This window comes from Ixodes scapularis, unplaced genomic scaffold (genome assembly GCF_016920785.2).
Source record: "Ixodes scapularis isolate PalLabHiFi unplaced genomic scaffold, ASM1692078v2 PGA_scaffold8__174_contigs__length_109621045, whole genome shotgun sequence".
Lineage (NCBI taxonomy): Eukaryota > Metazoa > Arthropoda > Arachnida > Ixodida > Ixodidae > Ixodes > Ixodes scapularis.
Window position 1 is genome coordinate 9,939,464 of NW_024609883.1, and position 55,460 is coordinate 9,994,923.

General features: G+C 46.5%; 1 protein-coding gene across 1 annotated transcript; it reads left to right on the forward strand.

The window, feature by feature from the left end:
* The first annotated feature begins 6,177 nt into the window (after window positions 1–6,177).
* Window positions 6,178–43,154, forward strand: LOC115329942 (tRNA selenocysteine 1-associated protein 1). Its single transcript, XM_029991617.4, has 7 exons — window positions 6,178–6,844; window positions 8,142–8,239; window positions 11,232–11,331; window positions 14,223–14,347; window positions 21,417–21,517; window positions 24,930–25,077; window positions 42,509–43,154. The coding sequence occupies exons 1-7, from the start codon at window positions 6,809–6,811 to the stop codon at window positions 42,579–42,581; spliced, it is 681 nt and encodes a 226-aa protein (XP_029847477.1). The 5' UTR covers window positions 6,178–6,808; the 3' UTR covers window positions 42,582–43,154.
* Window positions 43,155–55,460: the final 12,306 nt, after the last annotated feature.

Genomic DNA, 55,460 nt, shown 5'->3' on the forward strand with positions numbered 1-55,460 from the left:
ACACGAGTCACTACTAGATATTTGTAGCAATTTAAGCCAATCTAAATGCTTATAGCCAGTAATAGCCACTTGTAGCCAGTTTCATCCAAAAAATACTGAAATAGCACACAATTGTCAATTATACTCTCTAATAGCCATTGCAAGCCATTTGAGGCAAATCTGGCCAGAAATGGATCCAACAATAGCCACTAAAAGCCATTGTTAGTAAACATAAAACCTGCTTATAAATATCAACACTAGTCACTACTAGCCATTTGTAGCAATTTTAAGTAGGGGTGTCGCGAACCGGCCGCGGTTCGAGTTCGACCAGGTTCGACTTTTTCGAACTTTTAGTGAAAAGTTCGACGAACCTCGTATTGAGGTTCGACTCGTGTGCGCATGCGCGACAGGCTGGCCAGTTGGCTTCGGATTGGATGGTAATGGCTAAGAGATGAATTAAGTGCAGCGCTGATTGGCTATTTCAGTTAATACAGTACTAAAAATCAAGTTATCAACTTCTTGAGTGATTACAATTAGTTTCTTTTAATTGAAGCTGTTCACAAAATAAAATAACCCTCTGCATAAAAAAAAATTCTCCAAACCTAGACATGCTTGTAATAAGGGCTGGCCACACTGTCCATAAAGTCGAACCGGTCGAATCTGACAAAAAGTTCGAAGTTTCGTCGAACCGGTTCGACCCAGTCGAACCCCGAAAGTTCGACCAAAAAACCTGGTTCGACAAAAGTTCGCGACACCCCTATTTTTAAGCCAATCTAATTGCTTATAGCCAGTAATAGCCACTAGTAGCCAGTTTCATCCAAAAGTACTGAAATAGCACATAATTGTCAATTATACTTACTAAAAGCCATTGCTAGCCATTTGAAGCCAATCTGGTCAGAAATAGATGATAAGAGCCAGCAATAGCCACTTAAAGCCAGTCCAGTTGGTGAACACAAAAATCACTCATAACTATCAACAGTAGTCATTAATAGCCATTTGTAGCCAAATTAAGCCATTGCAATAAAAATAAATGTTTATAGCCAGTAATAGCCACTTGTGGCCATTGTCATCCATAAACACTGAAATAGCCCATAATTGTCAATTATACTTACAAATAGCCATTGCTAGCCATTTGAAGCCAATGTGGTCAGAAATAGATGCTAATAGCCAACAATAACCCCTTAAAGTCGTTTCAGTTAGTAAACACTAAAACACCCATAAATACCAACACTAGTCACTAATAGCGATTTGTAGCCATTTCAATCAAATTTATCTAAAATTTGATTCATAAGCCAATAATAGCCGCTTGAAGCCATACTCATTTTTAAGTACCGAAATAGCACGTAATTGTTTAATGATCTCATCAATATACATCAGCAGCCATTTCAATTCAATCTGGTCAAAAATAATTACAAATAGCCAACATTATCCACTTGACGCCATTCTATTTCGTAAATATAAAAATAACTCAAGCAATAGTTATAAAATAATATATAATAGCGCTCTTTCCTGTCTCTCGTTCTTCTCTCCGTCGCCCTTGCGCTATTTTTTAATTATAATTATAATCAAGCAATAGTTATCTACTAATAGCAGTTTGTAGCCATTTGCAGCCAATCTATTCGGAAATAGGTGCATATAGCCAATAATAACCACTTGAAGCCATTCTCATTCATAAACACTCAGACAGCAGGTAATTGCTATTATACTGACTAACATCCATAAGTAGCCATTGAGCCAATCTGGTCAGATATATATTCTAATCGCAACAATAGCCACCTGAAGTCATTCCAGTTTATAAACAGATAGCTCAGTTTTCATTACTCATTGATATTTGTAGCCATATCTAACAAATATATATAAAAGTGGAGGCTGATAGCCAATAATAGCCAGTTGAAACCATGTGCATTCACCAACGCCGAAATGGGTAATTGTCAATTATCTCATCAATCGCTATTGGCAGCCATTTAAGGTCAATATGGTCAAAGAAGATGCTTATAGCCAATAAAAGCTACTTGAAGCCGTTCATAAGAGTAAGCACACAAAAAAATCACATATAGCATCCTCGATCACCCGCACCGGTGCGCACCGGGGCACTGAGGTGCGCCCCTTCATCTTCGATCAAGTGCACCAGTGCGCACCGGACGTCCTCGATCAACGAAGCGCACCCTTCCGGTGCGGCTTTTCGTTGCCCCAACGCGCACCAAGAAAATCGGCGGTGCGCCGGGGGGCAATCCCATCAGGCATTGCGGCCAGGAGCGGGAATCGAGAAGATGGCGGGAGTAGCAGACGCGCAGACCGCGCAGACTATCGAGATGGCGATCTTGCAAAAACGAACACGCCTCGCAGCTGCACCAGATAATTTCCTCGGGTCTTCTGACGGCGAGACGACGAGCTTCTCACCATCGCCGCGATTACTGGCGATTGCTGCGGTGGCAAGGAGCGCCCGAAAAGCACGAAAGCGGCACGAGGCGTTTCGATGACAGCGAGGTACGGCTATTATCTGGTGTTTCGTTTTCTTGAACCAATAATGATGGCCAACATATACATGTGGAATTGTCACCCGCTTCGTGACCCCATCGACAATCACGTCCACGATGTTTATTTTTGTGGGACCGTCAAATCCGTAAGTAAAAAAATAGAAGAAATTGACAGCAGACGGGCACCGTGCGCTGACTTACGCAGGAAAAAACGAACAAAACGCGAAGTGACGCAAGCTGGAGCTCGCCGCGGTGCACCGGCGCGGCGCAGTTTGTCCTCGATGTTGCACCGACATCGCGCTGCACGACCGAGGAGCGCTGTGCACTGTGCTGGTTTCAGGGCGATTCCGGTGCGAGTTGATCGAAGATGCTAATAATTACTAGGGGTGTCGCGAACCGGCCGCGGTTCGAGTTCGACCAGGTTCGACTTTTTCGACCTTTTAGTGGAAAGTTCGACGAACCTTGTATTGAGGTTCGACTCGTGTGCGCATGCGCGACAGGCTGGCCAGTTGGCTTCGGATTGGATGGTAATGGCTAAGAGATGAATGAACTTCTTCAGTGATTAGAATTAGGGGTGTCGCGAACTTTTGTCGAACCAGATTTTTTGGTCGAACTTTCGGGGTTCGACTGGGTCGAACCGGTTCGACGAACCTTCGACCTTTTCAACAGATTCGACCGGTTCGACTTTGTCGACTTTGTGGATAGTGTGGCCAGACCTTGATACAAGCATGTCTAGGTTTGGAGAATTTCTTTTCTTATGCAAAGGGTTATTTTATTTTGTGAACAGCTGCAATTGAAAGAAACTAATTCTATTCACTGAAGAAGTTAATAACTTAAATTTTAGTACTGTATTGACTGAAATAGCCGATCAGCGCTGCACTTAATTCATCTCTTAGCCATTACCATCCAATCCGAAGCCAACTGGCCAGCCTGTCGCGCATGCGCACACGAGTCGAACCTCAATACAAGGTTCGACGAACTTTCCACTAAAAGTTCGAAAAAGTCGAACCTGGTCGAACTCGAACCGCGGCCGGTTCGCGACACCCCTATACTTCATTTCAGCTTCGGTCCAGACGCAGCCAAAGCTACAAGCGCGAGCTCCGGGCTTTCAGCATTTCTGCCAAGCACGCGCGCTCGTGCAGTGCAAGCACTGTTCCGGGGCACATGCTCGCGCTTGTAGCACCGGCTGCGTCTGGACCGAAGCTGAAACGAAGTATAATTAGAATTAGTTTCTTTTAATTGCAGCTGTTCACAAAATAAAATAACCCTTTGCATTAAAAAAAAAAAAAAATTCTCCAAACCTAGACATGCTTGTATCAAGGGCTGGCCACACTGTCCACAAAGTTGGACCGGTCGAATCTGGTGAAAAGGTCGAAGGTTCGTCGAACTGGTTTGACCCAGTCGAACCCTTGAAGTTCGACCAAAAAATCTGGTTCGACAAAAGTTCGCGACACCCCTAGTCGAAGGTTTGTCGAACCGGTTCGATTCAGTCGAACCCCGAAAGTTGGACCTAATAATCTGGTTCGACAAAAGTTCGCGACACCCCTAAGTGCCATAGCCGGGAGATAATCACCTGGATACTACGCGGATTGGCTTCGTCTCGGTCTACGGCAAAAAGAAAACATAGCAGCGATGGCGGAAAATAGCAGACGGTCTCTTTTTATCATGGAGAAACCACATAGAGACGATAATGTTAACCGCTTCGAAGTTTTTCTTTGACAGTGACAACGCGGCTTTTTCTGAGATGGCTCCACCGGCTCCTTTTGCTCACCTTCCTTTTGGGCTGTATATTGAGATAAAAATGACTAATTCCTTTCAGTTAGACGTGATCATTTTTGTTTTGATTAATCTGCGCGATCGCTGTAAGTCTAGTCCAGGTGCCATAAACAGCCTCAACTCACCGTAATTAGCACCGATTACGTTTTGGGGGTATTGCTTCCACGCAGTGTAGCGGTGGAGCGCAAGGGGCTTTCTCAACAGTGATATGAAACTTATGTTCGCTCTTAACGCGAATATGATTATAATATCACAGGGAGGGAGATGTGGTGGGGTTGTTGACTGATCGTATACATAAAACCTTCGATGCCTTGACTGCTTTATAAGCGTTATCCTCTCATTACACACACTCTGGAGAGAAAAAAAAACAACAACAAAACAAACAAAAAACCCAAACATTTCCACATTGTCTACTGCGTTCGAACATTTTCATCTTAATACGCAGTTCCCTCCGACGCCGAGGACGAAGATGCGAAGAAGCTCCCGCTTACGCTCGCACTCTGATAATAACAAGTATACCCTCCTGAGGGAAGGTACACCGTCTGGATGTGGTGCAATCAATTCCTGCGTTGAAAAAAGCAAATTGCAATAACCACACCATAAATGGCTGCACCTCATTCTTTTTCTTTTTTTTTATTTCAAACGTCTTCCGCCAAAGCCAACGGAGCAAACGAGTTTTGACGGCTGTCGGCGCTAGAAGCAGACGACGAACAGATCGCGTGACGTACTTACTCGATTTGATCCGGCGTTACGGCGTTATCCCCCGATGGAGGAGGGTAGCGAGGGTAATTACTGCGGAGCAGACAACCCGCTTCTGGAACGCGAGTTCTGACGTCAACGAGTAAGCGCGAGAAGTTTTGAAACGCCAAGGTACGAAACCTTTCCTCCGGAGTCGGATCGAGTAAATTTTGGAACACCGCCGATAGCAGACGACAGATGCACAACCTGGCGAAAACGAAACTGAAAGTTCGCGTTGACGGTCTCTTACTCCCAGAGTGCGATTGAACTGCTAGAGGCTGTGCTCTTTTGCATATTGCACATTGCCGAAGTCGCGTTGGGATGTTTCGCGCGGTGCTGTCGGCGTTGCCTGCTTTTTTGCTGCTTTCACTACTGTCTGCTACTGTCTGCTACTACTACTACTAATAAATTATAATAATATTTATTCCGGTTCAGGACAGCCTCGACGCCACAGAAAGAAAGTGCAGAGTCCTGAACAACTCTAAGATTATGATGGAACCCGAACAAAACAGATTGCGCTTTTGTGTTGCTTTTACTCACATTTTCCGCATTTATCACTTTTTGATAATCAGATGCAGAGATCAGGGCAGCTAGCAGCACGGCTTCCATAGCAACAAACAGGCCCAAAACGAAGATTCGTGCTTCTGATGTGATTTTATATCCGTTTACACCTCAAGAACCGCAGTAAAAAAGCTAGCTCTTCTGACTTTATTTTTTTTCAAAAGATGCCTTTACGTGCACGCTGCTTGTCGCTAAGATGGGATTCAATCACCAGAACACAACAAGGCGGTTGGCAGAACACAACAAGGCACCAGAACACGTGCGAGAAACATTGCTTGCTGTCTCGGAGAAGTTAAAGTGTACCTAGGAAAAGTGAAGAGTGTGCGTGCAGAGCTCTGATCGGCGATCGTGCGCCCTTATATTTGACCCAGTTGAAATTAGTTCTGACCCAGACGAATTTAGAAGCAGTTCTGGTTTCGGTATCCTGTTTGACGGTACCAACTCTCACCCGAGTAAATTCGAGTTCCTCCGGAGCAATCCGGCATGGCATATCACGTGACAACACAGGTCGAGCCGGTCTGGGCGTTGATCACGCACCACTGTACGAGTGCAGGATTTAGATCTTTTTAAACACCATAGCTCCGATGAAATCGAGTAAATTTGCGAATGAGACCTTTGAGAGGTCACGTGACGGTGTTATCCAATCAAATCGGCTAGGTCTCGTGGTGCGCACTTCCTGTCGGCGTTGGTGTCGGTGTTCAACGCGTCAAACGCTCACGTAAACAATACAATGACCCTTCTAGAGTTTCGTTAAACTTCGAAGGAGAAATATCTACGTGTTATTTCGTCTATCCACTGCGTCGCGTTGCTTTTGCAAACGTTCTGCCAACGTTCTAGAGCGTGCAAGAGTCAGCCTACTGACGTAGTCACTTTGTGCATACATGCTACCACCCTCCGATGGCACAACGGCCGTGAGTGTTCCGCTGCAGAAACAAAACACCAGTGGTTATCAAAGACGAATCAATGATAAAAAACGAGGGAAAAAAATTACTTCACCCCGAGCTGTATATCTTCCTTTAATAGCTACGTCACTGTATCGGGGTGCTGCTAAGCATCGCTCGCTTTCGAAAGTATGCGGCGCGTTGCCGGCGCACTAACACGGCGCTGCCTGGATAACGGTAGGAAACACACGCTCGTTTTTCCTTTGTAGTTCCCCGCTTCGTCCGCCAGTTCGAACAGGAGGTTGTTTTTCGCATTTTGAAACTGGAATCTCGGAGACTATCCGTGTTGTGTTTATCTCCCGGTTTAGCTTAGTCCGAGCGAGGAACAACGGAGCGATGGCGGGATCAGCGTCGACTTTGTGGATGGGAGACGTGAGTGTTCTTTCCTCCGCCGCTTCTCCGGCCAGTGGGGCCTAGTTCGCCGATGGCGGGACGCCATGGGGCCTGGCCGTGCGGGGATTTCGGTGACCCCGCGCATCGTGCACCGACACTGGCTTTCTTGGCTCTTTCGCTCGAGACGACCGGCTCGGTTAAAAAGCGGGCCGTGGTCCGACAGAGCCGACAAGCGTTGGGTGCCGGCGGGCTGCTGTTGCTGCGTCAGGCCTATGTTTATTTTGGTCAACGCGTCCAGGCTGTTCGCCCCTTCAGACATGCGTCAGGCTTTTTTTTTTTCTCTCCCTCTTTTTTTTTTTTTTTGCTTTTTTGAACACGTCGATTAGATTCGATGACCCTGGTCGCGTATTTGGTAATCTTCCCCTACCACTAGCCTGCAGGTATCTACCAGTAACTATGCCCTGCAAACGAAGTTTGACTATTTTGGCGACTTATTTTTTTGTTTTGTTTTGTTTGTCGGCAATCCGGTGAGGTGTTTTTACCTCATGGCCTATTTTAAGCGTCGCATGTCTTGTCTTATTCATTTATTTTTATTTTCATGATCCCCTATAGCCTGTTTGTGTCAAACTTTCCGAGTGGGACAGTTTAATTTCTTGCCCACGCGTATTGCATTTTTTTTCGTTAACTTTTATATCTAAATAATAATAATAATAATAAAGAGAAGGCAGTCCTTCACTCATATTTGACGAAATCGTTAATCGCAGAATACGTGTTCGGACCGGTAAATCTGGGTGCAATCGTTAATGTGCGGACACTCGCACCGCAACTTCCGACGGCAATGCGTATTGCATATGACCGATGACAAACCGCTGCGTGTTCTCTCGGTCGTGACGTTTTTGCGTCTTACGTTGCACTATGCTCGCTAAAAACGCACGTAAAAAAAATAAGAGATCGTTTAGCGAGGAGGGCTAGTTTGCTATACTGTAAACAACTTAATTTTCGCGGGGTTCGAACTTTGGTGGAGCGTGCATTTCAGGAACCTTTCGCGGCCACAAAAATTTCGCGATTGGGAGTGGTACGCTATGTATCAGTTACCATAAGGTAAAATGTTTGCAGGACCTAGTTTTCGTGATATTCTTGACTTCGCAAAAATTGGGCCCTCGTGAAAATGAAGTCGTTTACAGTATTACAAAATCGAAATTAAATATAAACGAAATGTGAAAGGTATATGGATGAAGTGAGAAAAAAGTGCATCGTGTAATACAGTGAAAGAAAATTGAGTGAAGGGTAGACCGAGCTTTTCAAAGTGCTTTCGTGCGCATCTGTTTCGTTTCAGTTGGAGCCTACCATGGACGAGTATTTCGTCCAACAAGCGTTCACAATGATGGGCGAAAATCCGGTCCATGTCAAAATCATTCGCAATCGAATCACGGGGTGAGTCGCGACTGAACTTGCCAATCCCGTTGACACAACGGGGGCTCGCCTGTTTTTGTCTTTTTGAACGCAGACTTTCTTCCAACTACTTCATATGCTACACTTTCTTTTCGCTGTGGGCTTGCATGCTTTCAGGTTGCCCTGTGGTATGTGTCACCCACCGTTAGATTGTTACCCCAAGCGTGCTCCCTTCCCTTTTTATGTAGTTGCTTTTGGCTTGGCAGCCTCGAATGGTGCTTTCGCAAGAACTAAATTATCATTTTGCGTACGGAGCTAACGGGAGGTGACTAAAGAGACCTGTTTTTGTCTTTGGAGCACTAAAATCGCACGCGGGACAGCATGAACATGACGGGTGGTTAATAATACTACCCTCCGTGGCACCAATTTCTGCTTTTTTCTACACTAATAATGAATGTCCTCTACAATTCTTTCTGTAATTTTTGTGACATAAATTTATGCAGGGAGTGGAGTATAATATTGTTTGCTGTGGCAAGACTAACACCACAGTCATTGCAGATTGCACGTGCTGCTCGCAACACAATGCCGAGTAGTGGAAGGGTTGCTGTTCGCAAAGAAGAAAAAATGGTGGCCGCAACCGCGTCTGATCTAGGTTTAAAAATCCCGCGAGCCGCCGCGATGTGTTGGAAGGATCCACGGGCCTACGGTCAGACGGCGCATTTGACGCCAACGGAGGACAATTGTTGCCAGGCATGTCCGCGAAAGTCCCCACCCGTTCGGCTCGTTGCGGAAAGACGAGCCGGCCACACTGACTAAATTGGTGCGTACGTTTCTCCCTTGCAGGGATGGGTAAATTTCGGCCGGTGGGTCGCGCAAAGACCGAAAGGCCGGCGGGTCGGAGAGCTCAAGCACAAAAATGCGTAGTCGGCCAGGCGGGAGCTTAGTTGTGGGTCCTTGTTGTGCCACAGGTAAGGACCGCCGAGCGTTGCACCCGTGCACCGGTTTCGAGTTCGGGGAGTCTAAGCGCACGGTGCTGAGAATGCGTCTCGACCGGCGTGTCTAGCTTTCCGTACCTCCCACGCGCGGAAAGCGGTCCCAAAGTGACAGCGGCTCGCGTCATGCTTTTGGATGCTGCAGTCCCGGCGGTTGGTCGCAAGACTTTCTACAAAAGAAAAAAAAAAAATAGACGAGCTCGCGTCAGTGTTGTCTTCATTGCGACGTCGCAACGCAACTGTGACGTTTTGGGGGGGTGCGGATCGACGGACCGCAAATGAAGATGCGGTAGACGTGCCGGTCGGAGACGCTTCCGGGCGCCGTGGCGGCGCCCTCGCAGTCTGGGGAGGAGTCCGTGGCACGTAAATCTAAGGAAGCTAGGCGACTGAGTGCGCGTATTTCGTCTGGTAATTCGATTGGTTGCCTAAATAATCACTTTTTTCGCTTGTCTTTTTTTTATTATTATTGTTTAGTTGGTTGCTGTGCTTTTGTGTCTGCTTTTTCCAATGGTACGTGCGATTGTAGCGCGGGTTTGAATGCATCTACACCGTATCTCGCGGCACGTTCCCAGAAACCCCGATGAAGAATCGAGGTGCGCGCGGCAATGAGGTTTCGTCACGAGCCTAAAGCGTCGTGCCAACTCTCGCCTACAAAATGCGGGGAATCGCAGGAGGGCATTGTTGATGACTCTGGTATGAGAAAATTCTCCGAGGCAACAGTGTCAGTGGCTAGAGCGTCCACTGTTAAAACGGGCTACAAAGCATGCGCCTCGAATTCTTCTATAGTCTTGCTACAGGTTTGTTTTGGGCAATGCTTTTAAATCCCACATATCTCCTGGGCATACTAATATATATTTACTACTTGGGACATCAGATGGCAGACGATAGACAAAAATCTGCGTGCAATAAAACCACCAAACAGAGAAATTGGCATCTCGGCGAGTCAACGGAAGGTCAGTTACGGCGGCACAAATTTGGAGCAGTCCAGGTCTGAGGCTGGAACGTTAGTCAGTAGAAGTCGGAAGGACCGCATCGGAACCACCCGCTGAAAAACGGTTACATTTAAGCGGCGCCACCCTCTCGCGCGAATTTCGGGGTCGACAGGCAGAATCGTTGGCGATGAAGAAGAGCAACCGGGCCGGCCTCTGGGCACTTCCATTTCGCTGTTGATGTGCTTAAGTCGTGCGATAGTTGAGCCTAGAACGAGAAAACGTTCATAATCGTGTTGTTTAGGGGCACCACGGTGCGACTAGCTTGGGCAAAGTTGCCTGGTCGCCAGACGAAAATGATTGACATTAGTGAATTCATTGTTGTGATTACTAGAGCTCTGACAAATATTGAAACTTGGTGTACACGCAGTAACCTATAAGCATTCCTATATAAGAATAAGCTATCCGTTCAATTTTTATGTCCTAACCCTCTAACAGATTGCTCTGCGGTTTCAGTTTTTACTTGCTCCTTCTCCACCAAACTGGTCTGTCACTTTTTTTTTTGTTTTTAACGTGGAGCAGTTTCTATGATTGAGGGACGAAAGCCATGCTCTATATTGTGTCGATTTTTGATGATGCACAAGTTTTTGCTTAGGCGACTTCTGTTTTGGATGCTCCTTCTTAGTTTGAGAGCGGTGAATCTGTCCTCCAACCTCATGCTTCGTGGCGAACGTCGAGACCTAGAAGTCACTAATGAGCTCGGGACGACTATGAAAAGAAGGAAGCCGCAGTTCCGAATAAACAAACGCCGAGCGAGGCTGCTCATTAAAGTGACCTCTGGGTGCGACTGCATAGTATCGTGTGATTAACTTTTTGGCCATTAAATAGTGAGTTTTCGGTAAAAGGGCGTTCTTACGCGATAAGACGAGACCAAAAAATTGTGTTCCGTTGTGCGGAAGAGAAAACAAAATCGACGAGACTTAAAAGAGATGTTCTGTGGGAGTTGGCGTCTCTTCGGTGAGGCTTCGTTTCTGCCGGAAAATTCGTGCCGGGAGGGTTCCGGTCCGCACCCGTCTTGATGGGTGGCGCCCCCCGGCACCGCCCCCTTCCCAGGATGCCCCGCGGCTACGGTTTCCTGGACTTCGGGGACGAGGAGGCTGCCCAGCGCGCCCTGCTGCGCTGCAATGGCCGGCCCATCCCAAACGCCACACAGGTAGTCAGTGCCGCCCCACATGCCTCTGCCGCTTGTCCCAGAGGGGACGACCTCTTACGACGAGAGAGCCCAGTGGCACCACCTGTCGTGTGGCCGTGAAACACTCGCAGTATCCGTATAGTTTTTCATTTTTTTTCGCTCGACATTGTTTTACAAACAGGCTCAAAAAAGTATTGACAGTGCGATAAACTATCGTCTCTCGTGGATATTAAGGGCATTTGGTCTCGCTAATACCGCAAAACGTTCTTTTTGGCGAAATGCGGTTCCAGGACCACCTCATAGGCGGCCAGTGCGTTCTCTTGTCGTAAGTATGGTTCCGCATTTTAGGTAAATGCTGATGAACTCCGAAAATTAACCCCCAGCCAGTTTTACTGCAATGGGAGAAAACCAGAGATCCTTGAATTCGAGCTCTCCCCGAAGAAAAGCTTATTTTTCTGTTACCCGGACCCCCACCACACTCGAGTGTCTGTGAGGCTGCTTCTTTCTTGGGAACTATGCACCTTATTTCTTTCTACCGGGTGTCCCAAATAGTGGCCAGGCTCTTTAAATCGACCGCAAAATTTGGTTTCTTAAACTATCGCTCTACAATTTTGTGCAGCGTTGCCCACAGATGGTGCACTTTTTTTTGTAAAATTTGCAAAGAGCGAACTTACCTGAGGAAGGAGTAAAAAAAAAAAAAAAAATAAGGCTTAACTAATGCACGTAGCCAGGTGGGGGGAAGGGCCATGGGGCCCGGCCCCCCCCGAATACCTTTCATTTTGCTGGGGCCTCCTCTCCCCCCTCCCCCTCATACAGCATTTTGTCATGGGGGCCCCCCCCCGAAACAAAATCCTGGGTACGTGCCTGACTTAACTCCTATGGAAACGCAGTGAAGCCACCAATCTTTAAAAGGACAATGAAGGCGATTTTATTTAGTTTTTTTTAAATGGTGTTTTTAGGCTTCTTGGGGACCTAGCACGCTGCCTAATTTTTTGTAGACATTTGTGACGCGTATTTCTGTGCCAACAAAAGAACTGAAATAACCGAAACTAAACTATCTCCATTCTCATTTCTGGGCCTCCAAAAACGGAGGTGACAGAGGGAGTGACGTCAAGTGTGAATAGTCTGAATCGGTAGTATTTAGGTGATCGAGACTCTGGTTACTGCGGTGGGTTATAGTTGCGCGGTGGCGCGGTCGTTTCGTCGAATCTGTCAACATGGACGACAATGCCACTCTCGCGAACGAGTTTCTGTTCAGTGACCTAACAACAACGAAACGGGAGTACGTGTCTGACGGCCTCCGCCATCACCCGACGGAGACCGCCCAGCCGGCAACGAGCGGCCAGCAGGCTCCAAAGCAGTGAGCAACATTCGCGCGGGCGAAACGAGAGCGGCGCGTTGGCGAAGGACAGGGATGAGGGGGAGATGCCGGGGGGGGAGCCGCAGCGACCAAGCTGTTCCAGGAACCGGTTCCTCCGCGTGAGACGCTCCCCAAGAAAGTGAAAATAAACAGCACCATTTTTGGTTTTCACCGAAGTCGGACGTTCTCTGTTTTCGTCGTCAAAGAACTCAAACAGCTACCCCCATGTAGAAACCAGCGTCCCCCGAATGAAATGGTCTTCAGTCGACCATTAGAACAGCCATCTACAGCGCACAAATTTGGCGTGACTACCATTTTGTAGAATCCTTCAAGTACCGTGTTCTCAAAGTAAACATGACACCGACATCTGAAATCAAAACCAAACGCCTCCCGTGTGTTCTTTTATTTTATTTTGTTTTTCCATAGTTGCTCGTTGCCCGTTTCGCGTCCAGCGTAGCAAAGAGAAAAACAATTATGCTGTTTTATTCACGGTTTAGTAATCATTTCCGGACCGATTTCTACTTTTCATGATTAGTCAAGCGGAAATTAGAACAGTATAACAAAAAATTGCTAACCAAAACGTCACCGAGGGCACGTCTCTCGTTTAGACTAATTGCTGACGCGTCTCTTGTGACATCGCGCTTCTTGGCCTCACCACGGTCACGTGAGCTCCGCTTCTCCTGACTTCTCCCGCAACTCGGGGCGTCGCCCCAGTCGATCCCGGTACGAATATTACCGCGACTGCTTAATTGAATTGCGCGACACACAGGCGCCCGTTTCGGCTGAAATTGGGGCAACGTGGCCTGAGACGTGCCTGGAACCCAGTTTAGTCGCCAAAAAAATATCCAAAATTGCCTTCATTGTCCCCTTAAACAATAGGGCGCTGTATGGTTTGAAGACCGGTGGCTTTGCTGCGTTTTTCATATGAGTGAATCCTTTTTCCTTCTTTACCTTTTCTTCAGGTATGTTCGGTCTTTGCAAATTTTACAAAAAAGTGCACCATCTGTGTGCAACGCTGCACAAAATCGTAGAGCAATGGGTTAAGAAACCAAATTTTACTGTAGATTTAAAGAGCCTGGCCGCTATTTGGGACATCCAGTAATATCGTTACTTGAACGACGTCCTCGTATCCTGGTCATGCATACATTCTTTGTAGGTTGGAGAAGCGTATGTCCACGTCCTGTTTTCTGATACAAAAGCCCCAATAAACACAGATATTTTGTTCGCAACCAAAGATTGATGCCAAAAAACACCAAATCTGTGGGTAAATGTGAACACCGCCCCGAATTTCAAGAAAAATAAACCCTGAAAATGGAGTCCTTTTTATGAAATATTGCAAAAGGTGGCAAGCAGTTGCAAGTGTGAACCAACCGGAACGCAAAGTTTGCACGTCCAATCTGTGCCTCTGTGGGGCGCTCTTCTGCCACAGAAAGCATGTCGCAGGAAACTGCTAGCCTCTAGTCGTGACACGTTTTGGGTAAAAACGTTTTGGAGGAACCTCATCCTCGAATCCCGTCCTCAAATGGCTTGGGTCGGCGACTGTTTGTTGCAGCCGAAGACGTTCAGGCTCAATCACGCCAACAACGGCACTGGAACCGGTGGCGGCGGCGGTGGAGGTGGTGGCGGCAGCTACGGCAACTACTCTTCCGGCGGCCGCCAACAATACGGCTCATCATCGTGAGTAGCTCTAGTTTTGTTTTCTGCGGAGCTCATTGTCCTCCACATTTGTGCACCGAGTGTCTCGTCTTGGAGCACAGGTCACCAAGCTTTTCAGGAATCATGAATACTGAAGTGCCTTAGTACACGGGCATCTTTTATGGACAGTTTTATTTACCCTCACCTCCAGCCACATGGTTTCGTGTCCGGTGTGCGGAAGGGGAAGGAAGCTAGTCATCACAATTTAGGTCCAGTTTTAAAAGGTGAATAGAAAAGACAAAAGAGGGATTTGCGGCTGAAATGTGAACACCTGCGGTGATGTGGCAAGTGAAAACTTTCCTGCAACGTTCTTGGATCTATCGGCCGACCAGCTCCGTGGAAGAGCGTTGTTCGAAAATGGTCTTTCTCGTTGCCAGCACGCGAGCAGGTACAAACGAATTGCGTTGCTAGCATTGCCAGCAGCACCGCTTCCATGGGCAACCGAGAAAAGACTTCTTTGAACGATGTTCCTCAAGCGCAGACTTTTGCGCAAACTTCATGTTCACCGTAAAAACCGCGGTAGAACAATTTTCAGCATAGGCAACGTGCATTCACCGGTTCGGTCACTCCTTTCCATATGGGCAAGTGTCACGGAGCGGGCACTCCACGAAAAGGCGCTGGGCGTTTAAAGGCCGACCAACAAGCAGAGAGAAGGAAACTCTCCCTCAATTCCGCCGTTCCATTTGAGAAAGAGGGAGACCCTCCTCCTCTCTACCGGGAGTAGTTCAGAGATCCGCTCCTGTGTGGAGAGGGGGGAAAAGTGGGCGACAGGGAATGGTGAGAAGGAAACTGGGAACCGTTTTTTTCCCCCCGGTAGAAGACGATTCTGTACGTCGGACTTTAAGGAAGCTTTTCAAATAACTTTGATCTAGTAACATCCCGTGTAGCGGAAGTTCTGCCATTCAAGATGGCGACGGCCATGTAGAATAAGTCTCGATAACAACGTTGCCATTTTATTGTCTAATTTTTTTTTTTTTTAATTCTTTTTTTTTATTGTATGAAAATTTACCAATAAACACCGGAGCACCGGTTACAAGCCTTATAACACCGGAGCTAATACCAAGCTGATTATGGACACTGTGAACTCGGGTTTTATGATGCAACAATCGCGCGGGAACTCGCTACGATATTTCGCGTCGTGGGGACCGATACTGCCAATCACGGACGCCGCAGGTTCACATTTCACAGTGCGATAAACGCGCGGGAACCCGCACCGAACTGGCCTGGCATGGCAGGCGGTGTTGCATACACAGGTCGTGGATACAGAGAACTCGCGTTCCACGGTGCAATAAACATGCGGGAACTTGCTATGGGAGTTGCTCGTCACAATTTACCGATACCATATATAGCACGATTGATGTGTGTCCTGTTGGAGATCGCACAACGTTCGACGGGAATGGAGATTGGCGACAGCTTGTAATTTCTAACCTACGGATATTTACCCAGGAAAACGGGACAAGTGATCTCTCGGGGACTGCGTTCGTACGGAGCTTCACGATACGTGATGTTTGTTTCAAGTGAAGTCACGGCATTGCACGGCGTTGTGACCCCTTGCTAAACTTAGTGGGACGTTTCTCTACTAAATTGAGTGGGAAGCGTTTCTGGGCTAAATTTGGCGAGAAACATTGCGACGTAACGTCGCGTAAGATCACGCGATACTGATTTCTCACTATCTTTAGCAGGCCACGATCCAATTCAAAACACACCCCGGGATCCGCTGTGACATTTTCCCAAAAACAACTGCCATAAAAAAAAAAAAAAAAAAAGGAAGATGCCTGTACTCATTTTCACCTCAAAAAGAAAGTAAGGTTTATGCATTGTTTGTATGCTGTGGAAAGTAGTGCTTACAAGGTTTGGTTGTCTGAGGAAGAAGCATACTTGTTGATAAGATAAGATATATCTAAGCTAGAACGGACTCTCATATACAGTATAGACCACTTACAACGTAACCGCTTATAGTGCAGGACCGGGTATAACACGGCTTTTTTAAACCACTGGTTCGCCTCCCATAGAACTCTATGTAATTACATACCGCTTAAAATGCAGGCGCGCGAAGGGAAATACCGGTTATGGTGCGGTTTTTGGAACAGCCCGGCGACCGCGCCGACTGACCGACGCAGAGAGCACGCTTCCCTGTGCGACACTAGATAACGGTGCGAGCCGCAAGCGGCACTCCCGGGGCAACGAGGTTACTCGAAGAAGCGGGGAGAAGCGAAGAGAGTGGCTTCAGTTTCCATAGCGACAGAGGGACGCAGGCACGTGTCGCTCACGTGCGTGCGTCCCTCCGCTGCGTTGGAAACGTTGGAAACAACCGCAACGACAGACCAATCGCAGGTCGAGGAGAAGTGTTCGCCCGCGTTGCATGCCAGTCGCGGGCCGGCCAGCCGGCTGCTTCTATCCCCAAACATGGCGTCGGTTTTGATCGTCGACGTAGACGGCGTGGTAGAAGCTCATCGTTCTGCGTAAAAGCGCTATCCTTGACTGAATTTTCGTTGTGTGTTGCTATGATAACCCAGCACGTACTAGAAGGGAAGATTCACCTACTCATGCAGCGATGTCGTGGCGGCACTCTCAAGACAGCAGAAACGCCCGTGTCATCGTGTTTGTTTACTTCGACTACAGTGGTGCTTTCTAAACATTTGTGTTTTCGAACATCGCCCGGATTTCTTATTTGGAGCATTTCATGCCTGTCCTCAAGTGGAAGGTATTACTGGCGCGTACCGTATAAAGGATGCGAATTTTCACGCGTTTTCATCGCCGGAGAAAAGTGATTAGGGTTAGCAATCCTGAACGCTCGCAACGTCCGTCCACAACCCGCGATGCCGTTAAAAGGCTGCGCCAGGCGAAAGTCGCTCATTTCTTTCAAAATGTGTGACACACTTGAGAGAGAAGTGTACTAGTCTGGTGAAATAAAGACTTTCCTCAAACTAAGCTTTATTTTTATCTAACATAAAATAAATTCTTTTACAAAGGTAAGTTGTCTGATGGCATGCAATTTGGCCTGAAAAGTTGATGTTTTGGTTATAGTGCGGATTTTCGCGACCTACGTTATATGTGGTCTACACTAGGGATGCCGCGAACTTTTTTCGAATCGAAGTTTCGATGATCGAATCAAGCGGTTCGAAAGTTTCGAAAGATTTCGATTTTTCGAATTGTCTATATCGTAAAATTCGACAGAGGTCGAATTTTCGAACTTGTTAAGCTAAGAAGTTCGACGCTTTTCGAACCGTCGAACTTATTACGCTAAAAAATTCGATCGTTTTCGAACTTTCGAACTTATTGCGCTGCAAGGTTCGATGCTTGTCGAACTTTCGAACTTGACTGACCAAAAATTCGATAAATTTCGAACTTTCGAACTTATTTATCAAGAAAATTCGAAAAGGTTCGAACTTTCGAATTCTGAAAAGTCAGAAGTTCGACGAACTTCGAACTTATAGGGTAAAAGTTCGACGTTCGTCGAACTTCGAAAGACCGGCGGACGGTTTCATTTGATTTCAAGTAGTGGGGTACATTCGTAATTTTTTTTCTCGAACTTTTACACGCGGTGCTGCGTTCCTTACGAAAGACAATGCCATTTATTTCAATGTTCTGGCATGCTTAGGTTTAAAGAAATAAATCCCCGAAGGGGCGAGGACGGACGACGGGTTTTTGACGATTATCGTTTGTGCCAGATTTGAAGCACGCTGCAGCCGGAGCTATTTGTGGTAGATATGTTATACTTTTTTTTAAGAATGATCTATGTATAGCGTAGGTAAGTGCCGTCTTAAGATGTGATTATTGTTATTCAACGTGAGTTTCGAAGAAATGTCCAAACATGTATCTGCATGCAATTATGACCTAAACTTGATATTTATTTTTGTCTAAGTTGTTTGAGGTATCGCATTGAAATTAACACCACAGGCAGTACATATCATTGCCATCTGCAGAATACAAAATAATATATTTATTGTTTTTTCACGTTAAGGAATAAATTAACTCATGGCAGAAGATTTCTAGTAGTGTTTAAGTTTAGCACGTCATTAAAAGAAAACTTTTTTTTTTCGCTTCACGTTCCTGGGACGTGTTTCTTTTAGCCTGTACACATTTTGGTAAAAGAAACTTGTTTCGAAGTTCTAAACCTCTGAATATGCAAGAATAGAACACTTCCGACGAATTCTTGATAGTTTTTTTTTTCTCCTGCTTTTTATTCCCGCATTTATACTTTTTTTTTTTTTTCTTTTGTTACTATCGGCACAGGTGTTTAGGTCGAAAAGACAGCTTTGAACGTCCGAACCACTAAGCATGTGACGAGCAGTGCCTTCTGACAACGCGTTTCTAACAATGACCATCTACGCAACCTTTTATGCAGTGAAGAGCGACAGTAGCTATACATATGCATAAATAATTTCAGATTAAAATAAGCTCGACCACGCCCTCTTTCCCCGTATTGTTTTCTTTAACAGTCCAAAATACCTGCAAGGGGGAGAAAGAGGCTGAAGCCAGCCCCCCCCCCCCCCCCCCCCCCCCCCCCCCGCTACCCTCTTTCCCCCCGTTTTTCCTCTTCCGACGCCACTTGTATGGTAGAACGCTCATCGACCTCGAGTTGTGTCGCCTTTTGTGCCTTTTGCGAGGCGATTCCTCCGTCCCAGAAAATAAACCTCCAGTACAATTATGAACTTCACCGGATCGGATTACTACCAGCGTGCAAGGGGTGGCGAGCTAGTTTGCCAGGTCGCTTCAAGGTTTCTCTGAGCCTCAACCTCCTGCTCGCCCCTGGCCGTTTCGAACTGGATGAGTCTCGTAAAACAGTGTGTTCGTGCAATCACTACTGCGTGATAAAGACCCCCCCCGGGGGGGGCTGGCGGTCACAATTCTGCACTGGCAAATATTCTAGCACGTCCGGGACACTCGTCGTCTCATTTAATTGCCTTACCAACTTCGCAGAATCTAGATATCACACCCTAACTTTTCTAAACTTGATTTTGTGAAAACAAGTGAGTCGTGAAAACGTTATTTGAAACTGAAACTGTGGAAAAACTTGAAAATCGGACTTCGAACTTTGAAAACTTGGATTAGAAAAAAATTCGAAATCTTCAAAGTTTTTTTCTTTTTTTTTTTTGAATTTAGCGTTAAAAGAGAATCGAAACTTTCGAACTTTTCGAACTTTATGCCAAAAGAAATTCGAAATCTTCGAATTGTTCGAACTTCATGTCTATAAAAATTCGAAGCGTTCGAAGTTTTCGAATTTTTTTTACAAAGAATTTCGAAATATTCGAATTTATCGAACCTGAAGTAAAAAAATATTCGAAATATTCGAATTCGAAATTTTAGAAACCGTGAAAGCTTCGAAATTTTCGAATTCGAAACTCCGCTGTGGACAAAAGTTGCGAATTTTTCGAAATCGAACCTCGGTCGGTACGAAAATATCGAAATTTTTCGAAATCGAACCTCAGTTCGCTTCGCAAATATCGAAACCTTTCGAAATCGAACCTAGGGTGGTTCGCGACATCCCTAGTCTACACTGTATCTCAATTCTCTGCATAAAAGGGGAAATTTGCAGTGTCGTGAGTGTTGTCGAAAAAAAGTAATGAAATACGTTGCTCGTGACTTGCAGATAAAAGTAAAGGGTTAGCAACCTACGTTATTTCAATGTAAAAGGAATGCATTACCATTACTGTTAAAAAGTAACCCATTACTTTTGTGTTACTTTTTTAATTATGAATTTACATGTTTTACTCTCCGACGTTACAGGTATGCATAAGCGCCATATTTCGAGAAGCATTATGTCCATCCAGGAAATGAGCATGATTACAATGATGTCTCATTAATATGGGCATCTCTGTTCCACCAAAAAATCGTCCATAATGTGACTTGTCCATAACAGCGGGACAAAAGTGCACGTATTCTCCCAGTTCGTCCCCTGAAATGGTGTCCATGTAGCAAGGCATCTATATTAACGGGGTCCATATTAACGAGACGTGACTGTGCCTTGTCTTTTCTATGGTTCCACCTAAAGACTAACAAGAAAAAATGCCCCCAAATAAAGCAAAAAACAAACATTTGATTTTGCATCTAGAAAAACGAATTGAAGTGTAATTTATTCAAGTTTTTAGAAGAATAAGTGACGTAACTATGTCTCAAGTTACTCGAAATAACTAATGGGGAGCGCAAGTTTGTCTTCTTCTTTCACAGGGGTTGCAATGATGTCTGAGCACCGAGCTTTTATTGGCCGATTGAGAAAAGATAGTGGGTGGACTTCGAGGCATCTAGCATTGTGGTCTACCCACTATCCTTTTAATCGAAGCCAATCTGAGCTCGGTGTCATTCTGACGTAGCCGTAACTCCTGCGTAAAAAGCAGACGACTTGCTCTCCGCATAGAAGTATGTTACCCGTTTCTATTTTGAAAATGTAACGAGTATGTTACTGTGTTACCGTAAAAAGTAACATGTTACTGGTAGCGCCGTTACTTGCAACGCCTTACCCCCAACCTTGAAATTAGTAATGCTTAGAGAGGAGCCAGACTTTTTTTTACTACGGTTCTCGAGGGGAAAACGAGTAAAGGTGCATAGTTACGGAAGTGTTCAGTTTCACACTTATTGAGTTTAAAGAAAATTGGGTTTCTCCCGATTCCTAGAAATGTTTGCTGTGCTTGTTGGATGGAGACTCACGCAAGTTGGCAATCTGCATCTTTAAAAGACTTGCAGTCGGTGACAGGTCAAGAATGAGGTGGAAGGTCCTCTTTCCCCTTTACCAGAGCAAACACTGGAGAGGAGGCATCCTCCTCTCCAGCGTTTGCTCTGCCAAGGCGGAAAGAGGTGGGAGGAGCTTTCATTTTTTGACACGTTGCCGACCATAGGGCAAGCAAAAAGGAACACATCCGAGCAAAGTCAGCACTGTGGCGTAGTCCTTTCTGTTTGCATCTCGTTTTTTGCTCTTCGACGGTTCAGTGCGCGGGAATCGCATAAAAAGAGTCGGGTCCCATCCAAATAGGGAGGAACCCCCAGCGTTTTTTTTGCAGTGATTTTCACCCCCCAAAGTTGCTCAGGGAGTCTCTCCTTCCTTGCTGCCCAGGGAATTCTCCATGTTCGTGGGGGACCTCTCGTCGGAAGTGGACGACGTGCATCTATACCACGCCTTCTCTCAACGTTACCCCTCGGTGAAGGCGGCCAAAGGTATGTGCATCTCCCTGAGACCATGGACCGGTTCCTCGGGGTGGGAGTGTTAGAAATTGGGGCAGAGCATCGCCGATGCAAGTTAGGGAGTTTTGCAAATGAACGTCGGCCGTGGCGCGCATTTATCTGTGCATTTATGGCATCGTTGTTCGGGAGACCAGAACACGAGGGTCGGCGTATTGGTAGTTCTATTAATGGGCGCTTTGCTAAAGTACCCAAGCACCAAGGAGCATGCTACAAAGGTAGTTGCACGTGCTGGTTTCTGCAACAACACTCTAGAGCAAAAACCTACATTAAATAGCAGTTTGCGCATACAGTTGTCAACGCCTCATCTTAGTCGTTTATTTCAATCTTCCGTACAGGTGAGGCATGCAGCATGCGTACCTACAGGGTAAGGTCGTAAGAGCCGGCACATTTGGGACGTCTCGGGGAATTCAAATTCTTGTTGTACCTGCAACTGGGCGCACGAACGTCGTTTGGCAATAATGTTTGTTTACGTTTATAGAGCTCAACTCGGATGTGGTGAAATATTAGAAGTAGTGCAAAAATGGCAGTCGCACACTTTTTATATCCCATACCGGATGTTCGTCGGCTGCTCGCAGGTTTGCGAGCTGGCTCCCAGGTTCATTGTTCCTATATTTCATTAAAATCATTACTTATTGTGATTATCCTGCTTGTCGCCAGCCTCTGCAACAACGCTCTTGAGTCCAGCGAGCGAGCTCACAAACCAGTGAACAGACAACGAACAGCTTGGTCTAAGACATAAGAAGTGACTGCCACCATCTTTGCTTTATTTTTAATTTTTCACCCCCTTGCGTCGAGGTCTCCAAAGATTAGACATAGAACTTCTTGCAAAACAACATTTCTGTGCCCCATTTCAGGTATGTATGTTTAGACTTTGAATTTTGTGTAGCGTGCCAAATATGCTGGTCCTTACGGCCTTGCTCTGTACATTTTCAGCATTCTTGTTGTTGGTGCTTTGGTTTTGTGTCCCTGTTTCATGGGTTCCCATGCTGGGTTTCTAGGCAACAGGTTCTCCCACACTTTATCGAACAGCTTTACTTATAACTAAAGTGTTTCCCCAGTTTAATCACTATTTTAGCAGGTTTGACATTGATGCATAACTATTCTCCGAACACTCCGTAATGTGTTCATTATCTTTGCAAGCTGTCAAGGCTGCTAAATTGCTTTATTGCATCAATGCTCAGACTTTGGCAAGCAGGGGTTATTGAGAAGTTCAAGAATCCCTGCCTTGCTGGATGGTATACAGGTATATCGAGGTATTTTTGACTATTGTTAGTATCAGTCAAAGCACCGCTTGCTGTAGTTGATGCTGTCTAGCGCCCTCGTTGCTTTCAAGAGCTTGTGTGCCCGTCTCTGAAAATGTGTTCCTCACTTTCGGTCAGTTCTTACTCAATGTCTGTGTTTCGACTACGATAAAGATAAGGTTGGTCGGGACAAAGCGCCAACCTCCGAAAAACCCCGATAAACATTTATACACCGAAAGGTTTTAGGGCCGATCGTGTGCCAACATATTGATTAGACTTAAGCTAGAAGTGAACTCTTACGCAGTTTTTGTATTGAGTTTGTGCGTCGCGTCCTATATACGCCTCAAATGTGTACGCTTTGCATCGTCTGCTTGGGCGCATCTTTGGTTTCTTGCGTCATCGGTCGCCGTAAGGCCACCATTGGCGCAGTACAGATGCCATGCCTGAGAAGGCAGTTCTTTCTAAAGTTTTCAATTTTGAGGAACCCCCATGTGCCTCGAATGACAGCTGAGAAATCTTCCCAATCTTGGCGTTGGTGCCATAAAGTAGTGCCGAAGCCTACAGAACTCGTAAACAATTACAGTTTAGACCGCATATAACGTATGTCGCGGGAGTCGCGAAAATCTGCACTATAAGCGGTACCGCGCTATAACCAAAACATCAATTTTTTAGGCCAAAATACATGCCATGAGACAACTTACCTTTGTAAAACAATTTATTTTTTGTTAGATGAAAAATAAAGCTTAGTTTGAGGAAAGTCTTTATTTCACCAGACTAGTACACTTCTTTCTCAAGTGTGTCGTACATTTTGAGTGACTTTTGCCTGGCGCAGCCTTTTAACGGCGTCGCGGGTTGCGGACGCACGTTGCGAGCGTTCAGGATTGTTAACCCTAATCACTTTTCTCCGGTGATGAATATGCGTGAAAATTCGCATCCTTTATACGGTACGCGCCAGTAATACCTTCAACTTCAGCACAGGTATGAAATGCTCCAAATAAGAAATCCGGGCGATGTTCGAAAACAGAAATGCTTAGAAAGCACCACTGTAGTCGAAGTAAACAAGCACAACGACACGGGCGTTTCTGCCGTTTTGAGAGTGCCGCCATGACATCGCCGCACGAATAGGTGGATTTTCCCTTCTAGTACGTGCTGGGTTATCATAGCGACACACAACGAAAATTCACAGTCAAGGATAGCGCTTTTACGCGGAACGATGAGCTTCCACCATGCCGTCTACGTCGACGATCACAACCAACGCCATGTTTGCGGATAGAAGAAGCCGGCCCGCGACCGGCATGCATTGCGCGCGAACTCTTCTCCTCGACCTGTGATTGGTCTGTCGTTGCGGTTGTTTCCAACGCAGTGGAGGGACACACGCACGTGAACGACACGTGCGTGCGTTGCTATGGCAACTGAACCCTTTCTCTTCGCTTCTCCCCGCTTCTTCGAGCAACCTCCTTGCCCCGCGATTGCCGCTTGCGGCTAGCGCCGTTATCTAGTGTCGCACAGGGAAGTGTGCTCGCTGCGCCGGTTGGTCGGCGCGGTCGGCGGGCTGTTCAAGAAACCGCACTATAACCAATATTTCCCTTCGCGCGCCTGCATTTTAAGCGGTATGTAATTGCATGGAGTTCTATGGGAGGTGAACCGGTGGTTTAAAAAAGCCGCGTTATACCCGGTCCTGCACTATAAGCGGTTACGTTGTAAGTGGTCTATACTGTATACACATACCGGGAAGCGTTTGGGTCGTAGTAACGCATCAACGGGTGTCTCACGTCCGCTTAAACGAAGCATAAATGGAACAAACGCTTCGCTTAGGAGAGAAGTGCTCGAGGAAATTCGGGACGTCCGAGGATACTCCAGGCACGGTTGAAAAGAGAGGTGTCTGCATGGCACTGCCTTGCCACGAACAAAAACGTGGCGAAGGCTCGCTGGCATTTCTCGCGAAGGCCGCGAGACGAGCAACGCGACTGGGACTCGAGGAACTGTCCTTGCTCGTGTGCACGTCTGTAGGGCCACGTGGCGCACGACCTTGCCTACCCTCGTTCGGACCTCTCTGAGAATTTTCGACACCCACGCTCTAGGTTTACGGTGTGAACACTGTGTCCCGACCTGACCGCACTTTCCCTCACCCCCCCCCCCTCCAGTGGTGCTGGACCAGAGCGGGCTGAGCAAGGGCTTCGGCTTCGTGCGCTTCTCGGACGAGTCTGAGTACCAGGAGGCCCTGGTGGACATGCAGCACTCGCTGCTGGTTGGCTCCAAGCCCATTCGCGTCGGGGTGGCCAACCCCCGCAGGTAGGTGAGGCTCGCAGCCCGGCTGCACGACGGGGTTGGGCGGCTGCGACGCGTCTCGGACCGGCGCGTTTGCCGCGTCTTAGAGCGCGGTCTTGATTTCTGTCTGACGACGTCGATGCATCGTGCGGCCGCCTGCTGAGATCATGGCGGCGTCGCAGCAGTGGCGGAGGACGTGGCAGACTGCCGTTTTGCTGCATGTCGCTCGATGGTCAGCGGTAGCCTCGGCAGCCAGAGGTCGGGACGACGGCAATGCTCGCATTCGCCCGTGCTTTTCGCCGCAACTTCTGCTACCAACTGCCAGGATTTTGACGTTTGACAGCGTGATGCTCTGGTGTTTCGACGTCGTTTGTTGCCGCTTCGGGGGCAGTCTTGATGCTCGGGTTGAATAGGTGTCCTTGCCTGGTGTGGTAAACGCACCAGGCAAGGACACCTTCCAGGCATTGTAGCGAAACTGCCGCCGCAGCGGACGTGTTTGGAAGTCGACGGATAGAGCTGTGGAACCACTTTGACAGGGTAGTCCATTCCATGGTGTTCACCCGGCCGGAAGAATCGCGCAAGTCGTCTCTTGATTGGCGGACGTTTGCTATGTGCAGGCGAAACCAAGAAAAGGTGTACGCGAGGGGAGTTCTGAACTTTGGGTGAATTACGACCAATCACAGAGTAATCAGTGATGTGATTGCTGCGCCAATTGCGCCAAACTGCGCCAAGGGGCTAACCCTGCTACATCCTGCTACATTTTGCCAAAATATTAGTAATCTGCGCCAAGACTGCGCCAAAGGACCAATTTTGGTCGCCTTTCAAAACCGAAATTAAACTGAGTACCGTAAATGAGCACGCATGAGCTATGTGGCGCAAGCGGCCGCCCGACACAAAGTACCCTGCATCAATCGTTCATCCGGTCTTGCGTGGTTATTCCCGCCGTCTCTCGTTTGGCGCTCTCGTTGTCTCGCGTCTTTTTTGAAAAAATTCAGCGATAGACGTGTTCGTGTGCAGACGCCCCGAGGCTAGCGTGCCGGGTACCAGCCATGCCGTCATACTTTGAAACGAAATTATGTTTTTGTGCGGCGGGAGTTGCTTTGTGAGCTGAAGCACTCGCTCATGAAAGCAACAGCCGTGGGAAAACTATATTTGGTCCCTGCCTGCCAGTCACCGTGGTCGCGCGACGTCGGGTGTTGCCGTCCGCACGTGGCTGCATATATAGAGCTTTTTTAAAATAAAACTAAGTACCGCCACAAGTTCATCAACATTCCTGTTCTTGTTTAAATCACGTGTTACTACAAAAATCTACCTTTAAGGACTGATGTGTCGAAGTATTGATTGCCTAGGTTTCTCTCTGTGAGCCTTCTTTCGGGATGGACGCTAGTACGTGAAAAATCTGCCGCGAAAGAAATTTGGTGAAGAGAAGTGAGCTAAAGCAAAGCAGGCAATGTCTGCACTCTGAACCCGCACAGCGCACTTGTTTGCCTTGAGTTCAGAAGAACGTTCTGATCCTGGCTCGCGATGTCTTGCATCAATGTGCTCAGGTCCTTTTTTTTTTTTTTTCTCTGTGTTGAGCTTGTATTTCGCCTGATGGCCTGGCAAGCGCTGAACTGTTTTTTGTTGTATGCTGGACAATTACATTTTGCAAACAATTTTGGGAACCAGTTGGCGACGGAGCAGAGTGGCATGGTTTCGATCGAACAGCCCTCTCCCCTCGCGCGACAATTTTGCATTGCATTGCAGTAGGTACGGGTTTAATCAGTTGGAGACTTCTTCCATTTAATATATAACTAGTCTACCTAATACTGTGCTATTTACTACTAAGCTAGTCGTTTTGAAATAAATTTTAATATGTGCAGTTTGGTTCTTATTTAACTATAGTGCGTACATATATATGTATAATTTAACTGAAGCATTGCAAAATGTGTCATGTCAAAGGCATTTCAGTTACATGTTGAAAGACTCCCAGGGGGTCTAACTTGACTATAATTTGTTGATTGCGGCGAGCAAAGTGTTTTTCGTCTGTCCAACACTTAAAGCGATCATTTTTATTTTTTCTAAGAATGTCTGCTCCAAAAGCCACTTTTGCTGCTCCAAAACACTATTTTGGCTGCTCTAAAGGCCACTTTTGCTGCTCCAAAACACTGTTTTGGCTGCTCCGAAAGGTGCTCCAAAACGGCTTAGGCCAATCACATCACTGCTGTATTTTCTTTCACTTTAAGCGTGAGCAAAGTCTACACTATAGGTTCATGCGTTTCCCCGAACGACGCTCGCACCGCCTGAGCGAGCGTGGCTTGCGTGAACGCCAATAGCCCAGAGGTCGCCCTAGTAGTGCAAGCTGCGATCAAAAAGTCCCGGGACTAATTTCTTAGCGTAAAAAGAGAGAGAGAGTGCTAGTGCACATGCAGCAGTCTAAGGCAGGGACCTTCATTTTTCGTCACGCCAAAGGGCGTCATTTTGTCGACATTTGGAGCTGCACTAGACACCTTTTTCTGGCCATGTGGTTACTTCAGCATGGACTGCAAACCAGAGCGAGAGCAAACATCACTTCTTCAAACTCTGCAATGTCGAACAGAGACCTTTGAAATAATTCGGCAGGCTTACTACGGCGAATGAGCAGTTTTTGGTGCCATGTGTTTTGAGTAGGGGTGTGCGAATACTCGAATATACAAATTCGAATCGAATAGAAAGTTCCCGAATAATTCGATTCGCGAATCGAATTCCTAGTATTCGGTCACTCGAATATTCAATATATTCGGCCAAACACAGCTGACCAAAAAACTATTTTTTCTCCCGATGTAAGCGCCGTGATGTTAGTCAGACCATGCGAGAAACAGCTCTTGGTCCTACCAAAAAGAAAAGTAACGAACGCCACAAACTTTATAGCGCGCAGATTTACTCACGATTGTGACACAATCTACCCTTGAATCACAACCGAAACATCCCGTTTGCGCCGCTTCCAGAGAGGAATTGTTGGGAAGCCGGAATTCTGCGCCATGCCTAATTCTTTTCACGAATAAAGACCCTCGTTTCAAATTGAAGCGCCGATGTAAAACGCACTTGCCGCACTCACAGAAATCGGCGACTGCACTATCACAGAAAGATAACCACGTTAACCACGCCGATGACACCAGCCGAGTTGTCGTCGTCGTTCTTTTGGAACCGCAAGCCACAAATTCTGATTCGGAACAAAACGAAACGGAAAAAATAGTGTGTCTAGACTTGAGAGGGTTTCCAACCGCTCGATAGTTGCGTTTGAATTACGAACTCCGAGAAGGTGACGCAAAGACGAAAGCGTCGATCAAGATCGGGCAGGCAGGGCAGGGACGGCAGGCGTCGCCGCCCTTCTGTTTGCTTGCCTTTTTCAACGCGACAACACAACACATCCGCACGCGACCAATCTGCGCTGAAGCCGTCTCCGTGGTTTCAGTTTCGCTTGCTCCTTTTTTTAAATCAAGCCTCTCTAAAACAGAATAGATAGACGGAAAAATGGATGCATAGCGGCAGTTGGACGGTGTCTTGCGCCAAGTAACCACGTTTTTTTTTTTTTTTTCTTACTTCAGATTACATTGTTTAAGCCTGTTTATTCAGATTTAACACCTATCTGCTTATTTATGTGAAATAAAATCCCAGGTGCCCTTTTTCTCCCTTAAGGGGGGACACGGGCGTGAAATCGCAATTTTTTGGCAAAAAACTGATTTTTTAATTTTTTAATATTTCGGTTGAGCAAGTAATAATGCACCATCTCCTAAAGTTTTATAGCTATATCTGCAATATTTACGGAGAAATAAAACATTTTCGACGAGGCGACGGTGCCAAATCGGACGTTTCGCGAACGTGAGAACCCGATGTTCATCATTTTCAAATCGCCAGAGCTCCGCGCCAGTTAGGCCTAGAACGATCGACATACCCTCGCTGTAAAGGGCATTTCTTCGCGGTTCCGAAACGGCAAGTACCTCCGTTCGGGATGAAACGCTACACGGGCAATAACCCCGTAGAAATCCAGCTTTTCACGTGCACAGAAATCTCATTAGCCGCGCTGATTGGGCAGAAAACCGAAACTCGCAAGGGGATAGGCGTACGGCGAGTCACGTGGGTTCGTTTGCCTTGTTTATCGCTGCGCTCGCCACTGCCCGATGCTTGCTCCAGTAGCGAAAGTGCGCCATATTTCTCGCTTGTTTTGCGACCGATGTCAACATGCCGACAACGAAACGGAAATCGACGGACGCATTTGGAGCCCGCTCTCGCTCTGCAAAGCCGCGAGGCAGATCGGGTGGACGCCGCTCGCGCGAAGCTACCCAAGCCGCGCCGTCGTCTGAGGCCTCTTCAGTGCAAAGTGGATCGCCGCCGCCGTCACTTGGCTCGTCGCTTTCCGATCGGTCATCTTCACTGACGGAGCCTAGACCTTTGGCCTCGAAAGAAGAACTTCGGGAAGAAGCAAACGAGCTCACGGCGATCGAGCGAAAAATCGCGCTGCTCACGGAAACGAACCCCGACGATGTCGCAAGAGAGGAGGCAGACGCTGCCGTCACTGTGGATCCTCTAGATGGGTATCGCTTGGTCGATGTGTGTGCGATCAAAAACTTGATATGCAGTCTTCTGTGCCCAACATGCTTCAAAGCAGACCTCAAGCTTGTGGAGCGAAACAAGGGAGTGCGCCTCCGGTTCGTTGTGGTCTGCCCGCGTTGTGGGGACATCGCGGACTCGCCACACTCGTCAACGATCGAGGACTCCAAACAAAACGAGCTTGCTGCACGCATCGTCCTGAGTTCCCGGGATTGTGGTATCGGCCACACAAAACTGACTAACTTTTTCGCGCAGATGAATATCCCGCGACCGATGCACCTCAAGTCATATCAAGAGCTTGCCGTCAAAGTTCATGACGCGTCGATGTTGGCGGCGACGGCCTGTATGAAGCAAGCAGCTCAAGTGGTGCGGACCACTTCCGGCGCAGCCAATAGTGAAGATTTGCTAGATGTTTGCGTCACCTTTGACGGAACATGGCACAAGCGCGGGCATACGTCGCATTTCGGTGTCGGCGTGGTGATCGAGCTTGAGACAGGACTTGTGCTGGACTTCGCTGTAATCAGCAATTACTGCCACGGTTGTTCACTCGGCCCAAAAGAGGACTCTGACGAGTACGAGGCGTGGCATGAAAAACATCAGCTGACATGCCAGAAAAACTTTGGGGGCTCAGCGAACGCCATGGAGGTCCAAGCTGCAATCAAAATCTTCAGTCGCTCCATCGCTCATCACAGCCTGCAGTACACACAAATGCTCTGCGACGGTGACAGCAAGTCATATGCCAGTGTTGCTGCCCTGAACCTTTATGACAGACAGATCGAGAAGGAAGATTGTGTGAATCACGTGGCCAAACGTATGTACTCTGCCCTGGATACCCTAAAGAAGTCAACAAAAGGGCTGGGAGGCAGGGGCAAACTCACCAACGTCGTTATGAAAAGACTTACGAACTACTATGCATGTGCACTCAAGGACAATGCTCCAGACGTCCGGTGTATGCAACGAGGAGTGATGGCAACCCTCATGCACTCATACTCGACCGACGAAGAACCAAGGCATCTAGCATGCCCAAAGGGGCAGCAGTCATGGTGCCACTTCAACCGCCACCTGGCTCTGAAGGCGGCGGGGAAGCCATCTCGGCCAAAGCCTCACCGTCCAGCCTTCTCAAGAGAGGTGGCCAAGCAACTTGTGCCTGTCTACAACCGGCTTGCACACAAGGACCTGCTGCTAAGGTGTTCTAGAATGAAAACGCAAAACGCAAATGAATCCTTCAATGGATTGATTTGGAAGCGCTGTCCGAAAACTGAGTTTGCGTCTCAAAGGACAGTGGAGACTTCAGTTGCATTGGCGGTGCTGGAATTTAACCTGGGGCCCAAGGGCTTCGAGAAGGTTCTCGCAGAGCTGAACATCAAGCCCGGGAGCCACCAAGAGCAGCACTCCTCCGAGGCCGCACGCGCCAAGATCAGCAAGGCACAACTGAATGCACAGCAGTCCTCCAAACAGGCCCAGAAGCGCAGGAAGATGGAGGCCATCACCAAGGCACAGCAGGATCTGGCAGTGGAAGGCACCACCTACGCTCCTGGCGCCTTCTAGTTGCCACCTTCTCCAGCACAATAAAGTGCAGGGGTGTGGAAACTTGAAATTGCTTTTTCTCATTTTCACTTTTTTAACACAAACTTCATTTTAGGAAATCTATCATTTTAATGCACTACCAGATTTGTGCATCATTGAGGATGTTTCTGAACTCGAATTTAATGAGGAATGGGGCTATCTACTTATTTTTTTCTTTAGTTCAAGTCTTTCTGGCAATAAAACAAGTTTTTGGCAAGCCGGAAGTTCAACTAAATGCAAAATAGTTTTAAAATTGAGATTTTTTTATCAAAAAGTCAAGTATTCAATATTAAAAATAGATAGCCCCCTGCTCCATATGTTTCAATTGAGGCCCAAGCTTAGATATGCTAAATATGGTGCACCAATCTGGCATGATAGATTTCCTAAAAGACGGTGGTGACTCTCAACCAGGAGCAGACATTTTTTCGTCTAGCTCCTCAAAAAATTGTCTCATGGAGGTCGAATTTGGTACAATGCAACAAGGCATAGAAGTGAAGACATCCACCAAATTTCATAAAAATCAAGTGACTGGTTAAAAATCTGAATTTTCAAGGTGGTGTCCCCCCTTAAAATGGAAACCAAATATCGCAAAATGCCCCTTTTCCGAGATGTACAAATATTTATAAACAAAGTCGTGGTGGTAGGTTGTGCTTTTAACAAGAAAAAAAGGCATGCGTGAATGTAACTTTGGTTTTTTTGTGACGTTTAGGGTAGATAAATTATATTTGTGCCATAAAATTGGATCTTTAGTGCCCCACATCCAACAACTGTTTTTATTTTTTTAATTATTTTTTTCACCAGAATTTGTTTTACATTTTAGCTTTTGTTCCATACAAGATGCATATTCTGCAACAGGCGCATACTCTGCACATAATAATCTCATTCGCAGCACACTATGAAAAATTCTTACAAATAAAATCACTATTCGATATTCGATTCGATATTCGGCTTTTTTTTCTTGATTCGATTCGGTATTCGATTTGAAAACTACTATTCGGTATTCGCACACCCCTAGTTTTGAGTAACGCCCATGTTTTGAGAATGGCAGAACATCATTGGAAGACGAGAGGTTGGGCGTGCTTCCCCAACTTTTCTTCATCGTGTAGTGATGTTCTGCCATTCTTGAAATGCTCCACTCAATCCAAAAGCACATACGTCCTTTTTGCCTGTCTTTTTTATCATCTTCGGACAATTACCGTGGCTCGAGCATATTAACAAAAGGTGGTGTTTAGGGTAGGCCTGCCATTCGGAGTTTCCAAATGCCATGTGACGGTCCAGAAACTACTTGGTTGGGACTAAAATGAATTAAGATAAATTCGAGAAATACAGTTGAACTGTGATGTTCCAAATTCAAAGGGGATTGTGAAATAGTTCGATGGTACAGTTGAACCTCGATTTTACGAAACCTGATTTTTTGGAATTTCCCGATTTAACGAACAAATTCGGATTTTCCATGCAGCCTATGCGCGAGGTCTCCCTTTCTCGATTTTACGAAGTTCCCAATTTAACGAAATAATTAGCAGGTTCTGGTGACTTCGTTAAATCGAGGCTCAACTGTATATCAGTGACTCGATAAACAAAAATATGTCAAGTTCAGCTCCAGTTGAAATTCCTGCATGCGTCTGTTAATACCAAAGACTGTGGCAAACGGGAGTTTAACAAATAGAGCATTCAAGAGCCACTACATAAGCACGGTGCAAACCAACACATAATTTTCTTTCATGTGCCAGAATACATAAAAGAGACGTCTTCTGGTGCAAGTATACACGGAGCAAAATTTTACGCTTTGGTTGGACGGTCATCCTGAAAACATGATCTCATTCAGAATGCGTGTGAAGGAAGAAGAGCATACGCAATGTGGCGGAGGCTGGCGGAGGTATTTCAGCCATGGGTGTAGTGCCGCCGCTGCAAGTGCCTCCGCTGTCGAGAAAATAGCGCTTTGTCTGCTCCGCGGCATCGGCAACGTCAAACGGTTCCTGGTGCAAAGCTTGGCTCCGATGGAGCAAAATGACATGGTCACTTGGCGGCAAAAGTACCTCCACTACTTCTAACAAAACAAAGAGGGACGAAACAATTTCTACTCCGTGTCGTCGAAACGAAAAGGGGGACGGCAGGCACGATTGCAACTTTGTTCCACGAAGCGTCGGCGAGCGACAATGGTAGGACAAGGCAATCATTGCTTGCCTAATCTACCCCCCAACTGATTGCAAACTGCGATGCTTGGCACGGACACCACATTTCACAGACGAATAGATACTTTGAAGGCGTCGTTTCAGTAGGCATAGTGGTTGAGGTCCGGTGAGGCAGCGAGGTAGTGGCGTCGCTCAAGCACGTGGCGAGCGCAGCATTTGCACGCTGCCCCGTAGATACTACGGGAAGGAAGCTGAGGCCTCATTCATGCAGAAGTTTTTTCTCCCGTCTTGGCGGCAGCGACAAGCAGCGTTCCTGCCGGGGAGTGGGTTTTTGGACCAATTAGGACCCGAATTACGCCGCGGGACGCGAAGTGTACCGAAAGATCATGTTCTACGTCCTCTGGTGCTGACAGTAGACTGGGGACGCCGAAGTCCTGCCCCAACGGGGGAAGACCATTCCCACAATAGGAAACATTTGCTCAATCTGGCGGATTCTCAAAAGTTAGGCAACCATGAGCACGACCGCGGGAGGGAGGATTGACCATACCAGACCGTAACCTGCCCCAAAAACGAAGCCAATGAAGCTCTTTTTGGGAAGGCTTTTGAACAACGGGCATACAGAATTTGGATTTACTGTTGAGTTGCTGCTCGAAATGGTGAGACCACGTCAGTTCCTTTACGATAGACACAAATCCACTTTGGAGAAGAACAGTCAAAGAAAGAAAATATGATAATCAATCATTGGGGAAGAAATGTGGCGTAAGGAGCGATTGATGTGAAATGTGCTTGCAGGGGTCTTGTCGTTTCTGTTTTGAAAAGTAGAGACAAATGAAATGTTTTCAAATCGGCAAGATCGTTATCGCCGACCCAAACGCAATCTGAAAGAGACAAAACAGTTCTGGCGGCACCCATTGACGCCGATCGTCCGCTGCAGTTGATGATCGGTGCCGCCACAAAGTAGTCCCAAAGAGGGGGTTACAAGATTGGTGGTAGAGATTGAAGGAAGTGTGAAATTGTGCACGAAATTAATGTGCTATACCGGTTATACAGTGTTTGGGGATACAAAAGTTTAACGCAGAATTTGAAAGAGAGGTGCAGAGGGGTTGCTAGGCTAGGTGGTGCAAGCTACCGCCAAATATAGAGGGCACAGCCGCCACCATCCACCCATCCACGCAGCCACTGCCGGCAGCTCTGTTACCGCTGCTTCGAACACTCCACCGTCCCAATTTCGGCAGGGTGCCTACGGCGCATGCGCCAAAACGGGGCGAGGAGCCGGCTGTGTGAATGAGACCTTACACCACCACGAGTTCGCGACGCAACTTGACGACAAAAGAGGTGGCACCAGAAACCTTCCTCCAGCCTCGGCGGGCACTTGTCTACGCGCCGGGCTTGACTAAGCGCAGAGACGTTGAAGAGTCGGCGGCAGAACAACGGGCGAATTCTCACTGACAGAATGTGTAGAGCAAAAGCAAAGAAAAATAATGTGTGCAAAGGGCTGAAGCACACGCAATCAGAAAAATATTAGAGCGAAGAGTGGAGCTGTAGCCTGATGGGAGCCTGGAGGATTGCAGCAGAAAAGAGCATCGACGCTGCCATCTATCACACTCGACATCAAGCAGTTGCCTTCGCTGCGTGTTCCAAAGCCAAGGAAATGCCGTTTTACCGTGCAGTTTCAGTTTCTAGTTTCGTAAGAACCAAATGAGGATGCCTCCTCTGCTTCGATTTTAGTGCTCTTACGACGGCAGCACGCTGCCAGACATTCAAGACTCAATAAATCTGAAAAAACCTCTTTTTCTGCGTAGCTTTTTTCCTGGAATGCTTCGTTAAATCGGGTTTGGCGGTCAAGCTTGTTTCGTTATTTCGAGTTTGCTAAAGCATTAAGAGTATATGTAACTGCGGGGGAATTTCCAATTTGTTCGGGAAATTGGTGATATCAGGTTTCGTAAAATCAAGTTTCAACTGTACCAACTCAAGTTTGTGACGAGAGAGACGTGACCCGACACAGAAAAATCGCTGAAAAGCTGGCAGCAATGCACCCAACCGAAACTGCGCTTGGTGTTGGAGACTGCGTTTGTTTGTCAAGCATGCAAAGGGAGCACATGGTCATGGGCGAGAAGGAAGCATGCTGTGTTATTGGTCACTCCCTCAATACGGGTGCCTATGTCACAATATGGCCACCTTGAAAAGTTGAAATATTTGAACTCTAAATATTGTTATTTTTTGCGGGCTCAATATTTTGCGATTTAGGTCAAAGCTGAAGTTTTGTAATAATTTGCGGGTTCTAATTTTTGCGACGCGGTGGGACCTCAATATAAATTCCAATGTGTTTACATTTTACCGGAATTGTTCGCGAGACCTATTTTTTGCGAATTGAAGGCAATTCACAAAAATTAAGTCTCTTACAGTACTTGAACTGGAACACGTAAAAAGTGAGCTGTGATGTCAGCACCAGAGGTGGCTGCCCCCCACGTTCCTGAGACATCTAATACCCAGGGCCCCCTTTTCCCCCTGCTGCTACGCCACTGCTCGGAAGTGTCTGCTTTCGGAAGAGACCATTCCTTCCAGGTCATTCAAGTAGTTATTGTGAGATGTTGGAAGCTCCGCCTTTAGAAAGTTCCTTTTTGTCCTTTCTGCGAGCACTGGAATCGGTCCGTAACACTTGACAAATTTAAACCCCTCGTTGGACTTCATTAACAAGTTAGTCGGAATGACGTCGAAAGGTTTCTTCTTGAAGGCTTTTCATCCCATAATGTTTCCTCGACGTGGTTGGTCGTGGTCTCCTTTGTTCTCTGCTTCTTTCTTTTCTAACTCCTCGAAAGTCTCGAAGGTAGACCTGACAAGCTCTGTCGGGCTCTCCTATTGTTCTACAGCTCGTTGCATTTAAGCGCTAGTAAAAATCTAAAAAACACTACCCTTTCGGGTGTTTCAAGTTCCAGTTGTGGACGCAAACGTGTGGCTTTAGAAGGCGCACCTGCCTTCTCATTTTTACTACTTTCGAAAGTCGTCGAGGCAGCGAGGATTTTCCTCAACGAATGAGCAGCTTCACTATGGGCTGGCACTGACCACCATCTTTTAACGAAAGTGCTCAACTGCAATTTTAGCATATCCCTTTTGTGGGTTGATGCCAGAGAGATGATAAAGAGACAATGAAGAAGATAAAAATGTAAGGTTTCTTCATTAGACCTTTGTGTGGGCCCCGATTCTGCTAAGTTTAGGAACAGGCTGACTTGCTGAGCATAATACACCGGTGGATTGAGCTTTCTGGTTCGCGGTTGCATGCCTCTCTACACACCAGAGAAAGTTGGTGGTATTGCCCGACGACCGAGACCATGCTTCGTTTGACACCGAGTCTGACCGCAGCTGATGCGACGGAGCCAGTCCAGCAATGCCAAAAAAGCGTCGTCATGGTGCTTAGCATCTGTGCATTTGCTATTAACGAGTCCACCGATCGTGCACAGCGAATGTTCCGGGATCCTGCACTTTTTCTGCACAATTGGTTTTTTCATCGGCTCGACTGAGTCGCGACGTGGGCTGTAGTTGTACTTAGTGCGACGGAAAGTGTGGAAGGTAGTCCTCACCGACGTTACTAGATCAAAGTCGGTTAACAAATTTCCTGGACGTCTGGCAAGTTTCCGTTGCACGTCCGCTCGGCGGTGCTTGCTTGCCATCGGCCCATCCTGGGGACAGGTGTAGCGGAACCGGTAGAACTTTGGACGTCCGCTGCCCAAGGTGGAAGGCGATTCTACTGTGGTTTTTATGGTTAGCGTCGTCTGCGCATTAGGGGTGTCGGTCAAAAACAGTCCTCCGTTGCCCCTGGGGGTAGTTGCCGCTGCAGGAGCTAGGAATGCCTCTGCCTAATGAATGGAAAAAGATTATGGAAGATTGTGCTCCTACACAGATTGCGGTCCCATTATCACAGCTGCAGACACGTAGCCTTCTCTACCTTAGCATTTCGTGATGTTTGACATTCTCAGTTGTCAGTGGTCTGTTGGGATGGTCTAATTGAAAATGAGTAGCAAAAATAGCTATTCATAGGTAGAGGACTTCTGGAAATGTCAGAAATTAGAAGGAACAGTTTTGCGAAGGCTCGATGGCAGCCTAATTTTTCGCAAAGCAAGGAATGCATAGAAAGATTTTGTTTTATTTTTTGGCGTTGAGCCAAATGCCAATATCGCCTTTGATACTAGGGGGTTTGTAATGGAAGGCATGACATGTGATTGTACTAGTGGATTACGGCATTTCTAAGCCAATAATTATCACCGCAGCAATCAGATTGCACAGCCTACTGCCACTAAGCATGCAGTCACCTTATGTCCATTGATCAGTTCCCGGTACAGGTTAGTGGGGCTGGTTAAACATCAGTCGGCCTCGGACAGCCTAAGTCAAAGGGGTCATGAAACGCTTTTCCAACGTTTTCCTGTTTAGTTTTCCTCCTCAACTCGTAAATCGCACATTCCACTAAACAGTTCAAGAAGGCGAAAAGAGGGGAGACCCCTCTTGCTCGGAATCTGGTTTTTGTACCCGGACAGAGCCATTGTCCCCCTAGAAGATTGGCCCGTCGCTCAAAATTCAGAAAAAAGTTGCTCTCCCCAACCCGTTCACCCGGCAGCTGACAGTGCTGTGGAAGCAACGTGCTCGTTGGGCCAGCCACACTTGCAGTGATGTGATTGCTGCGCCAATTGCGCCAAACTGCGCCAAGGGGCTAACCCTGCTACATCCTGCTACATTTTGCCAAAATATGAGTAATCTGCGCCATGCCTGCGCCAAAAAGACAATTTCGGTCGCCTTTAAAAACCAAAACTAAGCTGAGTACCGTAATTGAGCATGTATGTGTTATGTGGCGTAAGCGGCCGCCTGACACAAAGTACCCTCCATCAATCGTCCATTTGGTCTTGCATGGTTTTCCCACCGTCTCGCGTTTTGTGCTGTACTTGTATCGTGGGTCTCGTCTCGCGTCTTTTTTTTATATATTCAACAATAGACGCGGGTGTGTGCGGACGCTAGCGTGCCGGGTACCAGACATTCCGTCATGCTGTGAAAAGAAACCACGTTTTCGCGTGGCGGGAGTTACTTTGTGAGCTGAAGCACTCGCTCCTGAAAGCAACGGCTGCGGGAAAACTATATTTCGTTCCTGCCTTCCAGCCACTGTGGTAGCGCGAGGTCGGGTGTTGCTGTCCCCACGTCGCTGCCAATAAGTGGCGCCGCATGTTCACCAACATTCCTGTTCTTGTTTAGATCATACGCTACTACAAAACTCTCTCTTTAACTCAAAGACTGCTGCGTCGAAGGATTGACTACCTAGGTTTCTCTCGGTGGGCTTTGTGGCTTTGTTTCGAGAGGAACCCCAGCATGTGAAAAATCTGCCGCGAAAGAAAGTCGCTGAAGAGAAGTGAGCAAAAGCAAAGAAGGCAATCTATTTACGCTGAACCCGCACAACGCACTTGTTTGTCTCGAGTTCAGTCGTTGCACAAAGCGCTCCAAGAACTTTTTGACCCTGGCTCGCGATGTCTTGCATTGAAGAGCTCAGTTTCTTTTTTTTTATTGTGTGTTTAGCTTGTACCGTGTTTGCCGGCCTGGACAGCATGCGCGGCTAGACTGTTTTTTGTCGTATGCTCGACAATTACATTTTCCATACAATTTTGGGAGTCACTTAGCGACGAAGCACAGTGGCATGGTTTCGGTTTCGATCGAACAGCCGTTGTCTCCGCCCGCGCTACGAAGCACGCACAACTGCACGCCTGCCGAAGTTGCCCTCACGTTCATGCGAACATGATTGCACACAGAGGCACCAGCCGGGACGCTTGCAATCCATTGTTTCACGTTTGCTAACTTTTGACGAAAATCTGGCATGTCAGGAACCAGTAAAACGGTGGCAAGCGGTTTTGCGGAGTTGCTCGGCAATGCCTACCGGACTGTACACTTGTGGGATGCCTTAGCAGTAAAAACACAAGCAGGGAGCTCTGTCGCAACACAAGCAGCGAGTTCTGTCGCAATACGTCACATCACAACACTACATAACACAAAGAACCCTTCATTTGTACAGCACTTAAAACTAATATTTTATTTTGTTTTTCTAAGAATATCTGCTCCAAAAGCCACTTTTGCTGCTCAAAAACACTGTCTTGGTTGCTCCAAAAGCCACATTTGCTGCTCCAAGACACTTTTTTGATTGCTCCGAAAGGTGCTCCAAAATGGCCTAGGCTAATCACATCACTGCACTTGCCACGTGATCACGCTCCTTCGCACATACCCACGCGCAGAGAATGAGGTCAGGTGATGAAAGGGAGGCGGCTGATTGGTCCGGCAAGCGCGTAGCTTCCACCACAATATGGGCTTGGGGGTGAAGGGAATAAGTGAAGTCCGGTTTCGTGTGACGTGCGTTTGGACCCGATGTCGCGTTTTTGGGACCGCGGATGTATCACAGTGAAAAGGCAGAGAGCTTGCGAAGGGGAGGAGGTACAAAATAGCCTGCTGAGTTTTAAAATTTTCGCACTGAAAGTCAGGCTTTTGACTTTCTGCCTTTTTTCTTTTCACCCACTGAACGATGTGTTATTAGTAAAATCCCAATCTAAAATGTTTTATCCCAACCCAAAATTTGTTTCATGGGCCCTTTAAACGGGTACGGAAACAAAAATTGAAATATTCAGATTTCGCTCGGAAATGAGTCAAGCATGACGGATAATAACCGTAAATGATAATCGCGCGTTTGTATTTTGAATGATTGGCCATATTTTTCGTTCCAAACGGTGCACTCGAGCAAGCGCTCGAAGAGAAGCGAACGGAGAGCGCGATGCGTCATGGGATATCCGGCGCAAACAAAAACAGAAAGAAAAGATTTCCCGCGTTCGTGGAGTAGCAAGGCAGGCGTGGTTATGAGCTTTGCCCTTGGCGGCGTTGTCAGCGTTGTGATGGTGTCAATAGCGTCAGTGCGTTACAACCGAGCCGCTCGAAGTGCCCGTGGGGTGACGAGCGTGTGGCTGGCCCAAGGAGCACGTAGCTTCCACAACACTCAGCTTAGGGCTGAACGAGGTGGGGAAAGCAACTTTTGTTCGAGTTTTGAGCGACGTGCTAATCTTCTAGGGGGAAAATGGCTATGTCCGGTTGCACGAACGAGGGTCCGAGAAAGAGGGGAGTCCTTCCTTTCCGTCTTCTTGAACCGTTTAGTACAATGCGCGACTTGTGAGTTGAGGAGGAAAGCTAAGAAGGAAAATGTTGAAAAACCAAAGAGCGGCGCTGCTCCGAAGGAAACTGCTATGTCACGACTACGTAGCAGTTTCCAGAACGTTGCTAGATTACCTCCCAAATAGGCTCCGCATGCATCCACCAGGTGCACATTGAAGATTGTTTATTTAGCTTTAAAATTAGTTTTCTTGTGCTTTTCAATGGAAGACTGGTGTTTTTGAGGTTAGGGTGCAACATGCAACACATTAAAGCCAGAAAATGAGCGCTGAAATTTCGTTTCCCTACCCCTTTTAGGTGCCTGGATTTCCCGACCAAAGTGTGTACTGCAATTGGTCCCTCGATTTCCTCCCGATGAGGTTGTGGTGCAGTGCAATTGCCTGGCAAGTTCCTTGCAGTGTACAGCGGTGGCGGAAGGCCGGTGTGCTTAGTCTCCGATTTCACCCATGGATCCGAAGTAGTCCCGAAGCGGCAACAAATGACATTGCAGAAGCCGGAGTGTCACGCTGTCGGATGTCGCAACCCCGACGGTTGGTCGTAGAAGCGCCGGCAAAAAGCACGAGCAAAGGCGATCGTCGCCGTTGTTGCAACGTCTGCAGCAGAAGAGGCGTCTTCCTGCCTTACGCACCAGTGCTGCTGGGACACCACCATGATTGTAACCGGCAACAGCTCGGCACTTGTATGAACCGAGAGGGCACTTTTTGGACGCCGCGAGCAGACCAGTTGGAAACTTGTTCCAGGCACCGTACCGGAACATCTGCGACCAGCGATCAGAATCTCAACGTCCGACTGCGTGACACGTGGGCTCTCGTGACATTAATTTTGGGCCGCTTCGGCACCACATTTGCTGCATGGTCGGTGCAGGACGCCAAATGCACCGGCCGAAGGCTCGTTCCACACACCCTAGAAGTTAATCCTTCGTGATTTACCAGAGCGTACTACCGTATTATCCCGAGAATTAGCCGACATACAATCGACAGCAAAGCGGATGAAGGGGAGGGTTAACTTTCAATGTGTCATTAGAAAAAGTTTGTTTTAGATTTGGTGACCCTCGAAACTTGCAATTGCAGGAAGGGGCAATGAACTAGAAGGCTGTCCTTCCCTGTCAGCACTGCAGTTAAAGGGCAACTCCGCTAGATTCCGAAGATTTCGCGATAATGAGTGATTTCGATTTAAAAAGCCCTAGTAAAAGACACTACGTCGTTTGCTTTGCAAAAAATGGGATGTGTATTTTTAAATCTAATTCTAAACACGAGCAGAAATTGAAACCGAAACTTCGGCTTCGGCCGGCAACATTGGCCTCGGGCCGCCAAGAAATGGCCATCACGTGGTACGAGATGTCACGTGATCCTCGGCCCAACGACGGGCGGGATTGGGGCGGGCGTGTAGCAGGTGTGTAGCAGGTGCGGGTGTCGTTTGCACCGCACTCTTCGCCGCGTTTTGGTGTCTACGGCATTCGACGACGTCTGCAGAACTGCGGCATAAGTCTGCGCACGTGGTGTCCGTAGTGTGGACGAAACTCCGAGAGACCATAATCACAAACGGTGAGACTACGACGGTGGTTGCGACGCGGAAGACGGCGGTAACGTTGCTGACGTCATGCGCCACGCTCGCCCGGAGAAGTAAAAACAAGCAAAAGGGGGCCATGATGATGATGTTTTGCTCAATGTTGGCTCCGCCCATGCCGTAGCCTTGAATGCGTTGTTGGCTGCGCCTGAATTCGCCCGTGTGGTCTTCCTAAGTGATACTGAAGAGGACTGCATTGTTTTTTAAAAACCAAAAATGATGCAAAGTTGCCTTTTAAGTAACGCTGTTTTTGTTGAGGTCCCCATTGGCCAGGGCTCTGCAATTACTAGAAGTGGGCTATCTTTCGGAGTTTCAGAGAAAATAGCGTAATAGCGAAGATAGGTGTTGCATCTTGGAATATTACAATAGGCACGGGGCATTTTTATTCTGGGACGCGCTCCCGTCGTCTGCCTGTTGCACAGCCAAATATGTTCTCGTTGCAGAGTTGCGGACGGACGTGTGGGTGGCGACGGGCAGCGCGTGTTCTACCGCAACCCCTCTGCCGACTACTACTAGCATCATCGAGATCTGCTGCCTGGCAACGCGGAAGAAAGTCGTCGTTCAGCCCTCGGAGGAATTTTATTTTATCCAACACACACACACTACCCTCTCGTTTGATTTCTCTTCTTTTTTTTCGAGTTTTAGTATTTGTCAACAACGGAAGGAGGGACCCCCTGCTGCGAGGGGGGCAAAAGCCTCTCTAGCCCCTTCTTTTTAATTGTACATAGGTCACTCGGTCTAAGCTCTACTACAATCGTCGCATAGGCAGACTTTCTCCATTGTGTTCTCTGGCGCACGTCGGGGGGGATTCTCGGAGAGCTTTTGTTGTTTTCCAGTGTCACAGCGGTATTCTTGCAAGAATGTTTGTGTTCTTCTTGTCTGAGTTTTGTCAGCCGTTGGATGTATCGATAGGAAACTCTTAATGCCACTAGGAATCGTCTTGTACAGTGGGTTTTTTGATGGCTGTCTTATTCCGTGCACTCGCGTCGTCTGGCTCATGTCTCAAGCAGAAAGGTGCTTTGTCGAAATCGCCATTTGTTAGGAAGAACTTTTTCGTAACAACTCAATAAACTTGGAATTTCTACGTCATCGACGTCTCCTTGTCTGGCGGAGTGCTTGCTGAAATGGAGCTACCCCACGCACGTGGCTACATCTTGGCATTTGGCGTAATCTTGGGTTTCGGATGAATGTTTTAACTTGGGAAGGTGGGGTGACCTAAGCCTGCGCAGGTCCGTGGTCCGTGATTCATGCGATGGTTTATTCTAAACATTTCACCGCTGGAGACCTCTAACCAACGATGCATGACAACCAAGGTAAGTGGAAAAATAACTGTACATAAGTGTCACGAGTGGCCCAAAGTATGATACGCATAAAGCACGCGCGTTGATACTCGCTGCTGGACAGTGTGATCGTCCTTAGTAGGGTCTCGCTACAGTTTTTTTGGAGAGGATATCTGAAGGCAACAAACTTCTTACTGCATGAGAATCTGACTTTTGAAACTTAGAATTGTAACTCCTACAAGCAACCACCCAGTAAAACAAAGTAAAGGAGGCATCGACTGCAGCGGAAGTGACTTGCTCAGTGCCTGCGTGTGCGTCGGACGCATCTGATGAATTTTCTTGAAGTTCGGTCGGAAGTATGTGGTAAATAGGACTGATGGCAAGAGTGCACGAAAGTTCATCAATCGTGGCACCGTTTGACAGTTTCAGATCCACAGTGTGGGGATCCTTGCTGAGAGCCGATGACTTGCAGTACGTAACTCCGCACGTGTACGCTCGCCGGCGTGGTCGTTGGGGCCACAGCGCTGCACTCAATAATGTGCCCGGCATTCACAAGTTGTTTGCTTTCAACAAAACGCCGCTTTCCGTCGGCAATGTACTCCGTAATACAGTGATGGAAGTGCTAGGCCACCGATCTCTATGACAATTGCTGGATCGCGCTTCCCCGCTTCGAGCCATTGGGGGAATTGAAGCTCCCGGTTGGCCATCTTACGGGTTCCGCGGAAGCGTTGTCAAAACGGCGGTTGTCTCTGTTGTCACGTGACCTACACACGGTAACCATGGTAACTGTCTAGGCTTGACAGCGCTAGAGCATATCCCGACGGTGGCTTCATTAGGGAGTTTTAGAATAGCGCACGCTAAAGCTTTGCGCACGCAAAGAATAGCGTCGTCGCCACTGCGCATGCTCCGAACGCAAACCAGGTTTTGCGCTTTGCGTGCGCAATTTTAGCGCGCGCTATTTCTCGGAAATAGCGTGCGTACGCAAAGATTCTTTGCGCTTCTCCAAGGAGGATTCGTGATGAGAAGTTGGCTAAAGCCAAGACGAGCACAGTTAAAAAAAATGGCGGCTTCCAGGATTATGTCGGCAGCTGTTTTGGCGGCGTCGTGAGTTCGACGTCGGCGGCATCCTCGCGACTGCAATTTTCAATCCGGGACGACATTGTACTCTGTTTGGCAGCGATCACCGGCAACTTGATGCTTGCGACGCGCGAACATTTCACGGCGAACGAACGATGTGCGAAGGTCAGTACACGAGACCTCTCTTGCCGAGGCGACGCAAGCGGACACGACCGGTCAACCGCTCGCGTCGCGTTCTCATGTTTAAACAAATTAAAATGCCACTCTGGACCAAAAAACTCGTTTTTTTTTCTAAAGTTACACCATTTCGTGTGTGAAATAAAAAATTTTACTGTATCTTGGTGGCGTCGCAAGCGCGAGATGCTTGGGCTTTTGCGTCGCGGCGGAGAAACGCTATTCTAACTCTCCTGCGTCGCGTGCGCTAATACAAGCGCTAAATTTAGCGCTAGCGTGCGCTAAAATTGCGTACGTTATTCTAAAACTCCCTATTCTCGGTGCGGTGAAGCGCGATCCAGCAATTGTCATAGAGATCAGTGTGCTACGCCATTTGCGCCAAATTGCGCAATGAAGGGAATCCTGCTACGTGCTAGGTCTTGTGCCAAAAAGCCATTTTTGCTAAGAATAGCGTCACACCAGCGCCGAGATAGGCTTAAAACACACGCAATATATATATATATATATATATATATATATATATATATATATATATACACACACACAGGGTGTCACAAAAGAAAATTTACACGGTCTTTTTTACCGCAAAAATAAACTAGGCATCGCCGAACGCTCATTCTCCGCCCAAAGGTGGTGCTAGAGGTCACAACCAGATGCCAAAGTTTCAGCCCGATCCGATAAGTTAATCAAAAGTTATAAGTGATTTTCTGAAAATTTCAATGAGAAAATGGCGGCCGACAGTTTTCAAACACATGGGGCTCTATGCACCAGAAACCGAAAACGGGCAAAAATGGGCTCCATTTTCCCATTGAAATTTTCAGAAAATTACTTATAACTTTTGATTAAGTTATTGGATCGGGCTGAAACTTTGGCATCTGGTTGTGACCTCTAGCGCTACCTTTGGGCGGAGAATGAGCGTTCGGCGATGCCTAGTTTATTTTTGCGGTAAAAAAGACCGTGTAAACTTTCTTTTGTGACACCCTGTATATATGGGCGGTTTCATTTGGATTCAGGCAACGAGGTACAATCATATTTTTTATTTTGCCTCAAATTTTTATATTTCGTGGCGCAAGTTCCAAAAAGAACGTTCCTTTTTATTTTAATGTCTTAACATGTTTAGTTTCCGAGAAAAAAAAAAAAAAATCTCAAAGAAGCAGGAAAGAACGACGAGGTTTTGACGATTGTCGTGTGTGACGTTTTTGAACCACTCTCAATCTCAAAGTATTCAGAAGAGAGCGTCTATACCTTTTAGTGTGATATTTATGAAAGTCGGTAAAGCGACATTCCAACTACTATTTATTATTCGTCTGTAGTCTTTGTAAAAATTCCCAAACATGCCTCCGCAAACAACTGTGACCTAGATTGCGGATTTTTTTGTTGAATGAACTATGTTTAGTATTGCCTTGAAAATATTACCACGTGTAGAAACTTTCATTACCTTCCAAATTAAGCAAGTTTTGTGCCTTTATCATGTATGAGTACTGAGAAATAAATTATGAAACGAAGAAGGTTTTCACTTTTCGTTCAATTTCAGCACGCTGTATAATTTTTTTTTTTCTTTTTGCGTTGCGTTTTTGTCAGATGCTTTTTTTTACCTAGAATACATTCCATTAGAGGTATATGCACTGGTTTTGAGTTTTAAGCCTCTAAATATGTCAGAAAAGAGCAAATGCCGATGCAGGTTTTGACGATTGTCGTGTGTGACGTTTTTGAACCACTCTCGATCTCAAAGTATTTAAAAGAGAGTTTCTATATTTTTTATTGTGATATATATGCAAGTCGGTAAAACGACATTCCAACTACTATTTATTATTCGTTGATCCTATCTTTATAAAAATCCCAAACATGCCTCCGCGAACAACTGTGACCTAAACTGCGGATTTTTGTTTTTGAGTCGACTATGTTTAGTATTGCTTTTAAAACAATACCACGTGTAGAACCTTTCATTGCCTTCCAAATTAAGCAAAGTTTGTGCCTTTATCATGTACGAGTACTGAGAAATAAATTAGGAAACAGGGAAGGTTTTCACTTTTCGTTCAGCACAATGTATAAAAAAAGTCATTTTTAATTTTTTTTCTCGCGTCGCGTTTTCTTTACACCCTTTTTGAGCCCAGAATACAACGCGTAAGGGTATATGCACTGTTTTTGAGTTTTATGCCACTAAATATGCTAAAAAATGATTTTGTTTTGTTATCAACATGAATTTCGCATTAAAAAATTAAATTTTGGCATTTTAAAATCTAGGTTTCCAATAGGAAGTATATTTTACTCTACTGTCTTGCAACATTATACTTTGATATTTCTAACGTAGTAGAAATATCAAATCAGCGCACCGCGGAAATTGACTGAAACTTCGCTTTCGGCAGTTGCGATTTTATAGTGTTTAGACGTTTGGAATTGCAAACTTGTTATTATACGCCTAACGACATCAATGTCTTTTATATGAGTATTTATTAAACGTCCCTTAGATTGTTATAAAATATACAGCTGTAACCGATAAACCCACCATCAGCATTTGCTCTTTTTTTAGCATATTTAGAAGTTTAGAACTCAAAACCAGTGAATATACCTCAAACAGAATGTATGCTGGGTAAAAGAAAAGTGTGCCAAAAAACGGCAACGCAAAAAAAAAAAAAATATATATATATATATTATACAGCATGTAGAAATTTAGCAAAAAGTGAAAACCACCTCTGTTTCATGGTTTATTTTTCATCACTCGTACGTGATAAAGGCACAAAATGTTGCTTAATTTGGAAGGCGATGAAAGGTTCTACATGTGGTATTATTTTAAACGCGATACTAAACAGTCGACTGAAAGAAAATGCGCAGTTCAGGTCACAGTTGTTCGCGGAGGCATGTTTGAGGATTTTTACAAAGATTAGAGCGACGAATAATAAATAGTAGTTGGAATTCCGTTTTACCGACTTGCATATATATCACAATAAAAAAACTATAGAAGCTCTCTTTTGAGTACTTTGAGATTGAGAGTGGGTTCAAAAACGCCACACACGGACAATCGTCAAAACCTCGTCGTTCTTTCCAGCTTCTTGGAGATTTGTTTCTCAGAAACTTAACATGTCAGGACATTAAAATAAAAAGGATTGTTCTTCTTGGAACATGCACTACAAAATATAAAAAGTTTAAGCAAAAAAAAAAAAAAAATGAAAGCCTTTAACAACTTCCTGTAACGCCGAATCAAAACGCAGCTCTTGAGGAGAAGGAGGGGAAGGTACGGAGAGGAGGCTATGCCCCTCCTCCTCTCCTGGTCGCCTCCCATTTAGGGGAAAATTTTCCGTTACATTTAGCGGGGAAATGTTTCACTAGATTTATCGGGGAACGTTTTCCGCTAAATTTAGCGGGGAAATTTTTTCGCTAGATTTAGCGGGAAGCGGAAAAATTTCCCCGTCAAATTTAGTGGGGAAATTTACCCATAATGCACCGCGTGGTTACGCCGACGGCGTCGCCATCGGCGTCGGCGTAACCGCGCGGTGCATTTTGGGTTGATTTCGCCGCTAGATTTGGTGGGAAAAATTTTCCGCTAAATTTAGCGGGGAATTTTTTCCGCTAGATTTAGCGGAGAAATTATATTTAACGGGGAAATTTTTTCGCTAGATTTAGCTGGGAACTTTTTCCGCTAAATTTAGGGGGAAAATTTTTGTCTGCTAGATTTAGCGGGAAATTTTTCCGCTAGATTTAGCGGAAAAATTTCCCCGCCAAATCTAGTGGGGAAATTTTTCCGCTAAATTTAGCGGAGAAAATTTTCCGATAAATTTAGCGGGGAAATTTACCCATAGTCGACCGCGCGGTTACGCCGACGCCGCTCAAGCCGGAAACAGGCGCCTAAGAGCTGCGCAATAATAAAAAAAATACGACTGCACCTCGTTGCCTGAATCCAACTGAAACCGCCCATATATATTATTGTTATTATTGGTCGACCCTACTATTGGGAGAAGTAGAGGTGAAGAAAACTTGTACAAATATGAATTCCACGGCGCCCTATATTCACCGTATAGTTTGTTTCGTCTTAGGTCAGAGTACAGCCGAAGGCTCGAACACATACAACCACAAACACACGCTAAAAGCGCAAGTCATGGGACATTCGCTGCATTTGATTGGTTTAGCCGATGAAAAACGCGTACAAGAAGATGACGAATGTAATGATGTCGCGCTCATCAAACCCTGTGGCCGATTGATTTGATCGTCGACATCGACTAAATTTCCAGACGATGTGGTCGATGTCAGGAGCTAAGAGCTGAGAAAACCTCTGCAAAGTAGTATTGCCGATTGTGGCAACCGTGATCAAACAGAGCCAGGGTGTTGTACTCCTGATCAGGTCACTTGATTATCGTGTCTGCCACACGCCTTTGTTTCGTGGCTGAAGAGTGCGGTGGCAGTTGCGCCTCTCGCCTCAACCTTCACTGCCTGTCACTAGGGTGCTCGCGTTGAGCTTCACCGCTTCGCACCGGAGTGGTAGGAGCAACGGCTGACCTGGGGGAGCGCCTGGCTTAGCGCGATTGGCACGCAAACTGTGCTCAGAATTATTACGGCTCGACATTCTTTGTCCTAAGTGTAAGTTAATCTCTATTCTAAAATATATATATATATATATATATATATATATATATATATATATATATATATATAAAGGCTGCTTTCAGCGGATGCTACGAGCCATCGGGGCCTATCCAAGCCCGCATGAATGTCACTTGACTTTAGAGAAGGGGCGGAGCGACGCGCGGAATGCGTATCACGGGCGACGCCCACAGAGCGGGACTGGCTGGGATAGCTCGCAGCGTCCGCTGCGTCCGGACATAAGGTCCCGAGACAAACTACGTCACGATTGCGGCAGATGTGACATGCTCTCCTCTGGCTGCTCTCCGGGCGTGTTCCAGAGTGGGCCGTTTACACCGAAAGATACAGCCACCAGGCTCCAAATACAAACGTGCGATTGTCATTTACGGATATTGTGGATAATATTCAGCCTATTATTGAACACGACCAGTTTTACTTCAAATTTTGTTGAAGTATCCCTTTAAAGCACCCATCAGGGCTGCCAACCAGAGGGAAATTTCCCAGATCAAGGTAATATTCAGGTCTTTGTGGTAATAAGGGAAATCTTGCTAATTAGAGGGAAATTTTGGGCACCGTAGGTGGTCCAAGTCACCAGGCTCGATCTAAAATGGACCGTAAAAATCTACGCCTGCACGTAGCAAACTAAATTTTTCGTCAAATGCGTATTTCAAAGGTCAGTTTTTTTCTTGTAAAATTACAAAGCGTAGTTCTCTTTCTGTAAAGAATGAGGCCAAGTAACTTTCTAGGGTCTACGAAGGGGAGCGACGCAGACGACAGGGGTTCAGTAGCGAGGTGTGCTTGGCGTTCGTATTGATAGATGGCGTCGGGAGCAGCGTCCGAAGCTGCAGCCGACCAGCGAAAGAAAGCAGACGACACGCAGACGGAATCCGTTGGCAGCAAAAGCGCCGCCGTTATGTAGACGCGTTTTTTTACTTTAAGTATTGCTCTTATTGTCCGCATTTAGTGTTTTAATCGAAGGTACATTTCAAAAAGATTGTTCATTTTAATAGACTACGGTGGTCGCGAGCCGTCGCGATAAGGAGGTAGCGCCATCTATCAATACGAACGCCAAACACACGCCGTTACTGAACCCCTGTCATCTGCGTCGCTGCCCTCCGTAGACCCTTGCAAGTTTCTTGGCCTTATTTTTTACAGAAAGAGAACTACGCTTTGTAATATTACAAGTAAAAACTGACCTGTGAAATTCACCTTTGACGAAAAGTTAGGTTGCTACGTGCAGGCGTCGATTTTTGCGGTCCATTTTAGATCGAGCCCTGGTGGCTTGAACCACCTTATATATCTTAAAAATTTATGGGTCGATTATGATTTTTTTTTTTCGAGATAACATCGAGTTTTAGCGGCTTTGGCTACATTTGGGTTATTCCCTCCAGCCGTTTGGCGGTTTGTTGTGCGACCATCTGACAACACTGAGGAGTACTCGAACAACTTTTTTTCGGCAAAATCAGTTTTCATTACCCAAGTGAAAGTTATGGAGAAAGGGACCAGCCAAGTCGAAGCTTCTGAGAGCCCCGCTGCGCCTTCTCGAAAAAGAAAGCTTGGGTACATGCAAAGCAAATTGTTGGGTGTATGCTTATGCAGCCGGAAGTAAGTCTGCCTCAGAGGGCGTCTGGTGTCTCAGCTGTAGATAAGTGATTTAGCTAGTGCGGTACAACCGCTAGATTGGGGTCTTTGACGTGCACCACGCAGTAGTGATACACGACCACACGCCGGTACGATGCTCATCCAGATCGAAACGGGCAGGGGTGGGGAAGAAATACTGTGATGTCAGGAGATTCAGACTTACCATGACAAAAAATATTTCGTGAAGTGCTGTGTGTGTCGTGTTCTGTGTGTTCAAGTTTGAGTACTCTCACTTTTGTTGCACCTTTTGATTTGAACTACCAAAAAAAGCGCCAATGAAGTTATAAAAGTAGTACCATGTTCTGATGACGTATATAACATGTAAGGCGAAGAAAGGGTTTAATTCGTCAGTTTGAATATCCCGGTAACACTTACCCTCGCCAGATTTGGTTTGGCTATGGTTCTGGCCCGGTAAACTGTTTTTTTTTTTTTTTTTTTGCGAAGTGTACGCAATGCCGTAAAGGCTATATAACATATCTCTCATCGCAAGAATGGAAATAATGCTGAAAAGAACGGATATTTAGTAGTATGTAATTATTTGGGCAAGCGAGGGAAATTTTGGCAGAAATAGGAAAATTCCAGGCGTTCGCTAGGGAAGTTTTGACTTATATATATGTATATATATATATCCCTCACCAGGATGGCACTGAAGCAATAATCAAGGCGTATAGCAATGACCCTCCAACAATTCGTGTCAACAACGACGTCCCCGCAACACTTATCAGGTTAGTGTTAGAAAATAACTTTGAATTCGAAGGAAGACACTTTCTAGAGAATCGGGGGACTGCAATGGGCACAAAGATGGCCCCTAACTATGCAAATATTTTTATGGCCGATTTAGTCACGCTTCTTGTGTAGTCGCTCTCTGCAACCTCTGTTTTATAAGCGCTACATCGATGACATCTTTATGGTATGGACACACGGGGAGTCAGCGCTCATAGACTTTATTCAGGACTTCAACGGTCTCCACCCCAGTATTATGTTTTCGCATATTTATTCTAAAACGAGCATTGATTTTCTTGACGTGACAGTCGAGATCAGCGGGAATGTTCTTACAACAATACTTTTCAGGAAGCCGGCGGACCGTCAACAGTACCTGCACTCAAGAGCTCCCACCCTAAACATTGCAAAACAAGTACTCCCTTTTCTCAAGCTCACAGATTCCGGAGTGTATGCTCTACTTTAGATGAATTCGAACGAAACGCCAGCAATCTGAAACTCGTGCTATCCAAGCAGAATTATCCACCAGCCATTGTCGATAAGGCCATTGAAAGAGCACGTGCTCTCGACCGAGAGCAAATTATCAATCAACCCCAACCCAAAATGTCACAAAAGAAAAAACCAGCACGCAAACCTGGTGGTTAAATATTCAGCCCGCCTTCCAAATCTAAACAATATCCTCAGGAAACATCACAGTATTTTGCAGCCAAAGCGATAAACTACGCACCCTTCTTCCGGTATCACCACGCGTGGTATATCGACGAGGTAGAAACCTTAAGGACATATTGGTGCACTCGAAAAATAGGACTTCTGACGTTTCTGGTTGTAGACCTTGCCAGACGCCCAGGTGTGAGATTTGTGAATATGATAGAAACCACCAATCTTGTCACTAGCGCGAACTCTGACTTTTCTTTCAAAATCGCTGGAAACCTCAACAGCGGTACGCGTAACGTTATTTATCCTTTACGCTGTAAACTATGTAACGTGGATTATATAGGACAAACCAGTACTTCATTTCGGTTGCGCTTCAATAATCACAAGTCTCATGTCAAGTCCTTACCCACGCTCCCGTTCTCAAAACACATGAATCTTAAAGAACATAGCATTGAAGAGATACGCATCATCCTTCTTGAATCTGGATTTAGCTCTGATCACGACAGAGAGTTGAAGGAGGCTTTTTTCATTCAGAAATTCGATTCGGTTGCTTGCGGTATTAATGCAAGTCCAGGCGTACTCACTTGGCTGCCACGCTCTGTGTAGGGCCGAGGCCACACAATTATTTTGGTTCTGCACGGACTGTGCAAGCCGAGCGCGTCGATCACATTGTTGCGCCAACGGCGCCTGCTATCGTGAGCTCGTTTCACGCCTCTTGTGAACATCCTCGTGAGCGTGCGTCCCGTGGTAATCCTTCCGCTGCATTAAATTCCTGGGCGCGTAAGCATACTTAAAATATGACATAAATACTTCATAAAGAACCGCCACGGCACTCGCGTTGTCTAGATCTCCGCTCTCGAAAAGGTGTTAATCCCGAACATATCCTCATTGCTACTTTTGTGTGCGCTCCGGTTGCTCGGGGGTGATTGTGCTTAAGAACTGTAACAAAGACTGTGGCAAATACTACAAATCAATTTATTTAGGTTTAATGATTTGGATTAATATTGTTTGTAATTACTGATTTCAAAGATTTACAATCTTTTTGTTGCTCCTGTTCAGAATATTTTTAATACCCTTCATAGTCACTCTTCCTCTTCCACACGAACGTTAACAAGAAGAAGAGGACATTTGACACACCATCCCACCCTGAAGAAAAGCGGTCACCGTTTGAAACGTTCGTGAACTAAGGGCCTTTCCTGGAACTCCTCAACTTTCGTTTTACGTCCAACCGGCCCGTTGAGCCCTCTCATCGTATATATTGTCACGGGTGGTGACCAAAAGAACAATAAGTAAACAGAAAGAAATAAACGTTTAATGTGGCGAACTTGTGCCAAAAATGAAAGGGTACAAAAGATAATAACAGAGCGTCGCGGGCGTCGAAGTCGGCGTAACAGAAGAGTGGAACGCTGGGGAGAAACTGACTGCGCTCGCCTTGCGGAATCCCTTATGTACCCTCGTGGGTTTCTGGATCGTTCGGCGTAGAAGGTTCGGTGTGTAGAACATTCTAACCTCGAATCAGCAATACGGTTCTCGAATTCACTAGAACATCAAATTACACTGTCAACAAAAATATGTAGCCGCAGCCAGGAATCGAACCCTGGCCTTCTGCGTGGGAGGCAAGCGCGATAACCGTTAGGCCACGCGCGCGCTGCCCACTTGGCCGGCTGTTTAGTGTGGATGTTAATCCGCACTACATGTGCGGATTAAGATCCGCACATGTTTTTTTTTTTTTTTTAAGGGGTACTTAAACGAAATTTGAAATATACCCGTCGTGTTCAAAAAGGGGTTGAATTGATCCACAATATCTGTAAATGACAATCGCACGTTTGCATTTTGAGCCCGGTGGCTGTATTTTTTTTGTTATAAACGGTCCACTCTGGCAAGCGCTCGGAGAAGGCCCAACGGAGACCACGTGATATCCAACGCAATCGTGACGTAGGTCGTCTCAAGACGAGCAAAGCTACGGCGAGGCTGACGTCGAGAGGATGGCCTCGTCGTTCCAGCCACCGAAGCGGCTGCTTTTGTAGGAATTTTGAGTGACGGGTTAATCTTCTGTAATCTTGTAGGGGGACAATAGCGACTTCTGCGACACACGAAAGGCATTCTCGGGAAGAGGGGAGTTCCCCCTGCCCCTCTTCTCTCGTCGTGGCCGAAGGCGAGACAACCTCCGTCACTAGCTGTCAAGGTTCCTAGACGGGCATTACAAGCGAGGCGTTAGCGACATCCACCAGGTGCTCTTTGCTAATCGTTTAATTCGTTTTAAAATTCCTTTTCGTGACTTTTTTTAACAAGATATTGGTATGTTCGATGTGATGCTGTTTTTTTGAACACATATAGACCAAAAAAATGAGCGCCGAAATTTCGTTGTAGTATCCCTTTAAACTCATAAAGACCATCGGGCGTAATGAAAGCAGTCTTTTCTCGGTCTCTTTCATCAACTTCGATCTGCCAATAACCTGTTTTGAGATCCATCGATGAGAAGTACTTCGCACCACGCATCCTGTTCAGAGTATCATCTATGCGGGGCAGCGGGTATACACCCTTCTTGGTGACCGTGTTTAGCTTACGGTAGTCTACGCAAAATCGTAGTGTACCATCTTTTTTTCTCACAAGCACGACAGGTGATGCCCAGGAACTTTTTAATGGCTGTATAACGTCGTCATGGAGCATTTCTTCGACCTGTTGCCGTATCGTTTCTCGTTCCTTATGCGAGACCCTGTACGGTGGTGTCGTTTCGGCGTTGTTGCTTCATCCGTGATGGTCCGATGTTTGGCGACAGCCGTCCGGCGCACCTTTGATGACGATGAAAAACAGTCATTATACTTATGTAAAAGATCCAGCAGATGTTCCTTTTCTTTTTCTGGGAGTTCACGATTAACGTAAAATGTTTTTGGGGAGGTTGTCGTTATCTTGCCTGGCAATGAAGCTTCTAGTGAGAAGGACCCACTGACATCAGCGACGTCCTCAAGATAGGCGATGATAGTTTCACGGGAAATATGCTGGTGCTCGAAGCGAAAGTGCGTAAGTAATAACTCAGTTTGTCCGTCGTGGAGATGAACGAGACCCCTGGCTATGCAGATTCCCCGTTCCAGCAGAAGAGAAGAGTTCGCCTCGGCGATTCCTGAAGAGGCAGTCTCGTCGGTTCTTAGAGTCACGAGCATGCTGCTACATGCGGGGGACAAACGTGGTCATCCGTTACTCGCAGTGGAGAACGCCGTAGTGTTGATTTCTACTCTTCAACACATCGTGCAGTGGAAAATGTGATCATTTGCCT

Excerpts from the sequence above, each read along its gene's own strand:
- LOC115329942 (XM_029991617.4), top strand. The coding sequence starts at position 6,809 with ATGGCGGGATCAGCGTCGACTTTGTGGATGGGAGAC. Across the intron at positions 6,845-8,141 it reads CGACTTTGTGGATGGGAGAC|TTGGAGCCTACCATGGACGA; the intron begins GTGAGTGTTCTT and ends GTTTCGTTTCAG. Across the intron at positions 14,348-21,416 it reads CAACAATACGGCTCATCATC|GGAATTCTCCATGTTCGTGG; the intron begins GTGAGTAGCTCT and ends CTTGCTGCCCAG.